This window comes from Hypanus sabinus, unplaced genomic scaffold (assembly GCF_030144855.1).
Source record: "Hypanus sabinus isolate sHypSab1 unplaced genomic scaffold, sHypSab1.hap1 scaffold_893, whole genome shotgun sequence".
Lineage (NCBI taxonomy): Eukaryota > Metazoa > Chordata > Chondrichthyes > Myliobatiformes > Dasyatidae > Hypanus > Hypanus sabinus.
Window position 1 is genome coordinate 48962 of NW_026781746.1, and position 72089 is coordinate 121050.

The window sequence follows — 72089 nt, forward strand, 5'->3', positions numbered from 1 at the left end:
AATCTGTTGGAATTCTTTGAAGAAAGAAAAAAATAAGATAGACAAATATGTTGATGTTGTGTCGATGTAGATACGTTGATGTTGTGGACATAGATTTTCAGAAGGCTTTTCACAAGCTGCCACACATAAGGCTGTTTAACAAACTATAAACCCATGGTATTATTGAAAAGATACCAGCACGGATTCAAGAAGTGCTGCTTAGCAGGAGGAAAAGAGCGGGGAGAATGGGATCCTTTTCTGATTCATTACCTTGACTATTGGTGTTCCTCATGGCTTTGTGTTGTGACCATTTTTTTTTTATTATATGAGAATGATTTGAATGATGGGATTGATGGACCTGATGGAATTGATGGCCTTGTTGCAAAGTTTGCAGACGATACAAAGAGAAGTGAATCGGCAGGTAGATTTGAAAGAATAGGGAAGATACAGAAGAATTCGACACATTAAGGGAATGGTCAAATAAGTGGCAGATGAATCCAATGTTGAGAGGTTTATGGGTGTAAACTTTGTTAGAAGAAATGAAAGTTTTACTGCTTTCTAAATGGAAATAAAACATAAAAATCTGAAGTGCAAAAGCATTTGGGATTCCTGTGCAGCATTTGAAAACTTAATTTGTTGGTTGATTCTGTGGTCAGGAAGGTAAATGCCGTGTAAAATTTTATTTCAAGAGAATCAGAATATAAAACCGAGGATTGAATGTCTTGTAATATGAAGAGCATTTAGAACATAGAACATGGAAAACTTCCTGCACAATGCAGGTCCTTTGGCCCACAATTGTTTACCGAACATTTTTTTGAATTTCGAATTTACCCCGGATTACACAGAGCCCTCTATTTTTTCTAAACTCCATGTTCCATCCCAGGAGTCTCTTCAAATACCCTATTGTATCCTCCTGCACCATTCCACAAACTCATCACTCACTGCTTAAAATACTTACCCCTGACATCTCCTCTGTATCTACTTCCAAACACCTTCAAAATGTGCCCTCACACATTAGCCTTTTCAGCCCTGGGATAAGACCTCTGACTATCTGCACAAACAAAGCCCCTGATCATCTTATACACCTCTATTATGTCACCACTCATCCTTCGATGCTCTGAGAAGAAAAGGACAAGATCATTCAATCTATTCTCAATGGGCATGCTCCTCACTACCGGGACCATCCTCGTAAATCTCCTCTGCACCCTCTCTGTAGTCTCCACATTCTTCCTTTTGTGCAGCGACCAGAACTGGACACAGTATTCCAAGTGGGGTCTGACAGGGGTACTATATAGCTGCAATATTAACCTCTCGGCTCTTGATCTCAATCCCACAGTTGGTGAAGGCCAATGCACCGTATGTCTCATCAACCACAGTCAACCTGAACAGCAGCTTTGAGTGTCTTATGGACTTGGACCCCAAGATCCCTCTGTTCCTCCACACTGCCAAGAATTTTACTATTAATACTATATTCTGACATCATAATTCACCTATCAAAATGAACCACCTCACATTATCTTTGTTGAACTCCATCTGCCAACTCTCAGCCCAGTTTTGCACCATATCAATGTTCGGCTGTGAAATCTGACAGCTTTCCACACTATCCACAACACGCCCAACCTCTGTGACATCAGCAAATTTACTAAATCCTCTTCCACTTCCTCATCTAGACCATTTATAAAAATCAGAATGAGAAGGGCGTCCAGAACAGGTCCCTGAGGCACACCACTGGTCGCCGAACTCTATGCAGAATATGACTCGTTTAAAATCACACTTTTCCATCTGTGGGCAAGCTAGTTCTGGATGCTCAAAGCAATTTCCCTTGGATCCCATGCCTGCTTAGTTTCTCCATAAGCTTTCCATGGGATATCATATGAATTGCATTACTAAAGTCCATATACACTACGTTTTCCGCTCTACCTTCATCAATATATTTAGTTACATCCTCAAAAAATTCAATCAGACTCGTAAGGCACAACCTTCTTTGACAAAGCCATGCTTTTAATTTATAATCATATTATACCTCTCCATGTGTTTATAAATTCGACCTCACGGGATCTCTACACCAAAGTACTAACCATCAACTGAAGTAAGACTCACTGGTCTTCAATTTCCTGGGCTAACTCTACTTCCTTTGTTGAATAATGGAACAAGATCTGCAACACTCCAATCCTCCGGAACTACTTCTGTCCCCATTCATGAAGCAAATATCATTGCCATGGGCTCCACCACTCGCCTTCCACAGTCGCCTGTGTTCCATTCACACGTATCCCCCGGCACTCTTTATTGGTCCTATTCTCTCACGTCTTATCCCCTTGCTATTCCTGTCATTGTAGAATGCCTTGGGGTTTTCCTTTATCCTGCTCATCAATCCTTCACCTGGCCGCTTCTGGCCTCAATCTTCTAGATCTCAATCATTATCTAGTCTTTCCCACCTTTCATGAGCTTTTGCTCTCCTCTTGATTAGATTTACAACAGCATTTGTACCCCATGGTTCCTGTCCCGTACGATCCTCTCCCTGTCTCATTAGAACACATCTCTTCAGGAATCCACACAAACATCCACTGAACATTTACCACATTTCTGCCATACATTTCCTGATAACATCTGCTCCCAATTCAAGCTTCCACGTTCCTACCGGATAGCATGATATTTCCCCCTACTCTTATTAAACGTTTTCCTAACTTATCTGTTCCTATCCCTCTCCAATGTCATGGTAAAGGAGATAGAATTGTGATCTCTATCTCCAAAATGCTCTACCACTGAGAGACCTGACACCTGACTAGGTTCATTTCCCAATACTCGATCAAGTACAGCCTCTCCTCATGTAGGCTTATCGTCATATTTTGGCAAGAAACTTTCCTGAACCCACCTAACAATGCCACTCCATCTAAACCCATTGCTCGATGGAGATGCTAATTAATATTTGGGAAATTAAAATCGCCCACTAAGTCAACCCTGTTATTATTGCATCTTTGATGTCCCGGTCATCTGAGTCACAGGGGCAGACTCTGTGTCAGAAGTGCCACCATAGTTGCTTCCCCCATAGACTGTCTCCCCCCAACAGTACTCTGCATTGTTTTCAAAGCATTTTCATAGCACCAGACATGTTAGACTGCCACCAACATAATAGTACCCTAACCCCATAACCAACATTTCTACTTCATATCCAAGATCCACAAACCCGCCTGTTTCAATGAATTTCTCCCAAAGCCATGGACAGTGAGATCTCTTCCTAAAGGTAAATGCCTTTTCAAAATACACTTGGCCTCTGTTTGTTAACCCTGAGTTTTCCAGAGCCCAATTTATACTCAAAAGTATCAGAGGCAAAGTGGATCTACCTCAGTCTGCACAGGTGAATTTGACTTTCCTCCACTTCTGTAATTTGTGCATTGTTAACCTGCACTGATAAATACACCAGCTCAACAGGTTCAGTAACTCAAGTTCAAGTACAGACAACCAAATAAAGAAATGTTCCTCCAAACCATGGTGCACTCAGAAAACATATACCCACAAAGCACAGCACATAAAACACACCATTATCACAAATAAATGGCTAAAATAAAATTCACAATACATGCAGTGGGCAGCACGGGTGAATTGTAAAGAGTAAACAGTAAACAATAAACAGCTCACATTGCTCGTGATGAGACCTTGGTGGTGCGAGGATATTTATTAGGTTCTCAGCCTGAGGGAAGAAGCTGTTACCCAGTCGGCAGTCTGATGCTCCAGCATTTAATTCCTAAAGATTGTGGGTGTCAAAGAGATTGGCGGATGTGTGGTACGAGACCTGAACAAATTCAACTTTGTTATTTCACTAATGCTGCCCTCAAACGTTGTTAACATTCATTCTGTCTTTGTTCCTTGAGCGTGTCCTGTCAACCAGCCAGTCCAGAATTTTTGTTGTCATGGAGAATGGCTGAGAACAGAAGCAGTTCTTGCAGTCTCCATTTCTCTAAGTTCATCTTTCTCCCTCTATGATACGTCAGTCTTCCATCAGCTGAATAACAGAACTGAGCAGCAACAGGATAAGCAAGGCCACATGGTCGACAGGCACCAGTAGAACACACAAAGGGTGAAATATACATTGATCAATTTGTACTTTTTATGACTGCACATAAAATATATTGGAATACGATGCACTGTTTCGATGTAAGTGAACAATTGGTGAGGTGTAGAAGAGGATATTTTAGGTCCGAATGTAAATGTCTGGGTCAATACGAGTGGCATTCAGATCTGTCACTGAAAGGGTAGCGATGAGCGTACTGGAAATATAGGTGCAGCAGATAAACACCAGTAACATTTTTAAACCTGATGTGGATGTAAGGCAAAGAACACCATGAATCTATCAAGTTCAGACAGTGACCAGCCTCTGATCTCTGCTGGATAGTGGAACAGGTTTAGTAGTCCCACAGGAAACACTGAGATTCTAAAGTGTTTGAGATTATCACTCATCATTCTCTCAAAATCTACATTATGCAAGCTGTCCTCTTACTACAATTGTTCTCTGGAGAACCTGCTCAGAATGGCCTAGGACAATTCATCTGGGTATGTTTCCATCTTGGCCCACAGACACTTCATAACGCCAGTCCATGGGGTTAATTCAGTATTAAGCCCGAAAGCTGAGTGCTGCTTACTATATATAAAGTCACACTCGATAACGGAGTCAGCTTACAGGGGAGCTGGAAGCACTAGTGACAGTAGATCAGTTTGACAATTTATCCTCTGCACTGGTTTGCCAGTTGACTGCACATCAGCTGGACTCAAAGAGCACTGGGCCAGTTCCAGAGCAAACAGCTGCTCTGCTGACATCGGCAATCAGTGAGGAGCTTTTTCCACAAACTCAGTGTTAAAGATTCATCGGCTGAAAACACATGTCCACTATTACAAAAAGAAAATAATTTTGAACTACTTAATAAAATAGATTTGGAGAAAAATACTGCACAGAAAACAGGCACTACGGCCAAACACATCCACGCTGAGCAAGTTACCTGAATGAGCTTCTTATTTGCCCTCAATGACCCTCTAAACCTTTCTAATCAATGCACATGTCCAAATGTCTTCTAAATGGTAAAAACATGTCTATTAACTTAGTTTGTACTTAGTAAATCTGAGATGAATTGAGCCAGGGGATTTCCCAGCTTGTGAACTGGGAAGATCTGTGAAATGTCACTCTCTCTTTTTGGACTCTATGGAAAGTCTATGGTGGAGCACAGGGGCCGTCGGCTGAGTCCAATGCAGGATTTACAGTTGTCCAGTTATGGGGATTTCCCTCCACGGATACGTATTAGTCGCAATTAGAGATCAGACTTGACATCTATTGCACAAAGACCAGCTCGTTCAATTCATACAAAGTCTGCAGGGTAACATAGTATTCCTCAGCTGACGAGAAATAAATCTCAATAATTTATTCACGATGCCTGATGACCTACCTTTTTCCCTTCAGGAGCTGGGGTTTGGATTCAAAGATATTAAGTGGTGTAAAGTGCTGACCACTGATTTGCTACGTGGAAGTGGGTGAGATGCTTCTGCATTGACAGAAAAGCTGATGTCATCCTGTTACGTATTCCGGCAACAATGAATATATGAGTTCGGCAAGGGGTTCTGTATAACAAATAACACGTTTATTAAACACAGAAAACAAACCCCCCCAAAAGTAACCAAACACTAACGTAACCGGAAACAGCTGCTGTGCGGCAGCTCAAACAGTCCTTAAAGCGATATTGCAAAAACAGTTCTTGAAAGTAGTATTGCCAAAAGTTCGATATGCTCACAGTTCAGCTAAAAGGAGAGACTTTATAAGACTATTTAAATTTTCTTTCACGTCGCTTCACTTCGATACCCGATGTCGAACTTCTCCCACGACGAATTTACAAAATGGAACGGCTTAAAGGCACTGACCTTTCCTTTATCACACTGTCCTCAATCTCCGGCTTTCCCGCAGAGATTAACACGTGAACAGTCCACGAAATCCTTTCGATTAAGGATTAAATAAGGTCGAACCCGTTTCACCGTCGAAATAGATCCTCCTCGATCTTCGATCTTCACTCTCCACTGATTTCGGAACTAGCAGTATTTCAAGAACCTGCTGGCAATGATCTTTTAAACCTTTGGCATTTGATAAAACTTCAACCTTCAGCTAAACTGCGTCATCCCATTAAATCACGCAGTGGCATGAAATCAACTTGACAAATCCAGCCACGAGCTGCCCCTCCTCACAGGGTGGGGTCTTCCTTTTATAACCAGTAAAAAAAAACTGTCACATGATCTCTACTGGCGGGAAAATGACGTCATTTCACCATCACAAGACCATTACCTCAAGTCCAGTACAGCTTCAACCCCTGTCAAGTGACAAGGGTACCACTGTCATGTCACGAGTACGTAACCATCCATACGTGGAATATACTGTTTTTAACTTTCCATTTGTTTTACAGTACCCAGTGAAAAACATCCACTTCATGTGACAGAAGCCATAACAGATCATAAGTCTGTTGGTTATTCAAACTTTATCTGGAGACCTAATAGAGAAATCCCATCCTTACCCATTCTGGTTTTTCATCACTCTCATCCCTACATCTAGACTCCTGACTCTTATCTGCCTCCTGACAAGCCTTTTGATAGTATCAAGTCTCCAGGAGCTTGTCAGGACGGGGACAGGATTGGACCCGAATGCAGAACGCAGGCACTGAAGTACTAGGGGTAGGACAGGATGGGGATGCCGTGGCATGCAGGGGCTTATGCAGGCGGGGCTGGATCCCCGATTTCGTGATAGGGCAGGAGGATCCCAGAGCTCGTGGCGGGCCGCATGGATCCCGGGCAGGGCCACCTCCCAGGCTAAAAACACGGAGGCATCTGCAAGGAGCGGACACCTGGGCAGGTGCGGGGCACAACCCTTAGTGAGCAATGGGTGGAAAGGGCAGAATCCCCACCGGGCAGCGGCAGTCCAGCCGGGCCTGCCTGAGGGAGGCAAGGAATCAGAAGAAAGCTGCGTCCAGCGTGAGCAGTAGGGCTACCGTGATACACCGGTTTATTGGGAAGGGCAACCAACAGCGTGACAGCGCAGGCAAGGCGACTAAGGCGGAACAGCGGGACCAGCGCACACGAGAGAAGCAGTGGAACAAGTCCAACCGGACAGAACATATGCAGAAGAGGCCGGCAACAGGGCAAAACAGGATTCCGAGCAGGCCGGCAACCAGGGAAAGAGCAGAATTCAGAGCCGGCAGCCCAGGTACAGATCGGGTTAAACCGGCTTCGGAGTAGGACAACCCACACCCAGGCTCAGTCCCCGAGTCCCTTATAAACACCTGCCCCCTATTAGGCTACAGCTGTCCCTCCTTAAGTCAAGACGATCCAATGGCTGCGGGTGACAGGAGGGCTGGCTGGAGGAAGAGAAGAATGCTTAGATTCATGGTACTTTGCTTCCACTATTGCGGAAGGATGGAGATGATTTGATTGGACAGGTTCCAGCTGAAACATGCTAGGTCTGAAGTCCTGACAAATCACTAGGGCTGTGGACAGTATTTCACTAAATAGCTGGGAAGTGGGTTCAACAGATTGGAATTTGAATGTTTTTATTATTGCCATAGGTACCGCAATAGTGAATGTTTTTGCATGTGTACCCTTGAGACAAATCAAATCATATCGTTACACAGTGTAATGAGGTAGGATAAGGTAAAACATTAATAATGCAGAAGGTGTAGAATAATGTGCAGAATAATTACAATAGAATTAAGGAAAAGTATGGATGAAATAATAGCATCCATGACATCACTGACGAGCGCTGCCTCAAAAAGGCAGCATCCATCATGAAGGACCACCACCACCCAGGACATGCCTTCTTCCCATTTCTACCATCATGGAGGAGGTACAGGAGCCTGAAGGCACACACTCAATAGTTCAGCGACAGCCTCTTCCCATCTGTCATCGGATTTCTTACTTATTTAACTTTTTTATACTATTTTTATAGAAATCTAACTGTGATTTACTGGTTTTATTATAATGTATTACGATGTACTTCTCGAGCATAACACATTTCAAGACATATAGCAGTGATATTAAACCTAATTCTTTTTGTGAATATTAAAGAGGATACAAAGAGTACTTTTACAGATGTATAAACAGTAAAAGAGAGTGTAGAATGGATATTGGACCTCTGGGAAATGACACTGGAGAAGTTGTCAGATACACTGAAACGGCAGAGAACTGTACACGTACTTTGTGTCAGTCTCCAATGTTTTCCGACATGAAGAGATGCCAGAAATTGAAGCCTGGGCGGCATTGAGTATCATCACTTTTAATAAGGAGATATTGCTTGGAGAGTTGTAAATCCTGACGGTGGATGGACAAGACATCACGGATTCGCAAAAAGAGGCTGAAGCGATTGTGAAGGCATTCACAGTGCAAGAATAATTAGTCAGGAATTGCTCCCCGTGACCGGGAAATCACAAATGTCACTCTACTCCTGAGGAACACAGGAAGGAAAAAGATAGGAAATTATTGGTTGCTGACCAAGATTGCAGTGGACGGTGCAATTTGAGAGTCCATGCTACGGATGAGGTATAAGTGCATCTTGGTTCTTACTTCTCCTAACAGTAAGAGTGTTCACTTTGATTGTGTAAATATGTGGATTTCATCTCCAGGCACAGTGAGTATATAAGATCCCCATTTGAATACACTAAGATATGAACTGTTTGTTCATAGTCACAGTGCATTGATTACTCTTCACAAACATGTTTATCCAAATATTTGCGCCATTGCAAAATACTCCATTTGAGGTTGTTCCCCTCCCTGAATCACAATATATAGGGGACAACCACCGAAATCTGATACAGCAGCTCAAAGAAAGCAACTTCGATTTCTTCGTTACAGGTAAATCTGATTTGTCTGAGTCTTTCTGAAATAATTATTGACAAGCATTAAATGGAGATGGCTTCATTGGTAAATTGGCAGATGATGAAACAATTGATGGAGCTGTGGATAGTGTGGAGAACTGGCAATAAATACAGCAAAATGTAGATCAATTGCAGATATAGGCTGGGAAATGGCAAATGGAATTTGACCCAGATAAATGTGACGAATTGCACCTCAGTAAGGCAAACGCAAGACAGAACACTGTTATGGGCAAGGTCCTTTGGTGTTGCTGAGCAGAGAGATCATGGCATCCTAGTTCATTGCTAGTTGTAAGTAGCTACACAAGTTGGTATGTTGTTTAGAAATAGGCGTACAACATGCTTGCATTTATTATTCAAATAATTTAGCTCAATTCTCATGTTCCTACTTTGTAAGACTCTCGTTGGGCCACATCTGGATGAGTGCATACAGTACTGGTCGCCCCACACTTGGAAGGATGTGGAGGCGTTGGAGAGGGTGAAGAATATGTTTACCAGGATGCTGCTTCATTTAGAGGGTGTGTGCTATCACAGGAGGCGTAATAAAATGTTGTTTCCACTGGAGCTCCAAAGGCTGAGGGGTAATCTGATAGAGGATTGCAGGAAGATGGAGGGTATGGACATGGTATAGGCAGGAAGGATTAGTGTTTGGGTGTTTTTGATTTGCTTTATAGCTAGTTCATCACAACATTGTGGCCCAAATGGCCTGGTGCTGTGCTGTACACGTCATTGTTCTATGTTCTCAAAGCATTTTCATAGCAAACTGACATGTTTGACTGTTACTTTGTAGCTGTTGGTTAAATCCTTTGCAATTTACAACTTGCTATTTCTAAACTCAAGGTAAAGATTCCAATTAGAATTTTAAATCTCTCACAATATCATTAGACATGTTGGCTCCTAAACTACACAAGCAGCAATGACGTTAAATTAGTTTCGACATTCCATGTTCATGAGATGTTCTTCTGCACACCATTGATTTAACATGTGGTAATTTGAGTTAATAGCACCTTTCTGTCACATTAAACAGTCTGACATATCACAGAAACAAATATTTTCACCCATAGAACTGCCAAAGATCAGATGACTTATCTTTAAACGCTGGAATCTCTTGTACATGAAAATCGCTGAAGGTTCTGAGATTCTCAAACCACCCTGCCTGGCACATGTGATCAATCCATGGTCAAGGTCACTAAGATCTCATTTCTCTTCTATGCTGATGTTTGGTCTCAACAGCAAATGAATCTCTTGACCATTCCTGCATGCTTTTATGCATTAAGTTACATCGAAAATTTTGGATGATGAGATATCGGCACTAACAAGTGTAGTGGGATGTACGGGTGTCCATAATAAAGTGGCCACTGAATGTATTATGCTCTGATTGGGCTGTCCTGAACCATTTCTCTGTCACTGAGGTATTTTAGAAGTAGAGTTTCTGATAAATTGAAAAAACAGCATCCAATCTCACTCATGCAGCAACGTTACGACAATGTGATTGATAATGACACTGATAGAAAGGACAAGGACTGAACACCAGGGAGAACTTGCCCATCTTTTCCAAGGTACATGGAAATCACTCAAGAGGCTTTAACATCTCTGTCTGGATTGCTTCAGAGCTGCATTGAAATAGCATCCTAGAATTTGAACTGTTCACAAGATTGGACCTTGAACCCATTCTATAGACTCAAGGGAAGAATCACACCACCTGGTCACACTTGACACTGATACGAACTCAGCATAAAAACAACTTTAGGGAAATGGAAAACAATCAGCTCAGCAAAGGCAGCAGTACAGGAACTTGCAGCTCATACGGAATGGAATCTAAATTCAAACTCTCTGTGATTAAAGAAGAGAATAGTAATTTTAATGTTATTCTATCTACAATTGAAGGGTGTTCTAAAGTAGTCTTCAAGGCTACTAGAGTCTGTACTTCTGCAGATAATCTATTACCTTGTGACAGGTATCTGATTGTACAAGACAATATGTGGGAACTGAATTCAGCACAGATATACTATAGCCTATTGTTGAACACACACAACTTAAAACTACAAAAATACAGTATTGCCTTTAAAACTGATCTGATTTACTGTCCCAGCTATCCAACGATAAGTCATTCTTGTCATATAGAAGGATGTCTGTATTCACTTTACCTGTATTCTCAGTTTTCTGAAATATTCTACCTCTCAATTTGTAGTTTCCAAAAGTCATAGGAGCAGAATTAGGCCATTTAAACCCAAAGGGTTTGCCCCACCATTCCATTTTGGCTGATTTATTATCCCTCTCAACCTCATTTGCTTCCCCTGGTCAGGAACCTTTCACAAACATACTAATGAATAATCTATCAATCTCCACTTTACACATCCCCAATCACTTAGCTTCACAGCTGTCTGTGGCAAGCAATTCCAAAGATTCACCACCTTCTGGCTCGAGAAATCCCTCCTCATCCCTGTTGTAAAGGGACATACTTCTAATCCAAGGCTGTACCGACTGGTCCCAAACTCCACCACCACAAAATACATCCTCTCTACTTCAACTCTATCTAGGTCTTTCAATATCCATAAGCTTTCAATGTCCTTCTTTTCTCTTTACCAGAGCTATCAAAAGTGAGATACCTTCCTCCAGATAATGGCCTTCCAAAAAACACTTGTCGTCCTGGTGTTTCTCCTGCTGCTTGTTAACACTGAGTTTTCCAAAGCCCAAATGTCCAGTCGTCATGAAACCAGATTAAACAGTAATGCAGAGGGAATTTCTTCACAGGTAGGATTGTCTTACCTCCACTTCTTTAACAGTGTTCATTGTTGAATTTTCTTTACAGATATACAACCAAACGAAACAACATTCCTCTACAACGTGCTCCAACCACAGAACATTGATCGCACAAAGCACATAAAACTAAATATTGTCAAAAATAAGTGAATAAAATATAATTCACAATGCATGCAGTGTGCAGCACATTAAAAAAAACAACTAACAGTAAAGAGCTCACTGTCTTGTGTTGAGAGGTCGGGAGTGGCAGGGCATTCATTGGTTTTGTAACCTAATGAAAGAAGCTATTACCCAGTCTAGCAGTCATAGTTCTCAAGCTCCAGTGCCTCCTTCCCGATGATTATAGGTCAAAGAGATTGGGAGATATGTGCCAGGGATCCTCAATGATGCTTTGGGCTTTGACTAAATCAAATGTGTCAGATCATTAATATTCCAAACAACATTTTATTTAAAGTCAAACATCTATTTTTTGATATAATGAACATACTGAAATGCAATAAAAAAACATTAATTTTTCCAAGTCAAATTGAGTTTATTCTTATTATCATAAGTTCAGTGAGGTACGGATTCAGTACCAAGGAAAATTTGCATGCAGCAACATCACAAAGATGAAGGGACAGACAGCACACAGAATATAGATTATGCATTAGCTCTTCCTAAAGTCATGCCATATGCAATAAAGTCGATTTGCCATCATGAGTATATATTTTCAGAAGTTAATTGGCTGGAATAGTAATGAATGGGAGATTGGTTTGACTAGACAAAATAGATGAATGTTACTTGGGGCAGGCATCCCCAACAGTGCTGAAAACATTGTCAATTACAATTTCCCACTAGAAGTTACTCACGGACAGTTATAGAAAATCGGGTTGGTCTTGCAATGGAAATGTTCCCATGATACTTCAGGGTTTATTCATCGAGAAGATACTTTGATTGATGCACAAGTGGGGTGGGAGGTGGACGGGGTAATATTTTGGAAATATTTTCTGAGGAGCTGTCTGGTCAAATTAAATAGTGAGAACTGGTGCCGAATACTTTCCTGTGTTCAATGGTGGGTGAGGTTCACCAATGACGGACTGGGCCATATTTAGTACATATTACAGGCTTTTCCGTACAATGGCATTGATGCTTCCATATCAGGCCAAGATGAAACCAGTCAATAAACTCTCTTACAGACATCTGTAGAAATTTGTCAATGTTTCAGATAACAATTCAAATTTTGTCAAGCTTCCAAGAAAGCATAGCATTTTTGGTGACATTCCAAATCTCCTCAAATTCCTATTGAAATAAAGCCGCCGTCACACCTTCTTTACAGCTGTATCAATATGTTGGGTCCAGGTTAGCTCCTCGGACATACTGGCCCCCAGGAACTTTAAATGGCTCCCTCACTGCATTTCTGATCCCTCCATGAGGATTGGTGTGTGTCATTCACTCAACTATAATGTGTCATCTGTCCTCATACCCGAACTCTATATTCTCAAACCCGACCTCCGGAAAACACGGTGAGGAATTCTTCCATGGGCAAGAAAGTCAATGGTCTGAGATAACTGAGCTGCAAGTTGAATTCACAATTCTTTGTTTCTTGTCAATTCACAGGAAAATATGAGCGAAAGTCTGAGAAGCAGATTCCGACCAGGCAACAGGTGACTTTGTGGTTTGTTAGAAGTAAAGGTCTGTTAAGATCTATTAAGAACTGTGCATTCCAGTGATCCACTACTCTCTGAATAAATAAAACCCTACGCCTCACATGCCCTTTGAACACACGCCTTCTCACTTTAAATGCCTGCCCTTTGATATTTGACATTTCAACCCCGGGAATCAGATACTCCCTGTCTACTCTATCTATGCCTCTTTTAAACTTATAAACCTTCATCGGAATTCCCCTCAGGCTATGGTGCTCCAGAGGAAACAACTCACCGTCCTTTCCAATTGTATCCAGTCTCAATTGTAAGCCAGACTGACGCTGTGGAAATACAGCTCCAGAAATATGATTTTTATTTCTGCAAGGAGCATGTGTGTGTGTGGCAAATATCCATCGACATTTCCTGGTACATGCTTCAGAGCATCGACTGATGATAAGAGGATGTTCACCATGACACTGGAGTAAACTCTAGATGTCTCATTCTCCTGTGTAGTAAAGGACTTCAATTTGCTGCATCCTACTACAAGTTCTGAGTTATCATAATTCAAAAATGAGCAATGCTAAAAGTTCACGTGCAACGGTTGTATTTATATTTTCTGCCCATTACACTACTGGTGTTTTTGGCAGCAATAAAGGTCTTCCTTCTCTGGCTGTGTTCAGTGCTTCCTTCATCATGTCAGTGTTACGCCTGTGACAATAGACAATAGGTGCAGTAGACCATTCAGCCCTACAAGCCTGCACCGCCATTTTGAAATCATGGCTGATCAATTACTATCAATACCCTGTTCCTGCTTTGTCCCCATATCTCTTGATTCCCTTATCCATGATACCTATCTAGCTCCTTCTTGAAAGCATCCAGAGAATTGGCCTCCACTATCTTCCAAGGCAGTGCATTCCAGACCCCCACAACTCTCTGGGAGAAGAAGCTTTTCCTTAACTCTGTCCTAAATGACCTACCCCTTATTATCAAACCATGCCCTCTGGTACTGGACTCTCCCAGCATCTGGAACATATTTCCTGCCTCTATCTAGTCCAATCTCTTAATAATCTTACATGCTTCAATCAGATCCCCTCTCAATCTCCTTAATTCCAGCGTGTACAAGCCCAGTCTCTCGAACCTCTCTGCGTAAGACTGGACACCCCAGGAATTAACCTCGTGAATCTACGCTGCACTTCCTCTACAGCCAGGATGTCCTTCCTTAACCCTGAAGACCAAAACTGTACACAATACTCCAGGTGAGATCTCATCAGGGCTCTGTACAAATGCAGGATGATTTCCTTGCTCTTGTACTCAATTCCCTTTGCAATAAAGGCCAACATTCCATTAGCCTTCTTCACTGCCTGCTGTACTTGCTCATTCACCTTCAGTGACTGATGAACAAGGACTCCGAGATCTCTTTGTATTGCTCCCTTACCCAACTCTAAACCGTTCAGATAATAATCTACCTTCCTGTTCTTACTCCCAAAGTGGATAACCTCACACTTATTCACATTAAACGCCATCTGCCTAGTATCTGCCCACTCACCCAGCCTATCCAAGTCACCCTCAATTCTCCCAGCATCCTCATCACATGTCGTACTGCCATCCAGCTTAGTATCATCAGCAAATTTGCTGATGTTATTTTTTATGCCTTCATCCAAATCATTAACGTAAGTGGTAAACAGCTGTGGTACCAATACCGAGCCCTGTGGCACCCCACTAGTCACCACCTGCCATTCCGAGAAACACACATTCACACCTACCCTTTGCTTTCTATCTGCCAACCAGTGTTCTATCCATGTCAATGCCTTCCCCCCGATGCCATGAGCTTTGATTTTACCCACCAATCTTCTATGTGGGACCTTATCAAATGCCTTCTGAAAATCAAGGTACACTACATCCACTGCATCTCCCCCGTCTAACTTCCTGGTTACATCCTCGAAAAACTCCAACAGATTAGTCAAGCATGATTCAACCTTGGTAAATCCATGCTGGCTTGGCCCAATCCTATCACTGCTATCTAGATATGCCACAATTTCATCCTTAATAATGGACTCCAGCATCTTTCCCACCACTGATGTCAGGCTGACAGGCCGATAGTTCTCTGTTTTCTCCCTCTTCCTTTTTGAGAATTGCAAGATCGCTATTAAGTCAGGGTAGTAGACCCAGGAAATGAGAGAGAGAAGTTTGGAATGTCCTGGCCCCCAGCGATACAAAGCCACGGAAAAGGTCATTGTTTCTTGGAGGCGGAATTGTGTATTGAATACTATGCTTCGTGGATGCCCTCAGGCAACTTGGGCAGGTTAGGGGATGGCATCATTCCACCCTGAGTGACATCTGAGACCCTATGAGTGGGGATAAAAGAGGATCTGGGGAACAGCTCCTTGAGACGCACCAGAAGAAAGGCTAGAACTCCTGTAACAGCGTAATAGTAAAAGCCGGCGGAAAAGCCCACGTAGAAATATAGAAATATAAAACCATAAATAATTAAATAATAATAAATTATGCCGTGGAAATAATCAGTGATTCATAGTCATTTTATTCGTGACAACATTAATTCGTTATCAGCTAAGCACTGTTTCTGAGTTTAGTCTATTCATTTACTATATTAATAATTCACATGTCAAGACAAGACAAGGTAAAGGAGCAGAAGTAGGCCATTCGGCCCCTTGAGTCTGCTCCGCCACTTCACCATGAGCTTAAGTATTCTCCCATCTCCAATTTCCGACTTTTTCCCCATATTCCTTGATACCCTGACTAATTAGATTCCCATCAATTTCCTCCTTAAACACCCTCAATTATTGGGCCTCCACATTGCATGTGGCAACGAATTCCATAATTCCACGACCATGATGCCTCAAACAGAATTACAGGACAATGAGTTCCAATCAATTTGCAATCAATGCCCACATTACACAATAATCTGTTTTGCTTTGGTATCATACTACAAACTTTCTCAATGTTTCTGTTGACATGTCACTCATTAAGTGAATACCAAATCGTCAGTCCTGTTGAAGTGATTTGAAGTGCTTTGTAATTTAATTAAAATTGTCATTTGATAACGTATATTGATAACTTTCAACAGAAGTAATCAGTCTATAATATTAGCTAAGCAGAGTCTGCTGTGTCACATATCGGGGAATGTTTCTGTTCTCTTGATAAAACTAGATCTATGTAAAGGCAACAAAGGAGCACATTATGAACTTTAATTAATATTGTATAATACAATAGTTGTATCTAGTCTCAATTGTAAGCCAAGCTGACACTGAGGAAATACAGCTCCAGAAATAAGATTTTTAGTTCTGCAAGGAGTATGTGTGTGTGGCAAATATCAAGCAGCATTTCCTGGTGCATGATTCAGAGCACACGACTGACGATAAGAGGATGTTCACCACGACATTGGACTAAACTCCAGATGTCTCTTTCTTCTGTGCAGTAAAGGAATTAAATTTTCTGCATCCTACTACAAGTTCTGAGTTATCATAATTCGAAAATGAACAAAGCTGAAAGTCAAATGCAACTGTTCTATTTATATTTTCTGCCCATTACACTACCGGTGTTTTTGGCAGCAATAAAGGTCTTCCTCTCTGGTTGTGTCCAGGGCTTCCTTCATCATGTCAGTACTTCCACTTAGTTTTCTCTACTGTCTAGTATGCATTTCATGTGGAGACTCAGGAATACAGTTACACTCAGATGTAGAATTATTCTTTATTGCTTTTCCAGACCAGTTTTGATTTACCAGTCTGAATTTTTATTGCTGAACTGAAACCCTGAACGGGCAGGACCCATGGACATCTCTTCGCCTGGCCTCTACTTATTGACCTGTTAGGTATGGCTGATACTACCAAGAGCTAAAGCAGAAGGCCCTGACTCCAGACAACATAGAACTCAGGGTCATTGAGGCACATGGTCCTTCAAACCTGATGACATGTCTGTGGTCTTCTTGCAGCCCTTTATTTATTGCCATCCCTTATTTCAAGCATTGGCACAATTTAACATTCATCATAATCCACTTCCTCTTGTTCCAAACCTTTATGTGTCAGGTTTTTTTTATCCTATTCAATATTAATCATTTGTTGTATTCCAGGTTTTAAGGTACTATGCTTTCAGTAACAAATGAATATTTCTGAACTTGTGTTGTAGATGGCGAGCTGCCCAAAAGGAACGAGCACTCCCAGCAATGATCCATCGGAAGGAATTCAGTCTGCCAGAAACTTCAGTCAGACAGACAGACTGAACGACATACTTTATTGATCCCGAAGGAAATTGGGTCTCGTTACATTCATACTAAGCAGGAATTGTGTAGAAATATAGCAATATTTAACCAGAAATAATTAAATAATTATAAATTATGCCAAGTAGAAATAATCAGTGATTCATAGTCACTTTATTTGTGACAACATTAATTCGTCATGAGCTAAGTACTGTCTCTGTTATAGTCTATTCGTTTACTCTATTAATAATTCATATTACATTTCAAGCAAGGTAAAGGTGCAGAAGGAGGCCATTCGACCCATTGAGTCTGCTCTGCCACTCCACCATGAGCTGAACTATTCTCCCATCTAGATCCAATTTCCGACTTTTTCCCCATATCCCTTGATACACTGACTAATTAGATACCTATCAATCTCCTCCTTAGGCACCTTCAATGATTGGGCCTCCACACTGTATGTGGCAACGAATTCCATAATTCCACCACCATCTGGCTAAAAATATGTACCTTTTGCAATAATTTGATGAGAATGCCAGTAGGATAGATAAAGGGGATGCAGTGTATTTTGTATATCTGGGCGTTAAGAAGTCCTTTGACACAAGTGCCACACAGAAGGCTGCGCATTTAATTAAGAGCCCATGGTATTACAAGAATGTTACTAACATGGGTTGTACATTGGTTGATTGGTAGGAGGCAGCGAGTGGGAATAAATGGATCCTGTTCTGGTTGGCTGCCAGTGGCTAGTGGTGATCCGCAGGGTTCCTATGGGGCCACTTATTTTTATGCTGTATATAATGACTTAGATGAAGGAATAGATGGCTTTCCTGCCAGGTTTGCAGATATTAGGAATATTGGTGGAGGGACATGAAATGTTGAGGAAACAGATATGATAGAAACATAGAAACACGGAACTACTGCACAATACAGGCCCTCCAGCCTACAAAGCTGTGCCGAACATGTCCTTACCTTAGAAATTTTGCATTATGCCGATGAGCTTTTGCTTTATATTCCTAATGTTGAGACTTTATTAGCTATCGTACATTCTTTTGTCTCCTGTTTTAGTCAGTATTCAGGATAAGAGTGAACTTATTCTATTGAATCATTTAGTATCAATTAATACTAACCTTCCTTTTAAAATTGTAAGAAATAAACTTACTTATTTGGATGGAACAATTACTAAGAACCATAAATAGTTATTTAAAGAAAATTTGGGCCTGGGACCCCAAGATCCCTCTGATCCTCCTCACTGCCAAGAGTCTAGGCATTAACTCTACATTCTGCCATCATATTTGACCTACCAAAATGAACCAGGCCACACTTATCTGGGTTGAACTTCATCTACCATTTCTCAGCCCAGTTTTGCATCTTATTAATGCCTCATCTCATTAAATTACCTCATCTCAGTCATTTATAAAAATCACGAAGAGTTGGAGTCCCAGAATAGATCCCTGAGGCACAATACTGGACTCTGGCCTCCATGCAGAATATGACCCGTCTCCAAGCACATTTTGCCTTCTGGGGGTAAGTCAGTTCAGGATCCACAAAGCAGTGTCTCCTTGGATCCCATGTATCCTTACTTTCTCATGGGGTTGAGGAGGAGATAATACAAAGGATCATCAGTGTTTGAATGGCAGAGCTGATTCAATGGGCCAGATTATCTCATTCTGCTCTTATGTCATATGGTCTTAAATAAGTACGTCTAAAATTAATTATTTATAATAATTTTGTGTTTAATGGGGACAATCTCAAGAGCACAGATATTAGGTATGGTGAATAAATGTTGCCAATATCAGTAGTAACCACTTCCAGTCTTACAATAAATGCTAATGAAGAACACATTGTTTGTATGCTTCATTGATTGTTAATTATTATTACAAGTGTTGCACTATTTCACATTTCTTTAACACACATTATACAGTGTTGAACTTCTATTGGCTGGAACTTTTGGTAGTGACACTAAGTTTCTGACCTTGTGCTGTTGATCAGATTTAACCCAGATGCTCACTGTAACTTGCAGAGAAGATATTCCTAATGTCACTTTCAGGGTCTATGGTGCAGCTGTCTGAAAAAAATGAACAGCACAAATGTCATTATTGTAATCGACATACGGCAACATACATCATCTCCAATAACTATATGATTTTCACTCCAATGGAAGAACTGCAGGAACGAGACTGCAGGATTTTCTGGGATTTGAAATTAGATGGTGTCATTCTCGTAAATGCTTATGTAGTGTTCTCGCACAGCTGTAAAATAACTCTGTACTAAACACCAAGCATAAACCAATCAATGAGGCGCTCCCAGTAAGATGAACCATTTACTGTTCACTCTTCCACATTAAGGTATGGTGAAAACTGTTGATAAAACAATACAAAAAATATACTGTATTTGTTTCCTTCTTGACGTCACATTTACATCATAAACACTTGCAAAAGTAAAACAACAACAACAATCTTACATTAAAGTGCAACATACAGTCAGAATCTACCCACGCCATCGACTGGCTTTAAATACACTTCAACACAAATTATCCGCAACTCTTTAAATAACAAAAAACATAAACTTTATCAATCATCATTACTTTTAACAGAATCAGCGTTAACATTTTTAATTCAACATATCGATTATCTCATGAACTTAGGGCATTGATTCACTAATGTTTCTCGTGCGTAGAAAGAAAACTTTTCTCGCGCTGATACTGTACACATAAGCCCCCTCCTTCCTGTTTCTCCAAACCAGTATTCTCCCACAACACACGGCGAAACCGGGAGTGACGTCATCGCATGCCGCTATATGTCACAGAAAACGAATTTACTTTAAACAACCTTAACTTTAACTAGAAAATGATAACAAACAAATTACTAAAGCAAAAGTATAATAAACTAAACAAATGCCTTAAAGGCAACACAGCTTAAGATCTCAAATGACTGCTCCGAAGATAAAATAATTGGTTATTTGGGGAAAGAAATAAGTATATATAATAAAGTTATTACGAACTCCGTGGAGCATGTGGGGATCTTCAGATATACAGGCACTCTCGCTTTCTTTCTTTTTTTTCATTTTCTTTTTTTCTGTAGGGTTGTTAGAGGGGAGGGGCTAAGGGTATATTTGTTTTTCTTTCTGTAATTATTTGAAAACGCGATAAAAAACGTTTTAAAAAGAGGATCATTAAAAAAGGTCATTTAGTACAGAGTTAAGGAAAAACTTCTTCTGCAAGAGGGTTGTGGGGGTCTGGAATGCACTGCCTCGGAAGGTAGTGGAGGCCAATTCTCTGGATGCTTTCAAGGAGCTAAAGAGGTATCTTATGGATAGGGGAATCAAGGGATTAGGGGACAAGGCAGGAACAGTGTATTGATTGTAATTGATCAGGCATGATCTCATAATGGCGGTGCAGGCTCGAAGGGCTGAATGGTCTACTTCTGCACCTATTGTCTATTGTCACAGGCGTAACACTGACATGATGAAGGAAGCCCTGAACACAGCCAAAGAAGGAAGACCTTTATTCCTGCCAAAACACCAGTAGTGTAATGGGCAGAAAATATAAATAGAACAGTTGCACCTGAACTTTTAGCATTGCTCATTTTCGAATTATGATAACTCATAACCTGTAGTAGGATGCAGCAAATTGAAGTCCTTTACTACACAGGAGAAGGAGACATCCGGAGTTTACTCCAGTGTCATGGTGAGCATCCTCTTATCATCAGTCGATGCTCTGAAGCATGTACCAGGAAATGTCGACGGATATTTGCCACACACACACATGCTCCTTGCAGAAATAAAAATCATATTTCTGGAGCTGTATTTCCACAGCGTCAGACTGGCTTACAATTGAGACTGGGTACAATTGGAAAGGACGGTGATTTGTTTCCTCTGGAGCACCATAGCCTGAGGGGAATTCCGATGAAGGTTTATAAGTTTAAAAGAGGCATAGATAGAGTAGACAGGGAGTATCTGATTCCCGGGGTTGAAATGTCAAATACCAAAGGGCAGGCATTTAAAGTGAGAAGGTGTGTGTTCAAATGCCTGCCCTTTGGAATGCACTGTTCTTGATAGATCTTAACAGACCTTTACTTCTAACAAACCACAAAGTCACCTATTGTGTCGTGGGAATCTGATTCTCAGACTTTCGCTCATATTTGAATTGACAATTAACAAAGTATTGTGAAGTCAACTTGCTGGTCAGTTATCTCAGACCATTGACTTTGTTGTCCATGGAAGAATTCCTCAACGTGTTTTCCGGAGTTCGGGAATGAGGACAGATGACACATAATAGTTGAGTGAATGACACACACTAATCCTCATGGAGGGATCAGAAATGCAGTGAGGGAGCTATTTTAAGATCCTGGGGGCCAGTATGTCCGAGGAGCTAACCTGGACCCAAAATATTGATAGAGCTGTAAAGAAGGTGTGACAGCGGCTATATTTCAATAGGAATTTGAGGAGATTTGGAATGTCACCAAAAACGCTATGCTTTCTTGGAAGCTTGACAAAATTTGAATTATTATCTGAAACATTGACAAATTTCTACAGATGTCTGTTAGAGAGTTTATTGACTGGTTTCATCTTGGCCTGATATGGAAGCATCAATGCAATTGTACGGAAAAGCCAGTAATAAGTACTAAATATGGCCCAGTCCGTCATTGGTGAACCTCACCCACCATTGAATACAGGAAAGTATTCGGCACCAGTTCGCACTATTTAGTTTGACCAGTCAGCTCCTCAGAAAATATTACCAAAATATTACCCCGTCCACCTCCCACCGAACTGGTACATCAATCAAAGTATCTTCTCGATGAATAAACCCTGAAGTATCATGGGAACATTTCCATTACAAGACCTACACGATTTTGTATAACTGTCCGTGAGTAACGTCTCGTGGGAAATTGTAATTGACAATGTTTTCAGTACTCTTGGGGATGCCTGCCTCAAGTAACATTCATCTATTTTGTCTAGTCAAACCAATCTCCCATTCTTTACTATTCCAGCCAATTAACTTCTGAAAATATATACTCATGATGGCAAATCGACTTTATTGCATATGGCATGACTTAAGGTAGACCTAATGCATAATCTATATTCTGTGTGCTGTCTGTCCCTTCATCTTTGTGATGTTGCTGCATGCAAATTTTCCTTGGTACTGAATCCGTATCTCACTGAACTTATGATAATAAGAATAAACTCAATTTGACTTGGAAAAATTAATGTTTTTTATTGCATTTCAGTATGTTCATTATATCAAAAAATAGATGTTTGACTTTAAATAAAATGTTGTTTGGAATATTAATGATTTGACACATTTGATTTAGTCAAAGCCCAAAGCATCATTGAGGATCCCTGGCACATATCTCCCAATCTCTTTGACCTATAATCATCGGGAAGGAGGCACTGGAGCTTGAGAACTATGACTGCTAGACTGGGTAATAGCTTCTTCCATTAGGTTACAAAACCAATGAATGCCCTGCCACTCCCGACCACTCATCACAAGACAGTGAGCTCTTTACTGTTAGTTGTTTTTTTTTTATTAGCTGCACACTGCATGCATTGTGAATTATATTTTATTCACTTATTTTTGACAATATTTAGTTTTATGTGCTTTGTGCGATCGATGTTCTGTGGTTGGAGCACGTTGTAGAGGAATGTTGTTTCGTTTGGTTGTATATCTGTAAAGAAAATTGAATTTGATCTCGAGTTCCTGAACCTGTTCATTTTTTGGGATTGCAGGCAATTTCAACAATGAACAATGTTAAAGAGGTGGAGGTAAGACAATCCCACCTGTTCAGAAAGTCTCTCTGCATTACTGTTTAATCCGATATCAAGACGTCCGGCCATTCGGGCTTTGGAAAACTCAGAACATAGAACAATGAAGAGTACAGCACAACAGCAGGCCATTAGGGCCACAATGTTGTGATGAACTAGCTGTAAAGCAAATCAAAAACACCCAAACACTAATCCTTCCTGCCTATACCATGTCCATACCCTCCATCTTCCTGCAATCCTCTATCAGATCACCCCTCAGCCTTTGGAGCTCCAGTGGAAACAACAATTTATTACGCCTCCTGTGATAGCACACACCCTCTAAATGAAGCAGCATCCTGGTAAACATATTCTTCACCCTCTCCAAAGCCTCCACATCCTTCCAAGTGTGGGGCGACCAGTACTGTATGCAGTCATCCAGATGTGGCCCAACGAGAGTCTTACAAAGTAGAAACATGACTATTGATCTAAATGCTTCGAATAATAAATGCAAGCATGTTGTAAGCCTAATTCTAAACAACATACCAACTTGTGTAGCTACTTACAACTAGCAATGAACTAGGATACCATGATCTCTCTGCTCAGCAACACCAAAGGACCTTGCCCATAACAGTGTTCTGTCTTGCATTTGCCTTACTGAGGTGCAATTCGTCACATTTATCTGGGTCAAATTCCATTTGCCATTTCCCAGCTTATATCTGCAATTGATCTACATTTTGCTGTATTTATTGCCAGTCCTCCACACTATCCACAGCTCCATCAATTGTTTCTTCATCTTTCAATTTACCAATGAAGCCATCTACATTTAATGCTTGACAATAATTATTTCAGAAAGACTCAGAAAAATCAGATGTACCTGTAACAAAGAAATGGAAGTTGCTTTCATTGAGCTGCTGTATCAGATTTAGGTGGTTGTCCCCTATATATTGTGATTCAGGGAGGGGAGGAACCTCAAGTGGAGTTTTTTGCAATGGTGCAAATAGTTTCTATTTGGATAGACATGTTTGTGAAGAGTAATCAATGCACTGTGACTATGAACAATCAGTTCATATCTGAGTGTATTCAAATGGGGATTTTATATCCTCACTGTGCCTGGAGATGAAATCCACATATTTACAAATCAAAGTGAACACTCTTACTGTCAGGAGAAGTAAGAAGTAAGAAGTAATGTTTTCTTTTCTTCTTGACCAGCCTTTGTACACCAGAGTTTCTGCACACTACCATCACTTCCGTGTCTCATGGGAACGTAACTATTGCAGAACTTCACTCGTATTCCCTGAACATTTGCCACACTACCGTACTTTTCCTTGAGAGCATTTGTTTCCAAATTCCTGCCTGATAGCCTCATAATTCCCCTTATTCAAATTAAATTTTTTTCTAACTTGTCTGCTCCGAATATCTCTCCAATGATATTGTAAAGGAGATAGGATTATATTCACTATCTCCAAAATGCTCTCCCACTGAGAGATCTGACACCTGACCAAGTTCATTTCCCAATACCAAATCAAGTGCAGCCTCTCCTTTTGTAGGCTTAACTACGTATTGTGTCAAGAAGCCTTCCAGAACACACCTAACAAACTCCACCTTATAAAAACCCTTGCTCTAGAGAGATGCTAATCTATATTTGGCAAATTAAAATTTCCCATCATGACAACTCTGTTATTCTTACACCTTTCCGGAATCTGTTTCCCTATCTGCTCCTCGATATTGCTGGTAATATAGGCTCTCCCCTTCTCTGTTCACTGTTTTGGGTGATTTTCACTGATTTTGAAGGGCCGTGCCTCACACAGCCAGACTGTTGCAATACAATACTCTCCTCTGAGGTATGAGCAGAATGGTGGGTAAATATTCGATGGAGCAGAAACAAGTGGGGTCAGCAAAAAGGAGGCTCTAGATGTGATGGAGGCTCGAGTTGATGGGGAGTAGAAAGAGGGAACCAGAGCAGGAGGATGAGGCTACAAATGAAAGTTCAGCAACATCTGGAAACTGATTGACTGAAAAAAAAGAGGTTTATGTTTGCAAAATGCTGGCGGGTCTCAGTAGCCCCAGCAGCATCTATGCAGAGGAATAAACCGTGAATATTATGGGCCCAAACACTTCATCCTACCTAGACTGTTTATTTCTCTGCTGAGATGCTGCCTGACTTGCTGAGCTCCTGCAGTACTTTGTGTGTTACTTTGCAGTTTATTCTCAGCATCTGCCGAACCTCGAGTTTCATATCTGCAGTGGGACTTTGACAGTTGTCATACAGAATGCCTGTTGACATTGAGTAATAAAGAGGAGAAAATCTGCAGTTATTGAAATCCAAGAACACACAAAATGCTAGAGAAACTCTGCAGGCCAGGCAGCATCTGTGGATAAAGTACAGTTTACATTTTGGGCCAAGATTCTTCAGTAGGACTGGGAACAAACAATGAGGAGTAAATTTAAAGGTGGGGGAGGGGGGAGAGAAACACAAAGTGATAACTGGAACTGGGAGAGGGAGAGATGAAGTAACGAGCTGGGAAGTTGATTGGTGAAAGAGCTACAGGGCTGGAGAAGGGCAAGTCTGATAGGAGAGAACAGAAGGCCGTGGAAGAAAGAAAAGTGGGGGTGGGAGAAACACCCGAGGGAGGTGATGGGCAGGCGACAAGAGGGAAAAGTGGATGGGGATTGATGAGGGAGGGGAGGCATGACCGGAAGATCAAGAAATCGATGTTCATGCCATCAGATTGGAGGCTGACCAGCAAGAATACAAGGTGTTGTTCCTCCTACCTGAGTGTGGCCTCATCGCGACAATATAGGAGGCGATGGATTGACATTTCCACTGACTATTTTGTTTCTGGAAGCTTGCTGTGTTGAAGTAGATGCTGAGATTTCTGCATAAAAACATTGACTGCTTTTGGGACATGTGCTGTTGAACCAGCACTTGTCCCCTCAAACTAATCCAGTATATTAACAACAACATGTCCCCTCCCTTTTCCAAAAAATAATTCAACCACTCTAATACCATATATCCCATATGTTTACACAAATGGGAAATCAGGAATATTGGTCTATAACTAGGAGGATCCAACAGGGGTTTACCAGGATCCGGAATAGACACTACAATTGCAATTTTCCATGAGGAGGGAAGATGGCCTGAATGCCAAATAGGATTCAAAAATGTAATATTATCTCCAAAGAGCTCTGGCCATACGTTTAAACATGCAATAACTTATATCATCCTTTCCTGGAGCCGTCAGCCCTGTATTAATAATCGTTTTCCTACATTCACACAAATAAAACTCTACATCACTGTCATTGCTACAGCAGGTTTCCAACACGTCTGGGTATTCACTTAACAGCTTATCCCTACATTGTTTAGTCTCTTCATTATTTTGATTATGAGTTACAGCAAATGACCAAGCCAGTAACTAAACCCTCTCTGTTTCAGTCACAATTGTATCACCTTCTTTAATCAATACTGGGAACCCTATGAATCCCTCACCCTCACTTTCTTAATCATTCCCCTAACACCTCCAAGTTTAATAGTCCTTCGAATTCTAGCACAATATGACCTCTAGTAAATATTTTTCACAACCTTCATTACTTTCCTCACCACGGCCTGTGACCTGTTACACTTAATAAGATCACGCGGATAGTGATACTTCTTAACTTTCCAAAATGCCACATTTTTCTCAATAATTGCCTCTGCACACTCCTCCGTCCACCATGGTACAGCTTTTCTCCTATTAATGCACTTTTTAATATGAGTCTCTTCCAGCAAATTTGAGGAATAACGTGACAACCTTTCTTTGCAGAAATGCTCACCATTCCATCCACACAAATGTTCCATTCATCACATAAAGCATTAAAACTTCTCCAATTTGCTTTTCCGAAATTCCACCTCCTCAAAGTGGCATCTTGGTCTAAACCCAGGCTTATAAATAGAGGAAAATGATCACTCCCCAATGTTTCATCTCCCATGACATACCACTCACTCACTGCAGCATGAATGTTTGAAACCAAAGTTAAATTTACAGCAATTTCAGAACTATTATGAACATTAAATCTCATAACTCTCCCACCAGTTAGACACAGTGACATATCTAAAACTCTTCTGCAATCAAACCAGCACCATCATTCTGAGAACAAGCCCACAGTGAAGTCTATGCATTAAAATCCCCAACCATACAACCCTTAGTGAGCTGGAGCTACATATACTCTCCAACACATCAATCGAATGCTTTCCACCATGGTTATAATAATATACCTCTTTAATGTCGCTCCCTGTTGAATCAAATACTTCTACAAGTATCTCATACATTTCATTCACATCCACAACTGTATGCCTTCTCCCTTTCTGTATAAAATTTGCAATAGCACCTTCTCTACCAAATAATCTATCACGCCTAATTACAATATGATCCTGGAAGGTAAAATTTAAATGCGGGAAACCAGGTTTCCTGAATACATACAACGTCAGATAGATTTGATAAATCAGAAATAAACTTGGAGTCTTGACCGTGAAAAATTCTGGCTTCCGGAAATATGCGTGTTCTCCCTTCATATACAGTCTGAAGAAATGTAGCGGGACGTTTATGATTGGTGAAACAGATTTAAACTAAGTGTAGTTAATATTGCCACGGTGTCTGGAGATTTAGTTCACCGATTTCTTTCAATTGATAAATGTTCGCGGACGGTCATTGTGTAAACTCAAGTCAGTTTACCAACGGATGGCCCTTCAGAAAGTGGGGCTTTAACAAATACAGTCTGAACAAACCGTGAGTGTTCAGCTCTCGTGTTGGAATGGGGTTAAGAGAAGTAACCAAAATGGGACAAAACTCAAAGAACGGTATTCTCCACGGTAATTAAACCAGAAGCAACAATTAGTGTCTTCTTCAGAGAAACCTGATGACCGAGAGGAAATGACAGGGAAGGGGTGCGTCACGATTCCGTGCCTGTGCAGTACGCAGGAATGTAACAGAGAAATCTGGATTCTGCTGAATAGTGGACAGCAATTTCTGAGTAACGGAGATAAGATTCTCAATGAGCGCGTCAAAAAGCAATTTTCAAACTTACCTCAAGTCCATGGCTCAATATTTTGTAACTCTTTTACTGAAAGCGTGAGTGGCTCTTAAATGATCCTTTGAATTTCCCGTTTGTTTTGTCTGTAAACTTCTCTTCAGTTGGAGCTGGTGTACTTGGTCACCGCCATTGTCCCTTCGGACACGGCGTGCTTGGCCAGGTCCCCGGGCAGCAGCAGGCGCACGGTGGTCTGGATCTCCCGGGAGCTGATGGTGGACCGCTTGTTGTAGTCTGCCAGGCGGTAAGCCTCACCCGCGATGCGCTCGAAGATATCGTTCACGAATGAATTCATGATGCTCATGGCCTTGGAGGAGATGCCGGTGTCGGGGTGAACCTGCTTCATCACTTTGTAACTCTCCTTCCTCGACCTCTTGCGCTTCTTGCCAGACTTGCTCGCCGGTTTGGACAGAGCTTTCTTGGCGCCCTTCTTGGCAGCGGGTTTCGGTGGATCAGGCACTTCCCCGTCGGTTTCAAACACAATAATAATCAGAAACTGTTCGGAGCCCGGACTAAATGGGCAGCGCACAAAATGCTATGTTAATTAGAATGGTGACGCTGAGCATTCCGATTGGCTGCTTGGAGAAAGGACTCACCAAGCGGAACGCTGGGGGATGGGAAGCGGCACCAATGTGTGACGGTTCGCGCTGCGTTTAATACAGGAGGAAGGACAGAGGGCAGAGACAGGCGGGGGTGCGGGTTGCAATTGAAAAGGGAAACGCAAATTTCAAAAGCAGTACGAAAATAAAATTAGATAAAATATTGTAAAATTAAACACGAAGACGTTCAGTTCATGACACAGGGCAGCAGGAGAGCGAAGGAGAGATTTGGACATTTCAAAGTAAAGTTCAAATCGAGTATATTTATGTACACAGGTGAAAGGAACAACGGATTTGTAGCAGCATCACAGACACATTTCATCAGACACAACATTGACAAGAAACACTGGAATTAAATATGAATTATACCAACATATTCAAATAGTCAGAGGACTATCAGAACAAAATCAAAATAACAAAGAGATTATGCGGGCAGTCGGAGAATCACCCCTCTTGTGCTTCTTCATCTCGTCACTCTCGATTCAGTGTCACGCAACGCTGCCACATTGATCCGGCCCATGCTTTCATCCACCAGGTCCAACACTTGCCTTTGTTGGATCTTACTCCTCCGTACACTCGGCTTCGGGTTTGTGGGTGTGTGGCCAGGGTTAGAAGCGGTGGGTGCCCCTTCTTAGGATTGGGTTTGAGGGTAGGGCTGGAGGATGTATATGTCAGGCTGGAAGAGATAAAGCTGTGGAGTTTAGTATGGTGAGATATGTGGGACTATGGTGGATAGGGTAGTGTAGTGGAGCCACTTTCATCTAGCCGATGCCTTTCATTAACGTGGCCTGACTCCCACTTGGCTTAAAGAACCGGGTGTGCAAAGGGACACATCATCAGTACTGCAACCTGGGGTCATTGGGGGTTTCGGGTCGTTAATCATGAGACTTTCTTGCCCAGGTGACCGAGCCAGGGTTGATCAGACCCAGCTTGTGTTTATCCCATGGACCAAGATAATGAGAGGCACTGTAATTCTGCAAGTTGTGGGTATTTTCGAACTTGTTACTTGGCTGTATTTTGACCATTTGTAGAGTACAATATTCTGAGGCCTTGTAATCAGGCTTTACCTCCTCGTAAGGTTCCACTTTCCTGCTTTAAATTTACATCTGTCTTTATTTTGCATCTGTGTGCCTGGGATTGCATGGGTTAATGATCGAGGTTTGCAGATTTGTCCATTATTCCAAAATACAAAAATCTCTGAAATCCAGAACCTTTTCTGCTGACATGACGTCACAAATGGTGAATTTTACCAGGATTAAATGGCTTGTCATATGAAAAGCGTTTCATAGCTCTGGGCCTCTCTTCCCCGTGACATTGAAGAAAGAAGAGTTACCGAATTGAAACCTATCAAATAGTGGAAGGGCTTGATTGAGTGCATGTGGAGAGGATTTTTCCTGTGGTGGGAGTGTCTAAAGCCAGACCACCCAGCTTCAAAATAGAATATCCTTTCAGAATGGAGAGGATGAGGAATTCCTTCAGCCAGGGAGTGGTGAATCGGTGGAATTTTTTGCAACAGGCAGCAGGAGAGGCCAAATCACTGGGTATAGGCAGAGATTCATAGATTCTTTAGTGGTCAGGGCATAAAGGGATACAAGGGCAGATAAGAGGTAAGAGGAAAAATTGATCAGTGATGATGAAATGGCAGAGCGGGCTCGATGGCCTAAATGGCTGAATTCTGCTCCTATATCTTATGGTCTTATGGACTTTGTGACGAAAACTCTCCCAGAGACTGGTGATCTCAGCTTTGACACAACCCAGCACCTGAGGCTCCAGATTACTTATACAGCGAATACAGAATTTCTTCATTTTCTGATTAAAGAGATATAATTCTATTTCCATCCTGAATGCATGTCAACTCATTCTGATGTAAAAGAGTAATGATGCTTTGGGCTGAGAACCTTCACACTGAGATCTGATGGAAGGGTCTTGGCCCGAAGTGTTAACTGTTTACTCTTTGTCATACAGGCTGCCTGTACTGATGAGTTCCACAAGCATCTTGTGTTGCTTTGGATTTCCAGCATCAGCAGATTCTCTCGTGTTTGCGATTTACACTTCATTCTGAGGGTATTTTCCTCAGTTTTGGAACTCTCATTCAGGGGAAAGATCCTCCTTGCCTACTGTCTGTCACATCCTGAAAGAATCTAACAGATTTCCTCGTTTTCTCATTAACTGCAAGGAATACAGACCCAGCCCACTCACTGTCCTCTCACATAACCAACCCTCCATCCTTGGAACCAGCCCAGTCAGTGTGGGGAACAGTCACTGCACTCCCTCTATTGCAGGGATATCCTTCCTGAGGAAGTGTGACCAAACACGGACACTACATTCAAGGTGTGCTCTCACCAGGACCCTACAGAACCCACCGAGATATCTGTACCCCTCTTCTCCACTCCTCCTGCATCACAGGACAAAGTACTGTTTGCCCCTCTCATTACTTGTTGTAACTGCATGTTAACTCAAGTGATTTGTTTACAATGACACCCAGGTCCCTTTGAACATCCCCGTGTGGAAATGACTCTTACAGTTTGGTCCTGGGAATAGGTGATCTCACTTTTCCCCACATTCTATTCCATCCGCCCCATCCTCAACCATTCACTCTCCTCTCTACATCCCCCAAACCTTCTCACTACTGACACTGTCCGTCCCGCTCTGCCAGAGCAACAGACGTTGTCACTGAGTTGTGCAGCACAGAATTAGGGCCTTCAGCCCAACACATCCATGCTGACAAAGTGGACAAACAAAACCATTCTCAGTTACCTACATTTGGCCCATGTCCCTGTGAAACTTCCCTCTCCACAGTGCAAGAGATATTGCAATGGTGCCCACCTATATCATCACTGTAGGTAGTTTGTTCCATGTAAATAGCGCATTCTGTGTACAAAACCTGCTCCTCATGGTCCCATTTAAATCTTCCCTCTCTCACTTTATACCTGGAATCTCTAGCTTCCAACTCCATGACCCTGGAGATAACAGATTCACTACTGACCATATCAATGTCTGCCATTATTTTATCAACCTGTCTAATGTCATATACACTCTGTTGAGGAATTTCCAGCCTATCCAGCCTAATGTTAAATCCCTTTTGCACCCTCTCCAGTTTAATGTCACCCTCTGCTCAGAGGGCAACTAGAAATGTACGTCATGCTCCAAGAGTCGTTTCCCCAAGGCTGGGAGAGCTGTAATGTGACGTCACGGCCTAGTGTCCAATACTCTCCCGATGAATGCTGGTGTGGCAAACAGCTTCTTCACCGTCCTGCCTACCTGTGTTTACACTTTGAAGGAATACGATATCTGCACCCCGATATCTCTGTTTTACAGCACTCCCAGGGACCGACCGTTCCCCACGGCAGTTCTGCCCTGGTTCGTGAATGACAATGGAACATCTCTTGTTCTTGTTTGCAGGCTCGAAGGGCAGAATGGACTACTCCTGCACCTATTTTCCATGTTTCTATCTCACATTCCTCAAATCACTGAGCTCATTGATCACCGTCCTGTTGTATTGCTAGTTACATTTTTTCACTCTTTAAAGGGATCTGCATATTTGCTGAGCCGGGCATTGACATTGTCAGCCGAGTCTTTAATGATTGAACTGCAGCAGCAGACCTGACTCAGCTCCCAGGCTTTTCCTTGCAGCGATACACGCACAGTGCTGGGGGAACTCAGCAGGCCAGGCAGCATCTGTGAGAAACAGTAAACAGCCGACGTTTCAGGCCGAGACCCTCCAGAATCTGAACAATGTTTGGTTTTCCTTCGATCCTTTCCCAAGTTACTGGATAACATAACCCATCCTCCAATCCTCTGCCACTACTCCTGCCCAAGAAACACACAGAGAGACAGAGCGGGGAGTGAGGGGACAGAGTCAGAGTGACGGACAGAGCCGAGAGCGGCCTCTTATCGTCCAGCTCCGCCTTCACTTTACTAGGCCCGGCAATTTCCAATGGTTTATCCGAAACACAGAGCTCCCGAGAGGGGAAAGAAAACTGCCTTACACACCACGTGCATACTGAAAGATTCCTAGGAATTTACTGGCTGTCGGTTTTCATGCAATCAGAATACAGTGTGATTGGCGCAGTGTTAATTTCAAATCACCCGCCAATTTCACAGCACCCAGCAACGGTGCTTGATTACTTTTTCATGTTATTTACCATTAATTGTATCATGGATTAATCTGCTTCAAAAGTAACTCAGCCAAATATATCGATAAAAATAATTAAAAGGTTGTGGACACGGCTCCCTCTGTGAGGTGTTGGTGGCTCTTAGAAGAGTCTTTGTGTTGTTCTCCGCCTTCACTTTACTTGGCCCGGCAATTTCCTATCCGCAGCACAGCGCTCGAGCGGAAAAAAAACCTCCCTCACACAACACGGACACACTGAAGGTTTTCTGGAATTTTGCTGATTCTCATGCTTTAAATTTTAGGAAGTGCTTTTCCATTCCGCAAATACCCGAGAAACTCGGTCAGTCGCTCCCCGGCCCCGTGACCAGTGCGAGCGCCCTCACACACAGCAGTTGGTGGGCGAGGGTGCCGTCACTTCCAGTGATAAGAGCGTTAATTCATCAGAACAATTGTTCCTCTAGGTCGCGAGGGAAATGAAAGTCCGGTCACATGAAGGAACAGGATAAGACTGATATTAGGATATATAGACAACGCTTCTGGCGCCTTCTAAACCCCAGGTAAAGTGGTGGCTGAGGAGCTGGTGTGAGGTGGTTGATAACTCACTCTGAGACGAAAGGCGAGATATCGGCATTAGTTGACTGAAGAAGGAACCAGCAGCGAGTGACCATCATACTACATCCTGGAGAATGAGGCAGAGGATCAGACCTCGATCGCCTTTATACAGGGGCCTGTGGGAGGAACGTGTCCAGACAGGCTCATAGTTCACCACATTCACCCTCCCCCCCCCCCCCCACTTTGTTTAAACGTGTACCCATGTGGCGAAGTTTCTTACAGGTCAAGTCTATCATGTGGTCGAATCTGTCGCTGCGATCTACGTACCCCTACTGTGCTGATAGAGAGGGATGAGTGATCACTGTGCTGATAGAGAGGGATGAGGGATCACTGTGCTGATAGAGAGGGATGAGGGATCACTGTGCTGATAGAGAGGGATGAGGGATCACTGTGCTGATAGAGAGGGATGAGGTATCACTGTGCTGATAGAGAGGGATGAGGGATCACTATCCTATTAGAGAGGTGTGAGGGATCACTGTGATAATAGAGAGGGATGAGGGATCACTGTGCTGATAGAGAGGGATGAGGGATCACTGTGCTGATAGAGAGGGACGAGGGATCACTGTCCTGATAGAGAGGGGTGAGGGATCACTGTCCTGATAGAGAGGGATGAGGGATCACTGTGCTGATAGGGAGGGATGAGGGATCACTGTGCTGATAGAGAGGGATGAGGGAACACTGTCCTGATAGAGAGGGACGAGGGATCACTGTGCTGATAGAGGGATGAGGGATCACTGTGCTGATAGAGAGGGATGAGGGATCACTGTGCTGATAGAGGGATGAGGGATCACTGTGCTGATAGAGAGGGATGAGGGATCACTGTGCTGATAGAGAGGGATGAGGGATCACTGCTGATAGAGAGGGATGAGGGATCAATGTGCTGATAGAGGGATGAGGGATCACTGCTGATAGAGAGGGATGAGGGATCACTGTGCTGATAGAGAGGGATGAGGGATCACTGTGCTGATAGAGAGGGGTGAGGGATCACTGTCCTGATAGAGAGGGATGAGGGATCACTGTGCTGATAGAGGGATGAGGGATCACTGTGCTGATAGAGAGGGGTGAGGGAATTCTGTGCTGATAGAGGGGTGAGGGATCACTGTGCTGATAGAGAGGGGTGAGGGATCACTGTGCTGATAGAGAGGGATGAGGTATCACTGTGCTGATAGAGAGGTACCCCTACGTACCCCAGTCGGGTTCAGGTTGGCGAACCGCGGCGGGGGTGGGACCTTGAGAGTTGAGAGACTGCAAGTGGTGTCGGTAGCGCAGCTGTCATGCTGGATGGGATGTGTGTGCCGCTGTGTGTGTGTGGTCAGCAGTGATGAAGTTCCACAGAACTGAGGATTCCGGACAGTGAGTGGTGGGAGGGGCCCGTCATATACCACAGTCACACTTTCGAGATGGCTCTGGAAGTCCAGCCCCAATAGCACAGGTGCGCACAGATTAGGCATGACCAGTCGCGCAAAGTGCCGATATGCTGTGCCTTGCACCACCAATGTCGCTACACAACCCGCTCGGATGTCTGTGGAATGCGACCCAGAAGCCAAATGGATCTTCTGACTTACTGGCCGTGTTGCGAGTCCGCAGCGTTGCACTGTGTCCGGGTGAATAAAACTCTTAGTGCTGCCCGTGTCAAACAGGCATCTAGTCCTGTGCCCCTCCACCCGGATGTCCATCATTGACCTTGCAAGCTGGTGTGGGGCGCTTTGGTCGAGGGTCACAGTGGCCAGAGACGAGCCGTCGGGGTACCCGGTAAGCATCGGTGGGTCGGGTGCGGGGCATGCTGACGCCGACAAAGATGGCCGCCCACATCTGGGGTACCCGGTAAGCATCGGAAGGTCGGGGGCGGGGCGTGCTGACGCCGACAAAGATGGCCGCCAACATCCGGGCATGCAAGATGGCGGCCCCCACGTCTCACTAGCAGTGCTGCACTCCGCTCGCAGTTTAGACTTACAGACCTCGGCGAAATGGCCCCGCTTTCCGCAGCTGGAGCAGGTCGCTTCTCGCGCTGGACAGCGTTTTCGGGGGTGTATTTTGAGGCCGCAGAAATAACAAAGCACATGCTTCTGACGGGCCACCGCCATGGTCGGGTTCGGGGAGCTCGTGGCATCGCGACTGGCAGCGGCGATTTCGCTCGCGGGAGCCGGTGGTGGCGGGGTCGGTGGCGTCCACGGAACTGGCGGGGAATCGAGCGACTGGACAGCGTCGGCGTAGTGCAGCGCAGCTTCCAAAGCATTGGCCGTCTCGATCGCCGAGCGTAAGGTAAGATCGGAGTGTTCCAGCAGTCGCTGGCGCACGTACACTGACCTCAGTCCCGTCACAAAGGCGTCTCGCACTAGCAGCTCCGCATGTTGTTCTGCCGCGAGCGTCTTGCAGTCACAAGCTCGGACGAGTGTCTGTAGTGCTCGGAGAAACTCCGCGCTCGATTCTCCAGGCCGCTGTCGCCCGGTAGCTAAACGATGTCTTGCGTAGACGGTGTTCACATGCCGCACGTACTGTCTGATGAGGGCGTCCAGTGCCCCTTCGTAGGTCGGCAGGTCCCGGATAATGGAATAAACTTTTGGAGTGACCCTCGAGAGGAGAATTCTGTACATAACGGCAGGGTCAGTCGCACGAAGCTCCGCCAAGTCTGATTGGAAGCATGCAAGCCAGTGTTCAAAAGCGAGAGCTGCGTCAGGGTCTTTAGGGTCCAAATCCAACCTTTCCGGACGGAAAACGGTTTCCATGTTTTAAAACTTTCAGTCAATAAAATTGATGCAACCATCAATAACTCACACCGTGACGCAAGGCGATATATCGGCTTTTGTTGACTGAAGAAGGAACCAGCAGTGAGTGACCATCATATTACATCCTGGAGAATGAGGCAGAGGATTAGACCTGAATCACCTTTATACAGGGGCCTGTGGGAGGTGCCACAGGAGCAGTCAGAAGGGGGCGTGTCCAGACAGGCTAATAGTTCACCACAGAGTCCCAGCAGGCTCAACCTTTTGATACTTGACTTTGTCGGAGGCCTTAACAACATCTGTCTCAACAACCACTCAGCTATCTGCAAAGGCGTTTTTGTTTATATGTCCCTGCAACTCTATTTTATTTCACCACTCTGCCTTTTTAATGGCAAACCTTACCGATGGTAAATTAGTTCCAATAAAGTTCGGTGTAAAGTGAGAGGGTTGCTCATCGGAGAGTAAATGAAGGCGCTGCGCAAGATGGAGCCGGCGAGGCGCTGTATCCAAGCAGGAGTCTGAGATGCCCCCCAGTGTTTGCTCGGCAGAAGACAATCTCTTTGTGAACAATTGTAGATTACCGTGTATTCAAAGTGCCCAGGGACTTCAAGCTGCATGAATGTGTGTGTGTGTGTGTGTGTGTGTGTGTGCGCGCGTGTACATAATGTGTTTTCTTGATATCCTACATATGCTTGCTATCTTTCCATTCTATACATATTGTGTGTGCTTTGTGCCATGTGGGACTGTTGGCATTGCAATTAACAGCAGATCCTGGCTGTATTCATGGGCAGTTCTCTGTGTTGAAATTACAATGAAACTTCAATTGAAATTAACTGAAATGAAATGAAACCGTTCCGTCTGTGGAGTTCGCACCTTCAGTGGAAGAGAATCTAGTGATACACATATCTGAAGTTCTCATTCCAACCCTAGTGTTAAACTGAAAGTTATTTTTAATTTTAGCCACACCTGCACATACATAAGTTTGCAGAAACGGCTCACTCTTCGTTCCTATATACTGGTGACTATAACATAGGCAACATAGAAATATAGAAGAATCTGCAGCACAATTCAGACCCTTAGGCCCGGAAATCGGTGCCGAACATGTCCCTAACTTAGAAAGACCTAGGGTTTACCCATAGACCTCTATTTTTACAAGCTCCATGCAGCCAGCCTGGAGTCTCTCAAAAGCCCCTATCGTATCCGCCCCCACCACCGCCGCCGGCAGCCCATTCCACGCACACACCACACAACGTAAAAAAAAAACTGCCCTGACAACTCCTGTGTACATATTTCCAAGCACCATAACTCAATGCGCTTTTGTGCTAGTCATTTTAGCCTTGGCGAAAGGGGTCTGACTGTCCACACGATAAATTCCTCTCATTATCTTGTACACATCTGTCTGTTCACCGCTCATTCTCCGTCGCTCCAAGGAGAAAAGATCGAGTTCATTCAACCTCATAAGGAATGCTCCTCCATTCCAGCGACAATCTTGTATTTTGGGGACCGCATACCATCGAGGAATGTGTTTCTCATCCACAGTACCACTTTTCCGTTCCCCCAACAAAGACAACCCTATCGACACAGCTCGTCAGATTTCACCCGCCTCCCTGCTGAGTCACAGAATCATAGGCAGTGCCAGAGACCCGACCGGTGAGACATTCCCCTGCTTGGTCATTTGCACCTCTCTCCTCCCATCCAGAACTATCCAACGTGGGTTATCGGTTATTGAGCAGGTTGGCCACAAGGGTTCTCTGCAATGGTTATAGCTGTTTAACCCCTTTCACCTTCCTGTCTGTCACCCAGATTCCTGTATCCTCCACCTTGAGTGTAAGTACCTCTCTATATACCCGCCCTATCACCCGCTCAGCTTCCTGAATGATCCCGAGTTCGTCCAGTTCCAGTTCCAACGTTGTTACGGACAGTGATAGAAGGTGCAGCTGGATGACTTTCCTACAGGTGAAGTTGTCAGGGACTCTGGCGGTCTCCATGCCCTCCCACAACCCGTAAGGAAAGCAGTCCACTCTCCTGCAGGAATGCTCACTGCTCTTTCTAACTGCAATTATAAACGAAACAATTAATAAATTGAAAACAAATCTAGCAACATTTTTATGCCTCTCTCATCGGTCCAGCATCAAATTGATCAGCCTTCTACCTTTCACTCGGACACTGATTACTTGAACAATTTCCGCTGCGATTGCCCACCGCTTTACTCCGAGGTATGTCCGCTCTGCTCCTGTTAATTACACGGATATAGAAATTCAAACAATGAATGAAATTCACCCCACACCGTCCCAACACCCCGACGCGGGATCAGGCACAGATTGAAGCTCCCTCCCCCCGGTCTCTTCACACACTCCGAGGGTCAGAAGCTGCTTTCCTCTCCCCACCCCCAGCACTCCGCCGTTCCAGTCCTCCTTCATTGTGTGTCTGTCTCGGAGACTGTGCGTGTGTTCGTGTTCAGATGGTGAGCAGGGAAGAGCAGAGAAGTGGGAGAGGTTGACGGGGAGGGGGTAGGGAGGGTGTTGGCAGAAAGTGGTCACTGGCAGAAAGTGGTGTGGTACCGCAAGACCGGCCTGTCTACACAGAACCGTGAACAGGATCAGAACCGAGAGATCGACATCCGGAAGAGGGGGTTGGGTATTGTAAGACCAGACGTCACCTCTCCCCCTTCCTCCCCAGATTTCCAGATGAACGGGGGGAGGGCTGTAGAGGAGTGAGAGGGTTGATGGAACCGTGGAGAGTGTAGGGGATTGAACGGGTCAGGTGGACGGGAAGAGGAGATGGTGAAGGAGGAGATAACGGAGACGGCTAAGAGTGCGGGAGACGGAGGGCTGATGGAGTCGGGGTGTGTAAAAATGATTGCGGTGATGGAAATGAAGGTAGGGGAAATCGACATCGGGTGTAGGGTGTAGGGGTGTGCTGATGTAACACCAGACGTCACATCTCCCTCTTCCCCACAATTCCACATTAACACAGAAAGGGAGCGGGGCAGAGGATGCAGCGAGATGACGGAAACCTGGAAGGCTGTAGGGGACGCAGCGTTTCAGAGAGACGGCGAGAGGAGTTGGGGAAGGGGGGATAACAGAGACGGCGTAAGGTGTAGGGGATAAAACAGTAATGGAGACGAGGTGTGTGGAAGGGAAGGTATGAATACAACGGGGGAGGGTGGTGACGTTGAGGATGTCCTGTCTGACTGTGGCGAGGTTGGTCGACGGGGAACGGGGTTGGCGACGAGGGGAGTCGTAGGGGAGAAAGGGGCTGATGGAGACAGGGTAGGGTGCTTGCACTGCTGGTGGTGACAGAGACTGATGGTGTGCAGAAGAGCGAGGGGCTCATGGAGATGGGCAAGGGTTATTGGAAGGGACAGAGTGACTGGAACCGAGAGTGGGGAAGAGGGAGGGACTGACAGAGACGGGGGCGGGGTTGAGGAGGAGAAGTAGGAACAACTGAGGTGTGTAGCGGTGCACAGGAGGGAGGAGTCATGGAGTCGGGGAGGATTTTATTGGAGGGGACCGGTTCTGATGTCGGGCGGGGAGGAGATGACGGAGACGAAGGGGGTTGCAGTTCAGTAACTACACGAGTTGGAAAGTCACGTTGCATTTGAAAAAGACGTTATAGAGGGGCACCATGTTCGGCTCTGCTCGCCCACTTCGCTTCTGTAACCTCTATTTTCTCGGCCGATGTAAGATTCATCCTTCAGGTGGGTGAACCCTCGCAAGGCATCGGGTTCCGAATGTGTTTCTAGTAGGGCATTGAAAACCTTTGACACCAACAGGCTGGAGTGGACAAGGTGTCGGCAGAGAGGAAGGCTAACAAAAGGTTCGCATTCATTTCCCGGGCAAGGAATTAATTTTCAGGCTCTTCTGAGGCCTCGTTTGGAGTGTGTTTCCCTGACACTTCCACTTTAAGACTCGGAATGCAAATTTCTGCCTATCACAATCCTTCCTGGAATGTCTGTAATTAAATGGATTGTACTGAGCACTCAGTGCTCAACCGTCGAAGATCTATTTCTAGCACTGTGGGTTGTGATTGACACTTCGGATGCAGTTACTGCCGTCGTTTATTTTGAGCCTAACTCTGAGTTAATTCCAGACCTGACTCCGCAATTGGGTTGACACCATCCATAACTCCCTGGACACAGAAGTTATTGTGACGTCAGGAGTATGTGACGATTTGGTCTCTCATTGAACGCGCGTAAATTTCTATGGATGTCCGCTGGGGGGCGCTCTGACCAGTCGCATCACCGCCTGGTGTGGAGTCGACGACGCCCAGGGTGGCCAGGGACTTCAGAGGGATGTAGACTCAGCCGGTCCCTTCAAAGGCAACGCCGCTCCCTCCGTCTCGTAGTTGAAACGGTGTTTATCACGATTGCAAGACGAACTCTTCATGGTCGATTTGCACTCTGCATTCGAACTTTCCAGAGTGCCTCTTGTAGACAACATTAGAGGCCACTTTCCTATTAAGAAGTGTTAGACAATCTCAACCGAAGCAAAATAGATCCAGTTGGCAACCCCAAGAGTTTTTTTGGACATATTCCCACTACTCCACTCTCTCCACAGCCCGTGTCGGTCTCTAAACTAATCTCAATATACTGCGATCTCCACGCAGCCCCACGTCAGTCTCCAAACTATTCTCACTACACCGATCACGACCCCGCGTCATTATCCAGACTAATCTCAGGGGATACATCGGGGCACCGAGACGGGCTGTGGTGGTGGGAAGACAGGAGATAACGGAGACGGTAATGGGTGCAGAGAGGAAATGTGTCAGGAAGAAGGTACAGTATTGCCATGTCATGAGTTTGATACAATTTGGTCTCTCATTGTACACCAGCAAATTTCCATGGATGTCCGCTCGGGGGCGCTCTGTCCAGTCGCATCACCGCCTGATGTGGAGTCGTCAACGCCTTGGGTGGCCAGACTCTGCAGAGAGATGTAGACTCAGACAGCCCCCTCAAGGACACTAGCGCTTCACCGTCTCGCAGATGAAATTGTGTTTATCACGACAACAAGAGGAACTCTTCCTGGACGATTTGCATTCACTGCATTCGGACTTTCCAGAGATCATCTTGTACAGGACATTTCCTATCAAAAGTGTTGAACAATCTGAACAGAAGCAAAATAGATTCAGCAGACAACCCCGGGATTTCTTCGAACATTTCCCAGTGCTTCGCTCTCTCTCTCTCTCTTCACGGCCCCGTGTCATTCTCCAGACCAATCTCACTACACATTTCGGGGATCCAGCGGGGCACGAGACGGGTTGTGTCGGTGGGAAGACAGGAGTTGACCGAGACGGTGATGTGTGCAGAGAAGGAGTGTGTCACGAAGACGGGACAGCTTGAAAGGGAGGGAATGTGATGGGAACGGGAGTACTGTAAAGGATGCAGTCTGTGACGGAGACAGGAGTAGTGCTGGAGAGCGAGGGGATTATGCATAGGGGGGGATTGTGCCCTGCTACCGTGAAGGGCGTGACGGTGTGTCGGTAACGTTGGGCGTTGAGTTCGTGTCCCGTTGAGTGCTGTGTCGGTGTCGCGGTGAGAGGGGTGGGTGTCTGTGTTGTAGTGAGGGCTGTGTGACTCTTTCACTGACTATGTCGAGAGGTCGTTCCCTGAGTTTCTGAATGCAGCGTCATATTCCTTCATCTACACCTCCCCCTGCGTTTCCCATCTCATGAGTTCAAAACCCTCCTTGTTCCTCCTGTAGGGCGGTGATCGTAAATCACCGAACAGATGAGACCCTTCGGCCCGCAATGTTGTGATATACCAATTAACCTAAATCCCATCGGCCGTCACACGTCCAACTATATAAATCCCCTGTATATCCACGTGTCTGTCAAAGAGCCAGTGAAACGCCTCTATCGATCTGCCTCACCACTGTCTCTGGTAACACAGTCCAAGCATCCATTAGTCTTCGTGTGAATAAAAAACTTGCCGACCTCATCTCCTTTGAAGTTGCCACCCACACCTCAGTAATAGAGGAAACCAACAATTCCGTCCACTGCTTATGGATTGTGCTCTCTATTCCGGGCAGCATCCGAATAAATCCCTTCTGTATCCTCTCCAAAGACCCCGCACACTTCCTTCAACCGAGCGTCCAGAAATTATTCAGGAATCTCCAAAACGTCAAACCCAATGCCAACTCCTATCTGCCCCTTGGTTTCCCGGCTCTCTCCCCCATCTACAAGGTGTGAACCCCAATCCTCTACATTGAACTCCCTCTCTCCTTCAACACCTCCCATTATTAAAGTGCAGACTCTTCCCTTCCACACAGGTTAAACAGCTCTTCGGCTCCAACTTAGCACGTACATCTTTGCCAGAATAAAAAGCCTGGCCGAATCCACATTTGCCAGATCATTCCGGACTCCAATAAAGTTGGCAAGTCAATTTAGAAACTAATCATGAGGTCAAAAATAACCTTTACAAAAATTACCTTCTATCTAATGGCTTTATCCTCACTTTTTCCCAGGGCTGAAATGTTTGCCACAAGAGGACACGGGTTTAAGGTGCTGGGGAGTAGGTACAGAGGAGATGTCAGGGGTAAGTCTTTTACGCAGAGAGTGGTGAATGTGCCGGAAACGGTGGTGGTGGCGGAAACGATAGGGTCATTTAATAGCCTTTTGGATAGGTACATGGAGCTTAGAAAAATAGAGGGCTATAGGTAAGCCTAGTAATTTCTAAGGTGCGGACGTGTTCGGCACAACATTGTGGGCCGAAGGGCCTGCATTGTGTTGTAGGTTTTCTATATTCCTATGTTTCTATCTTCCTTTTCTCTTGCTGATGAATCCGCCTTGCTGATTGGTTGTTGTTCAAACAAACGCGAGGCACTGGTTTATAATGCACACATTTCCCGCTCCCGAACTCTGATTGGAGGCTGCCCCAAGGGGAAAATATACATGAGTCTCTGACACAGTCAGTCAGACCCTGAGCGAGACTCCTCCATACAATCCCATCATGCACAACTGGAGTCAGACGCTGAGTGAAGCTCCCTCACCAACATTACATCACACAAGTTCGGAGTCTGAAAACGACTGAAGCTCCCTCCGCGCTGTCCTAAAGTTTCGGAAAAGGAGGGCAGCTCCCACTCACCGTCGTATAACGCAATTTTGGAATCAGAGAGCGAATGAATCTCCCTCCACTCTGTCCCGTCACACACTGCTCGGGTCAAACACAGAGTGCGTCTCCCTCCACGCCGTCCCATCACACACTCCCGGGATCAGGTGCAGTGTGAAGATCCCTCCACACCGTTCCATCACACACTCCCGGGATCAGGTGCAGTATGAAGATCCCTCCACACCGTTCCATCACACACTCCCGGGATCAGGTGCAGTGTGAAGATCCATCCACACCGTTCCATCACACACTCCCGGGATCAGGTGCAGTGTGAGGATCCCTCCACACCGTCCCATCACACACTCCCGGGATCAGGTGCAGTGTGAGGATCCCTCCACACCGTCCCATCACACACTCCCGGGATCAGGTGCAGTGTGAGGATCCCTCCACACCGTTCCATCACACACTCCCGGGATCAGGTGCAGTGTGAAGATCCCTCCACACCGTCCCATCACACACTCCCGGGATCCGGTGCAGTGTGAGGATCCCTCCACACCGTTCCATCACACACTCCCGGGATCAGGTGCAGTGTGAAGATCCCTCCACACCGTTCCATCACACACTCCCGGGATCAGGTGCAGTGTGAAGATCCATCCACACCGTCCCATCACACACTTTCCGGAGAAGACACAGAGTGCTTTTCCCTCTCCACCGTCCCAAGGCAGACCCCCGAGATCAAACATGTGATGCTCCCTCGACACTGCCCCATCACATTCTTTCGGGTACAGACACAGAGTGAGTTCCCTGTTCCCCATTCCTTCACACATTCACCGTTCAGATATTGTTTAGTTCAACTGCAACTCCCCGGCCCAACACCCGCACAATCGCATCACACACTACCCAAGTCAATAGGAGAGCTAAACCCCCTCCGTCCTCCACTCTCCCCTCTCAGCAATCCCCAGCGCTCCCCCATCCCAGTCGTCTGGAATTCTGTCCCGGATACTGTGAGTGCGCGTGACAGGATGTGGATTATTCAGCGCGCACGTGCTCCCAGTTTTAATCACCGACTCCAAATCCCGGTCGGGGGTCCGACCCTCTGCAACGGGATGATAGACTCCCTCATCCAGAAACCACAGTCGGTAGCAGCGTTACCGAGCGACAATTTGTGCTGTGGAAGTGGGCGGGGGGGGGGCTGCAGAAGGGCTCGGACACATTAGGAGAATGGGAATAGACGTAGCAGATAGAATGCAGTGCCGGGAATCGTATGGGCATTCAATTTGAAAATAAATAAATAAAATCGTAGAATAGTTTCTTACGGGATGTTTTTTTGTAACCCAGGCAACCTGTTCATATTCTATATCTTCACAGAATGGTCTGGGTCAATTTTGAACCGGCCCAAGAATCTCATGATAACAAGTGTCTATACAAAAGTTTGAACCGCGGGTCTATTTCGTATGTATAAATAACCTATCTGACGTTAATAAATGGGTGATGAATATTTAATTAATTTTAAAGAGATCCAAAATCCATTTCAATAGCTACGGGTCAAATTCGACCCGGAGCAGCCGCAACGTACAAACATCTGCAGCATCTGTACAAAACTATAAAGCTTCAGGGTGTTTTTACTGTTGTCAAATGTCCGAACGGGTCAAACATGACCGGCACAGTGTGTAAGGGTTAAAAACAATCTGCGGTACAGAGGGATTTGGGAGACCTCGTTCAGCTTCCCTAAAGGATTAACCTGCAGCTTGAGCCGGTAACAGCGTTAATGTCAAGAGTACTGGGACGTAAAAGCATTGACGTCATTCTCAGGTTTAATACGTCACTGGTGAGGTCACATTTGTAGAGCGTTCAGGTGAATGATTACGGGATTGGGAGTCGTATTGTAGGAGGAGTATTTGACAGCTCCGGGATATTGCACACCCACACACAGCGATTCAGTAACAGCTTCTTCCCCTACGCCAATGCATCAGCAAAAACTCGACATTTCTGCGTTGTTTATTAATATTTGCAATTTACATTAATTATACATCTTTGCACCGTACTTATGCTTCAAAAGAACAAATTCCAGGGGTTGTTATTTCCAGATAATAATTGAAATAGCGATTCCTGTGGACAACATCCGATAGGGTGGACAGGACACTTGGCCCGCTGGTCTTCACCAGTCACACTGAGTACAGGAGTCGGGAGGTCACGTTGCCGTGGTACAAGACATCGGTGAGGCCGCCCTGCTTTAGGAAAAATGCCGGTGAACTGGATAAACTGTACAGGGAATTCTACGGGGATACTGCCAGAACTCGGAGGACTGAGTTAAAGAGAGCGGGAAGGAAGGTGGGAACATTATTCCCTGGAGCGTAGTTATAACATTTACAGAGTTCCATAAACCCGAGAGGGGCACCGACAGATGGAATGCGCACAGACTTTCACTCAGGGTCGGGTTGTAGAGAACCAGATGGCACAGGATTGAGGTGAGAGTGAGTGGAAAGGAGAAATTGAGAGAGAGATCAGGGAGACGGAGGGATTAGAGAGAACAGGGAGGGGAGGTATAGAGTTCCTGAGGAGGGAAGGTGAGAGAGGTGAAAGAGGAGTGCAGAGGGAGCAGAGAAAGTGCGGGCGGAGAACTTTCGTGGGAATAAGGGGAACTGAGGGGCAGACAGGAAGGTAGAGGGAACTAGGAAGATCGTGACGTGGGTAATGGCGAGAACGAAGGGAATAGACGACGAGAAGGGTTTGTCGTAGTCTGTTAGAGAGAATATGATGGCGACAAGATTAGGAGATGTAGGAGGGAGGTGCAGGGAGGGTGCGGAGAGAATTTGACATGATTTAGGAATGAGAGTGAAGGGGAGAGCAGGAGGAGAATATAGGGGTAGTCACTTGATTTATGTCGACTCCACTGGCTGTTGGCAGAGAACTGGGTCTTTTGAAGAACATCCGGGAACAAAGTTGCTGACCTCTCGCAGATGAAACGCCGATCATGAACACAAAGTATAGTCATTACGCACTGACTGCAGACGCGTATTCCCGAGGACGCCTTGTACAGGAGACTCTGTCCCACATTCCCATCCAGGAGGGGTAAACAATTTCAACAGAGACAAAACAGCTTCAGTAGAGAACCCGATCAGAGTCCGTCCCCAAGCTAATCCCATGAATTCGATCTCTCCTAATTGCCTGTGTGAGTCCCCAAACTCATCCTATTCAACCACTCTCTCCCCACAGCCCCGTGCCGGTACCCAGAAAAATCCCATGGCCCCAATGTCTCCCCACAATCCTGTGTCAGTTCCCATATTAATCGTACTGACCCAATGTCTCCCCACAGCCCCGTAAACTCCCAAACTAATCCCACCCAACCGCTTCCCCGCTACAGTCCCCTTTCAGTCCCCATACCAATCGAACATGCCGACACTCCCCCCTCTGATCTGTTTCAGTCCCCGAACAAACCCCACCGTCCCACCGTCTCCCCACAGTTATGGCTGTCCCGAAATGAATCCCAATGTTCCACATTCTTCCCTCAGCCCTGTGTGGTTCCAGGTTCATCTCGTTGCCCTTTCCTCTACCCAGAGTTTCGTGTCTGTCTCCTGACATATCCCACTAAACCGCGCTCTCCTCATAGCCTCTGGTCCGCCTCCCGACTTATACCACTGGCACCCTCTATCCCACATCCTTGACTCAGTTCACAATCTAATTCCGTTAACCCACTGTGTGTCCGCCGCCCTGTATCGGTCTCCAAACTAATCCATTTGTTCAACTCTCGCCACAGAGATCCGTGTCATTCACCAAACGAATCCCGCCGTTGCTCCCTCTCCTCACAGTCCGGCGAATATCTCCAAAATAGTCCCACTGAACCGCGCTGTCCTCACCCAGATACGTCAGTACTAAAATAAACTCTGTCACTGATCTCTCCCCACTGCCCTCTGGCAGTTTTCGAAATATTCCCACTGCCCTGTCCTCCCCGACAGACACGTTTCGGCCCCAAAATGTTCCCATTCAAACACCCTACCCCCTTCCCAGGTGCAGTCTACAAACAAATCACAATGCCCCTCTATTTTACGACAAAACTACTTCAGTCCGTAAAGTAATCCCATTTTCTCCCGTTAGGACTATATCAATAACGAATCTTCACTCCACAGATTAGTTATAATCTTACCCGTTTTCGCATTTTTCGATCCAGTAAGCAAAGTTGCTGTCAGGAAGATTGTGGAATACAAAGAGCTGAGAAGTTAAATTTAATTCATTATTGCCAAGAATTGAAAACTATCTACGTACCTTCCCTCTATTGATTATAACACGATACTGTGATGGGACGGTGTGGAGGGAGATTCACTATGTATCTGACCCCGGGAGTGTGTGAGGGGAAGGTGTGGAGGGAGATTCTCTTTGTGTCTGACTCGGGGACTGTGCGATGTGACGGTTGGCAGGGGGGTTCACTCTGTGTCTGACCCCGGGAGTGTGTGATGATTCCTGGGTTATTGTGGGATCTTCCCGTGCTGTGACACATACCGCTTCATCCCTTGAATTTATTTCCAGCAGCCTTGAATAACGGATTGAACATTCTTGCTTCGCTTCTTGGAAAGATGTTTCAAACCTGGATACGTAATAACTCCGGTCTTTATTTGTGACCCAGTCCTTGGAACATGTTTGCTCTGAAAATCAGGGACAAGGAACAGTGACACAAAGAATGAATCTCCCTTCACACTTCCCCATCACACACACACGGGTTGACACACAGAGTGAAATTCCCTCCACGCGGTCCCATCACGCACCCCCGAGGTCAGACACAGTGTGAATCTCCCTCCACAAACTCCCGTCGGAAAGTAACAAGGATCAGACACAGTGAAGTTCCCTCCACACCATTCGTCACACACTGCTGTGGGGGTCAGGACACAGAGTGAATAGAACATAGAATAATACAGCACAGTACAGGCCCAGTGGCCCACAATGTTGTGCCGACACTTAAACCCTGCCTCCCATATATCCCCCCTCACCATAATTTCCTCCATGTACCTGTCTAGTAGTTTCTTAAATTTCACTAGTGTATCTGCCTCCACCACGGACTCAGGCAGTGCATTCCACGCACCAACCTCTCTCTAATATCCCCCTTGAATTTCCCACCCCTTACACGAACGCCATGTCCTCTTGGGTTAAGCAGTGTTGCCCTGGGGAAGAGGCGCTGGCTATCTATTCTACTTTATATCTTGTATACCTCTGTCATGTCCCCTCTCCAGACATGCGTCACCGTTCCCGGGGTCAGACGTGTAGTGAAGCTCCGTGCACACTGCCTTTTATTAACGCTCGGGGTCAGACGTGGAGTGAAGCTCCATGAACACTGCCTTTAATAAACGCCCGGGGTCAGACGTGGAGTGAAGCTCCGTGCACACTGTCTTTAATAAACGCCCGGGGTCAGACGTGGAGTGAAGCTCCGTGCACACTGCCTTTTATAAACGCCCGGGGTCAGACGTGGAGTGAACCTCCGTGCACACTGCCTTTTATAACCCCCCGGGTTCAGACGTGGAGTGAAGCTCCCTGCACACTGCCTTTTATAAACCCCCGGGGTCAGACGTGGAGTGAAGCTCCCTGCGCACGGCCTTTTATAAACCCCCGGGGTCAGACGTGGAGTGAAGCTCCCTCCACACTGCCTTTTATAAACGCCCGGGGTCAGAAGTGGAGTGAAGCTCCATACACACTGCCTTTTATAAACGCCCGGGGTCAGACGTGGAGTGAAGCTCCCTGCGCATTGCCTTTTTATAAACGCCCGGGGTCAGACGTGGAGTGAAGCTCCCTGCACACTGCCTATTATAAACCCCCGGGGTCAGACGTGGAGTGAAGCTCCGTGCACACTGCCTATTATAAACGCCCGGGGTCAGACGTGAGTGAAACTCCGTGCACACTGTCTTTTATAAACGCCCGGGGTCAGACGTGGAGTGAAGCTCCATGCACACTGTCTTTTATAAACCACCGGGGTCAGACGTGGAGTGAAGCTCCGTGCACACTGTCTTTTATAAACGCCCGGGGTCAGACGTGAAGTGAAGCTCCGTGCACACTGCCTTTTATAAAAGTCCGGGGTCAGACGTGAGTGAAGCTCCGTGCACACTGCCTTTTATAAACGCCCGGAGTCAGACGTGGAGTGAAGCTCCGTGCACACTGTCTTTTATAAATACCCGAGGTCAGACGTGGAGTGAAGCTCCGTGCACACTGCCTTTTATAAACACCCGGGGTCAGAAGTAGAGTGAAGCTCCGTGCACACTGCCTTTTATAAACACCCGGGGTCAGAAGTGGAGTGAAGCTCCATGCACACTGCCTTTTAAAAACGCCCGGGGTCAGACGTGGAAAGAAGCTCCGTGCACACTGCCTATTATAAACACCCGGGGTCAGACGTGGGGAGAAGCTCCGTGCACACTGACTATTATAAACACTCGGGGTCAGACGTGGAGAGACGCTCCGTGCACACTGCCTTTAATAAAAGCCCGGGGTCAGACGCAGAGAGAAGCTCCGTGCACACTGCCTTTTATAAAGGCCCGGGGTCAGATACTCCCGGGGTCAGTTACAGAGGAAAGCTCCCGCAACACCGCCACTCACACGCTCCCCGGGTCAGACAACAGAATTTAGATCCTCTACAAAGTCCAATAACACACAGCCTGATCAGGCACAATGTGAATCTCTCTCTCTCCACGGCCCCATTACACACTCCAGCGTTCAGAGACAGAAAGAAACTCCCTCTGTGCACACGACGAATATCGGTGTGAATCTCCATCCTTACGTCCCGTCACGCATCTCCTGGCGGGTCACAGTGTGAGGCTCTCTCTGGACCGTTCCATCACACCCACCTGTGTTTTCACACAATGCGAAGCTCCGCCCACACCCTCCAATGGCACACTCACGGGGTCAGACTCCCTCCACAATATCCAAACACACAATCCGGTGTCACATAGAATAAACCCTCCATCTGCACCGTCCCATCACACACTCCTGGAATCAAACACAAACGCTCTCTCTCTACGATCCCATAACACACTCCCGTATTCAGACACAAAATGAATCCTCCTCTGCAACTTCCCATCATTCACTCCCGGATTCCGACACAGAGTGAATCCCCCGCTACACCGTCCCATCACACACTCCCACATTCAGAGTAAAACGTTCTCTCCACGGTGCCATAACACACTTCAGGGGTCCGACATGGGGTGAATCTCTCTGTGCAGTGTCCCATCGCAGAACCCCACAGTCTGACACAGAGTGAAGTTGGATCCATACTGGATTCAGTGATAGAGTGAAGTTTCCTCCACGCATCTCCATCACACACTCACCGGGTCAAGCACAGATTGAATCACCCTCCATACCTTCTCTTCACACACTCCCGATATTAAGCACTGAGTGACGCTTCCTCTCTCCATGCCTGCCCTGTGATGAGGAGCGGGTGAAAGAGGGGGATGATGCCTCACCTCTGCTTCTGGTCAACAATTCGCAGATCTGGTGATGGAGATCGGACAGATTAGATTTGAGCGCTGAAAGCTTGGATTGAAGGGATGAGTTTAACTGATGGTAGTTTCGGTGGCAGGTTTCCTTAGACTGACGAATCTGTGACACTGAGAGAGATGGTGAAGGATGTTTAGCCTTTGCAGTGACACGTGAGTCAGCGCCACGCTACCAAACTGGTCACGGAGATTATACCCATGTAGCAATATCACAATTACAGCACGGAATCAGGCTATCTCGGCCCTTCTAGTCCGTTCCCAACGCTTACTCTCACCTATTTTCAACGCACTGCACTCAGCCCATAACCCCCCATTCCTTTACTGTCCATGTACCTATCCAATCTTACTTTATATGACAATACCGAACCTGCCTCTACCACTTCTGCTGGAAGCTCGTTCCACACAGCCACCAGTCTCTGAGTAAAAAAAATATTTCTCGTGTTACCCCTAAACTTTTGCCCCGTAAGTCTCAACTCATGTCCTCTTGCTTGAATCTCCCGTACTCTCAATGGGAAACGCCTATACACGTCAACTCTATCTATCCCCCTCATAATTTCAAATACCTCTATCAAGTTCACCCTCAACCTTCTACGCTCCAAAGAATAAAGACCTAACTTGTTCAGCCTTTCCCTGTAACTCAGGTGCTGAAAACCAGGAAACATTCTAGTAAATCTTTTCTATACTCTCTCTATCTTGTTGACATCTTTCCTATCATTCGGTGACCAGAACTGTACACAATACTCAAAATTTGGCCTTACCAATGTCTTGTACAATTTTAACATTACATCCCAACTCCTATACTCAATGCTCTTATTTATAAAGGCCAGCATACCAAAAGTTTTCTTTACCACCCTATGCAGATGAGATTCCACCTTCAGGGAGCTATGCACCATTATAATTTTGTTGTGTCAGTGTCACGGTGAAGGGTGTCACAGTGAAGGACGTGCTGATGGCACAGTGCGAGGCGTCGGCGCCACATTGTGGGGCGCGTCTGTGTCACGCTATGATGTACATCAATGTCCCGATGAAGATTTTGTTGATGTTACAATGGGGGTCTGCGTCAGTATCATGCTGGACATGTCCGATTTCCTGTGAGGGACGTGTGAGGAAACTGTGAGGAGTTTCTGTGCCCCGGCGAGTGGCGTGCCGGATCACAATGAAGTGTAGCTCGATGTCAAGTCGAGGAAAATGCCAGTGTGGTTGCCCTTGTGGTGTCACCGTGGGTGGAGTATCTGTGTCATGTGTGGGGTGTGCTGGTCTCACAGAGCGGGGTATGTCAGTGTCACGGTGAGAGACATGTCATGGCCACGCTGTGTGTGAGACGGTCACGCTGAGGTGGGTCTCGGTGTCACAGAGAGTACTATGTTGGTGTCATTGTGAATTTAGGTGTCAGTATCACGTTAAGGGGTTTGCCTGTGTCAGGGTGAGGTGTGGGGCATTGCCTGAGCGAGCGGTGCATCGGTTTTTGTGTAGAGGAGCGATACTGTCTCGGTAAAGGATGTTAATGCGATTTCTGTGTCACGGTGTGGTGCGGACTGGATCACGTTGTGGAGCGTGGAGATGTCACGGTATGCGGTACCTCAGTGTCACGGTGAAGACCGTGTCGGTGTCACTGTGAGGTGTGTTTCGGTGTCGCTTAAGGAATTTATCAGTGACACGTTCAGGGGCATGTCGATATTACAGTGAGGAGTAAGTTGCGGTCAGTGTGCCTGTCACGGCGATGGGGTATATCAATGTCCTGGTGAAGGTTTTGTTGATGTTACAATTGGGGACTGGGTCATGTTTGTGTCACGGCGATGTAGTGTCAGCGTCGCGGTCAGGAGTATATCTGTGTCTCGTTGAAGGTCGTGACCGTGCTACGGCAACAGCATTGTTGATGTTATGGTGAATGGCGCGTCGGTGTCAGGACGAGTCTTGATTGTGTTACGGTAAAGGCCGTGTTTTTATCACGGTCAGGGGTGTGTCCGTGTTGTGGTGATGGGGTTTTAATCGGTGTTACGGCCATAACAATTTATTCCACTCTCTTTACGTATGGTGTGACTCCACTGGGAGAACGTTCCACTCACCATGGATCGAGAGACCGGCCACAGTCACGATAATGGCTGACGTAACTAGGCAGATTAGGCAGATCAGACGGTGCGGTCTATTTCCGATCTTTCCTTTCGGATGCTGTTCATGCGCAGCTGTGGAGAGACCACAAGACCATGCGATGATAAGAAATGGCAGCAGAAGGAGGCCATTCGGTTATTCAAGTCTGCCCCGCCATTCAGTCATGGGCTGAACCAATTCTTCCGTCATCCCCACTCCCCTGCATACTGCAAATACCCTTCGATATCCCGGCTAATCAAGAAACTATAGATCTCTGCCTGAAATGCACCAAATGATTTGGCCTCCACAGCCGCTTGTGGCAACAAATTCCACAGCTTTACCAGTCTCTGACTAACTCGTAACTTAGCTGTATCTCCGTTCTAAATGGACTTTCTTCAATCCTGAAGTCGTGACCTCTTGTCCTAGACTCCCCTATCACGCGGAATAACATATTGTATCTAATCTGTTCAGGCCTTTAGACAATCGGAAAGTTTCTGTGAGATCTCCCCCCCCCCTCAGTCTCCTGAACTCCAGGGAATACAGTCCAAAAGCTCCAGGTGTTCCTCATACAATAACCCTCCCATTCCTGGAACCATTCTGGTGAATCTTCCCTGAAACCTCTCCAATGTCAGCACATCCATAAGGAGCCCCAGACGGCAGAGAATACTCCAAGTGTGGTCTCCGAGTGCCTCAACATCATATCCCTGTTCTTATATTCCGTACCTCTAGAAATCAATGGCAACATTGCACTCGCCTTCTCCACCCCCGACTCAAACTGGAGACTGACCTTCAGGGTATCCAAGTCCCTTTGCATTTTGAATGTTCTGTCCATCTAAATAGTCTTCCGCCCGTTCATTTCACCCACTAATGTGTGTACGCATACATTTTCCCAACGTTGTACCTCATTTAGGGTAAGATACGCTCGAGTATTTTATAGAAACATGGATAGATACCCCACACAGAAATAGGGTGTTTTAAGAGACTTCTGGACAGGTACAGGGAACTTTGAAAAATAAAGGGCGAACAGGAAGTCTCGTCATTTCTATTGTAAGGACATGTTCGGCACAACTTTGTGGGCCGAAGGGACTGTGTTGTGCTGTAGGTTTTACATGTTGGCTGACGGTGTCCTGTGGTGTTCCACAGGGTCTCGTTGTGTCCGCTTATTCTTCTATTATGTCAAAGACTTGGATGCTTGAATTAATACTCCGGTTTGAGTTTGCATACGACGTGAAGATTGCTGGAGGACAGGGAGCTTGGAGGAATGAAGGAGTCTGTAGGAGGACGGGAGATACAGGTCGACAGGCTGCTGAAGAAGGTGTTCGACACGTTTGCCTTCATCAGTCAGGACACTGAGTCCGGGAGTCGGGAGGTCACATCCCAGTTGTACAAGCATCGGCCAGGAGGCACTCGGATTTCGGTTCAGTCTTGGTTCCCCCTGCTGTGGGAAAGATGTAACTGAGCTGGAAAGAGTGCAGAGGGAGATTTCCCATGATGTTGCCCGAGCTCGAGGGACTGAGTTATGAAGTGATGTCGGGCAGTTCAGGACATGATTCCTTGGAGCCTGGGAGTGACCTCACAGAGGGGCTTTGTTCGTTGGAGTGTACGGGTGACCTCACAGAGGGGCTTTGTTCGTTGGAGTGTACGGGTGACCTTACAGGGGGGCTTTGTTCCTTGGAGTGTACGGGTGACCTCACAGAGGGGCTTTGTTCGTTGGAGTGTACGGGTGACCTTACAGAGGGGCTTTGTTCGTTGGAGTGTACGGGTGACCTCACAGAGGGGCTTTGTTCCCTGGGGTGTACGGGTGACCTTACAGGGGGGCTTTGTTCGTTGGAGTGTACGGGTGACCTTACAGAGGGGCTTTGTTCCTTGGAGTGTACGGGTGACCTCACAGAGGGGCTTTGTTCGTTGGAGTGTACGGGTGACCTTACAGAGGGGCTTTGTTCGTTGGAGTGTACGGGTGACCTCACAGAGGGGCTTTGTTCCCTGGGGTGTACGGGTGACCTTACAGGGGGGCTTTGTTCCTTGGAGTGTACGGGTGACCTCACAGAGGGGCTTTGTTCCTTGGAGTGTACGGGTGACCATACAGAGGGGCTTTGTTCCCTGGAGTGTACGGGTGACCTCACAGAGGGGCTTTGTTCCTTGGAGTGTACGGGTGACCTCACAGAGGGGCTTTGTTCCTTGGAGTGTACGGGTGACCTCACAGAGGGGCTTTGTTCGTTGGAGTGTACGGGTGACCTTACAGAGGGGCTTTGTTCGTTGGAGTGTACAGGTGACCTCACAGAGGGGCTTTGTTCGTTGGAGTGTACGGGTGACCTTACAGAGGGGCTTTGTTCGTTGGAGTGTACGGGTGACCTCACAGAGGGGCTTTGTTCCTTGGAGTGTACGGGTGACCTCACAGAGGGGCTTTGTTCCTTGGAGTGTACGGGTGACCTCACAGAGGGGCTTTGTTCCTTGGAGTGTACGGGTGACCTCACAGAGGGGCTTTGTTCCTGTGAGTGTACGGGTGACCTCACAGAGGGGCTTTGTTCCTTGGAGTGTACGGGTGACCTTACAGAGGTGTACAAATCCATGTGGGTCACATCAGCTACAGTCACGGACGAGAGCTTAGACGGTGAAGGTGAGAGAGGACAGAAATTTAATTGGGCACCCAACAGACTAATTTTTGTACCCAAATGCTTGTCGGTATGTGGGACGTGAAGCTAAAAATGTGGCTGAAGGAGGAAAAATTGCATTATTTAGAAAAACACACACAGTTCTGCATATAACACGTGACGTGTCCACAGTGACGTCATAATTGTGAACTCTGACCTGATTGTGCATTGGTTGGCAGCTTGCGGAGTCCTGCGGCAATGGGAGGAGCCTGATCCTCATCGATGACGGGCTCGTCGTTCGGTAAATTCACCTCTGCGTAGGTGCTCAGATCGCCTGGGACGCAGAGCGAGGTAAGATAAGAGAGAAGGTGATAGAAAGAGGAGTGAGGGCAGAGAGAGGGAGCAGAAAAAGGCGAAAGGTGAGTAGGGAAAGTGTGGGTTAAGTAAAGGGGGGAAAGGATGTGAGGGAACGGGGAACACGGGGGGAGAGGTGATGATAGATGGATAGAGAGGAGGAGACAGTGGTGAGCGATAGAGGCAATGAGCGGGAATATAGGAGAGAGAGAATTGGAATGAGAATGGTTAGGGGAGACGGAGAGAGTGGCAGAGGAAGAGAGAGCGCTGGAAGAGGGTAAGAGTGAGGGGAGGGACTGGGACGAGAGAGAGCAAAGAGAGCGGAGGGAGATAGGAGAGTAAGGTTAGTAGAAAAGTGGGATACCGAGAGGGTAAGAAACAGAGGAAGAGAAAGAGAGATTGCGAGAGAGGGGAAAAGAGGAAGGGACAGATAGAGAGAAGAGGTGGCGGAGCGGGAGATACACGGAAAATGGGGAGAAGGGAAGAGAACAGTTTGAGAGGGGAGCGGAGATAGCCGGAGGTGAGTGAATGAGCGTTGAATGAGGGAAAGAGTAAGAAGGAGAGTGCGAGGGTGCGGAAGGGAGAAAGGGGGAGTGTGATAGACGGGCGAGTATGGAGAGTTGGGCAAGTGAGGGAAGGGGAGGGAGGTTGACATTTGGGAGAAGGGGAATTGGTTGGAAGACGAGAGGGGAAAGGGCATGGGGAGAGAGACGGATGGGGAGAGATATAAGGAATTTCGATAGATGTGCGAAATTAGAGTGAGTAGACAGAGAGAGGGGCAAGGGTGGTAAAATATGGAGAGGTTGAGAGGGGAATGAAAGATGTGTGAGAGGAAAGGTGGTGGAAGGCAAAGCTGAGGAAAAAGGGAGTGGAAGAATGGAGGGAAAGCGCGGAATGGAGGAGAGAGAGACGGAGACAGTGATCAGAGCAGAGAGAAAGGTGGTTCGAAAGTTGAGAGAATCGTTCAAATTTTCTACAGGGCTGCCTCCTTTCCGCTTCTTCCACGACTCCCTCATCACCACCCCTCCAATGTTGTTTCCTTTTTATCGACCCTCCCACAGAAGTCCCTCCTCTCCGAGCACTCCCACGGTGTTCCCTCTGCTCCGTGCTCCCTCCTCAATGTCCTTTTCCCCTCAGCGACCACTCGCACAGCAAACCCTCTTCACCGAATTCCACGCCACACCCACCACTCCACGCCTCCCAGAGAATCTCCTGCTTAGCGCCCCCTCCCACAACACTTCCTCCTCACCCGATCCCACAGGGCTCTGTCCAGACATCCAGTCACGAAGGCACCATCCACACCAAACACCGCCTCCCGCTTCCAAAGTGCTGAACGCTCACTGTCCGTCCCAGAGCGCACCGTCCACACCGACCCTCCCACAGAGCTCCCTCATCATGGTCTACATCACGAGTTCCCCCTGACGTATTCTGCAGCAGTGAATCATCGGGGTCAACGGTACTTTGCCCTGAGATCTCCCGAAAGGAATGGACACGTCACCTAAGCACAGTCAATCCAACAAAGATGAAACTGACCTTCATCTCTCCGGACCCGGGGCGCCAAGGTGGACGTGACATTCATTTGCACGTACGATACATCCGGTACAGCTGGGGATAGAACATCTGAGGGTGAGAATCTGGAAGAGGCTTCCTCCTCAAAGTCGCACCACGCATTCCAGGGGTCAGACGCAGAGTGAATCTCCCTCCACACCGTCACAACACACATTCCCGGGGTCAGACACAGAGTGAATCTCCCTCCACACCATCACACAACACACTCACGGTTGAGACACAGAGAGAAAATCTCTCCACACAGTTCTATCACACATTTCTTGGACAGAAACACAGTGCAGCTCTCGCCACACTGTCCATTCACAGATATAGAAACCATACCGCCGTCTAGCATTTTGGCGGTGAATTGCAGAGCGACGCAGACATACCAACGCACAGATATAAATGCTCACAACAGCGCAGGCCACTTACAAAGGCTACGCCTTAGGCTACTGCGCAGAGTATAAATCAGCCTTAAAACTCCCTTCACAGCGACTCCTCATGAGCTCCCGGGGTCAGACACCGAGTAAAACGCCCTCAGCACCGACCGACCACTCCACATCCCCGGGGTCAGCCATGGAGAGTAGCTCCGTCCATGCTATCGTATATCATACTCCCAGGGTCAGAGACAGCCGTAACCTCTCTCCCTCTCTGCGCACCACTCACCTCCCGAAAGAGCTTATGGGTCCGTTCCTGTGAACCGCATTTTCTCATAGGTCCCGCTCTCGTCCATCCTGTCGAGTCTCTGAGCTCCTGAAAGGGACGGGACCTTCGGGACAGGAAACCCGGAGTGGGACACCGTGGTCCACTAACAGCCGATGAACAGCCGATAAAGAGAGGGACCGAGATGAGAGAGGAAGTGCGGGGAGGAGAGAGATTGTGTCTGCGGGAGAGGTTGGTTGAGGGAGATGAGATTGGCGGGGGCGGGGTGATGAGAAATAGAGAGAGGAGAGAGATCTGGAGAGTGACTGACCAAACGACACACCCCAGCGCACACTCGACTTCCTTGTCATCTATCTTATCGCCCGGCATTCTCTCTCTCTCTCTCTCTCTTACTCCATCTCACTCTCACTCTCATTCTCCCTCTCCGACCTTTCTCGTCTTATCACTCTCTCCTTTCCTTCTTCTCTTCCTTTCTCTCTCCCATTCCCCTTTTCTCTCCTAATCGCACTTGCTCTCCTTCTACATGTCCCAGTACACTTTCCGCCTCCGACCTCGCGGGTGTGGAAGAGTTTTGCGTTGCTTAGCTCGGCACACGCAGCCGTCTCTCAGCTCTCCTATTCCCCCAATATCGGCCCTCCTCCCAAGTTCGCGCCTTCTGCCTTCTTCATTTCTCGTTCCCTTCCCTCCACAACCTCTTTCGCTTCCCCTTTTCCACCCCACACCTTTCCTCTTTCTCCCTCCCCTACTCGTCCCTCCCCCCCTCACCACCCACTCTCTGTATCCCTCACACCTCACCCGCTCCTTCTCTCCCCTTCACCATTCCTCCCTTCCCCACCACCTCCATACCTCTGGCCGTTCCAGAAGTCCTGACCGGTGAGTCTGCCTCAGAGACTGCGCGTCTGTGTGTGCCTGTGAGACTGAGAACCGTTGTGGTGTGGAGGGAAGAAGAAGGAAGGGGAGGCGAGGAGAGGGCGGGGACGGAGTGTTGACATTGCACATACGACAGGAATCACATGACAGGCCTATCCACACAGAACTGTTGAGAGGCTCGGAACCGCGGGACTGATATCCGGTTGATAAATTGAGTTAAACCAGGCGTCAAAACTTCCCATTCTCCTGAAAAATCCCGTGAAGAGAGAAAGGGAGATTTGTATAGGAGGGGTCGGGTTGCCACCAGAGATATGGAGGGCTGTTGGTGATGGAACGGTACTCGCAAACAGAGACGCGTCGGGAAGGGTGGGAATGAGGGAGAAGGGTGCAGTGGAGCAAAGAGGTGACTGAGTTGGGTGTAGAGGGGTAGGTGGTTGGGACGGAGACGGCAGAGGAGTCAGGAACTCATGGAAATGGTCAGTGATGAACAGGAGGGCTGGGATGAGTAGACACCTCGTCTTCTGTCGACTCTGTTTCGGGCACAACGTCAGAACATCCTTCAGGTGGATGAACCCTCTCAGGGTGTCAGTCCACTATGATGTCCTCAATAGGGATCTACAGACCTGTGTCAACCATCAGACTGGATTTAAATGGAGAGAAAACTGAAATAACTGGGAGACCTCGGGCAGGGTTCCTTTCAGGTTAACTTTTCGGTTGAATTGGTGACGAGGAAGGCAAATGTGATGATAGCATGCATATGAGGTGAGCCAGATTATATAAATAAGGGTGAAACGTTGAGACTGAGTCAGACACTGGCGAGGCCTCATTCGAGGGACGGATGAGCTTCCATTGTGATGGTTCAAAGCCGGTTCACAGGAATGATGCCGGGTTTGAATGGGTTGACATATGGCGACAATTTCATGATTCTGGTCCTGTACTCACTGTAATTTACAGGAATAAGATGTAAATGAAGGCCGTCCCACTATTCTGAGGCTGTATCCCCAAGTCTTTGAGTCTCCCAGCACACGGCAAGTCCTCTCCACATCCACTCTCGCAAGACCTTTCACCATTCGAGAGGTTTCAATGAGGTCACCCCTCATCCTTCTGAATTTTATTGCTCACCCGCCCAGAGCCAATCATACACTCTTAAAATGACAAGAACTTTAATCCCGGAATAATATTCCTGAACCCACTTTAGATCCTCTGCAGTTTCCACACACCTTTGTAAGATAATGTTAAGGATCCAGCCTTGACACTGGGTCGAAGGGGCTCTGCTGATAGACGACAGCCCTTAATTTCTGCCTCCTTTCACCTGGCCATGAGTGTGTTGACCCAGCCCACTTACTTATTGGACTTCCGCCAATTACCCGCTTGTTTCCTCACTGGCACCCACCTGTTCCTGTTTTCACTCATTACCCGGTCCATTTAAACCCTGCCATGACTCGCATTCTCTGCCAGTTCGTCCCGGCTCTTACCTGAGTCGTTCGAGCCTGCCATCGAGACTGCTGCCAACTGATTTTGCCGGACTCTGTGTTTCTGATTTTTGCCTGTGCGGTCTGGGTCATCCGCCGTCGCCGGACTGCCTTTCCCGGGTAAGACCTCCGCCTGCCATTCCGGATTCGTGCCTGGCTCCTGTTTTTGAAAGACTGTTGCCCCTGTGCTCCCTAATAGATCCTGGTATAAGAGCATTTATTTGTCTGCACTTGGGTCCTACCGTAACCCGACCCAAACTGACAGATAAGCGGCCGAAGGCTGGAGACAATACTCCGCACGAAGCCCCACCGGTGCTTTATGATTTCAGAACGTGATCTCTTTGCTTTAGAATTCCCTGGAAATAAATGCTCACGTGACGTTGGACTTCCTGATCACGGATTCAACATGCAAATTAAACTTCAGGGAATCCTGCACAAGTTCTCCCAAATCCCTGTCAGTGTCAGCCTCCGTTTGTGTTTTCCATTTTCTCACCAGTTACAGAATTCCCTACGCTTTCATTTCTTCTGCCAACATGCATGGCCTTTTAATTCCCAAAACTGTATTCATCTGCCATGTCTTTGAGCATTCTCCTAATTTGTCCAAGTCCTTCTGTAATTCTCTACTTTCTCAAATCCTCTTGTCCCTCCACCCATCCTCATCTAGTTTGCGCACATTGCAGCAAAGCCATCAATTCTATTATCTAAATGATTGACACAGAATGTGAACAGTATCGGTCCCAATACAGACGCCAGTGGAACAGGATGAGTCAATGGAAGTCAATCAAAAAACGTCTCCATTTATACCCGCTCTCTGCCTCTTGTCAATAAACCACTACTTTATCCATGCTGGAATGTTTCCAGTAATCCCATGCGCTCGTAGCTTGCTAATCAGCCTCATGTGCAGCACCTTGTCAAAGGTCTTCCGACAATTAAAATAACAGGACATCAACCGACTCTCCTTTGTCGATCTGCATGTTATTTCATCAAAAATTACAGCAGATTTGTCAGGCAGCATTTTCCCTGAAATAAACTCCGGCCTATTTTATCATGGGTCTCCAAGTACCCTGCGACCTCATCCTTAAAAATGGTCTCTAATACCTTCCCATCCGCTGAGCTCAGACTAACTCGCCTAGAGTTCCCTTAACAATGGTCTCTAATACCTTCCCAACCGCACAGCTCAGACTAACTGGCCTAGAATTTCCTTGCTTCTGTATTTCCCCGTTCATGAAGAAAGGAGAGTCATTTACAATTTTCATTCTTCCAGAACCATTCCGGAATCTAATGATTATTGAATTATCATTACGAATGCCTCCTCGATCTCTTCTGCCTCCTCTATCAGAGCTCAGGCGTGTAGACCATCAAGTCCAGCTGGCTCATCTACCTTCAGACCTTTCAGTATCGCAAGAGCCTTCTGTCCAGTGATGGTAACCTCACACTTCCGACACCCTGACACCTGTAACTTCCATCCGACTAGTCGTGTCTGCTGCAGTGAACACCAGTGTAAATCCTGATCCAGTTCATCCACCATTTCATTGTCAACAAATACTAACTCTGCGGCATGATTTCCAGCTGTCCTATGTGCAGTTTCGCCTCTCTTTTCCACTTCTTCTATCTGTAGAAACTTTCGGCATCCTCTTTAATATTACTGCCGAGCTTACTTTCATATTCCATCTTTATCTCCTGAGTTACTTTTTAAATTGCCTTCTTTTACTTTTCAATTCTTCTCAATCGTCCAAATTCACACTAATCTTTGCTCTATGATAAACCCTCAATGTCGCGTTTTGTTGTCTTTGACTTCGCCTGTTAAACACGATTGTGTCAGCCTTCCTTTAGAACAGATCTTCCTGTTTGGGATGTACATGTCCTGCTCTTTCCGAATTGCTTACAGAAATTCCAGCCATTGCTGTTCTGCCGTCATCCCACCCTCTCCACTCAACTCTGGCCAACATTCCCTCATGCCTCTGGAATTTCCTCTATTTCCCCACTGATACAGCTGATTTGAGCTTCTTCCTCTCAGACTGAAGGATGAAACTTTTCATATTATGATCACTTAACCCTGAGGGTTCTGCTGCCCCCAGCTCTCTGATCAGATATGGTTGACAGACCAACATCCAATCCAGAATACCAGGTGGGTTCAACCACGAGCTGCTCTAAAAAGCCAAATCGCATGCAGTATAGAAATACCCCTCCTGGAATCCATCACCAACCTGGTTTTCCCAATCTACCTGCATATTCTAGTTCCCCCGTGACGATAGCAACATTGCACTTTTGGCGTGTATTGTCCGTGTTCTGTTGTACTTTGCAGGCCAGATCTTCACCACTATTTGTGTGTCCATATACAATTCTGATCAGATGTATTTACCTGAGCATTTCCGTATCCTTAACCCCAATGATTCAACGCCTAGCGACCCTAGGCCACTGCTGAAATGACTCGGCCCGAAACGGCGTCTGTATTAATTTCCGTAGATGCTGCCCGGCCTGCTGAACCCATGACTGTCAACTGTACAGTTTTCCTGGTTCTGGGCTCACCAGCACGCGGCACGAGCAGCAATCCTGAGATCAATACCCCGGACATAAAGGGCAGGATGTATCTTAGCACCTAACTCCCTGTACGTACTCCTCATACGTCCTACCAATGGCACAGATACCCATAAGGAACACGATTTCACTTGCTCTGTACTGGGCCTTGGACCATCTGGACAATAAGAATGCTGACCTCACGCTGCGGTGTATTGGCAACAGCTCAGCGTTCAGCACAGTCATTTCCTCAGTTCTCATCAACAAGCTCCAAATTCTGAGCCGTTGCAGCTCCCTCTGCAAAATAATATTTGACTTCCTCATCGTGAAACCACAGTCCGTGCAGATCGGTCATAACATTGCCCATCTACAGGTAGTGTTGAATTAACAGAGAGGCTGCAGGTCTTACACAGATTAGCAAAAAATGGACAAAGTACTGGCAGATGAAATAAAGTGCCTGGAGAAGAAATGAATGTGTGGACTATGTTCTTAAAATAAACACAACAAAATACGTCTCAAAGGGATTTGGGATTCCTTGTGCAGGATTCCCTCGAGGTTAATTTGCAGGTGGAGTCGGAGATGATGAAGAGAAATACAATATTCGCATTCATTTCCAGATGAACAGAGTATAAGAGTAAAAGTTCATTTTTCTGGTCTTTACAAGGCACTGGAGAGGTCACAAATTTGCTGTATTATGAGCAATGTTGGTCCCCATAGAGAATAATGGATTTGATGACATTGGAAGTGTTACGACCAGAAGTCTTTGCGAAGCATAAGGCTGTTCAGCCCATCAGATTTGATTTTCTTTTCCATTCATGGCTCATCCCGGATCCCTTGTCGCAGTATTTTTGATGCCCTAACCAATCAGAAATCTGTCATATTCCGCCTAACTCTACTCACGGGCTTGGCCTCCAGCGTGGTTTGTGGCAGAGCGTTCCGCATAGTCGCTTCTGGAGATGTAGTGGACAGTGAGGAACGTTGTCAAAGCCTAGAGAGGGATTTGGATCAGCTGGAAAAGAGCGCTGAAAAATGGCTGTTGGGGTTTAATGCCGACACGTGTGAGGTATGGCTCTTCGGAAGGTCAGACCAAGGTAGAACTTACAGGGTAAATGGTCGGACACTGAGGAGTGCAGCTGAACCGAGGGATCTGGGAAAACAGATAAATAATTCCCTAAAAGTGGCATCACAGATAGATAGGTTCGTAAATGACATATACGACCCTATTACATATGACATTAGTGAGGCAGGATTTGTAGAGCTGTGTGCAGTTTCGGTCTCCTAATTACAGCAAGGATATTAATAATGTTGGAATTGTGTAGAGAAGGTTTACAAGGATATCGCTGGGACTTCGGAAACTGAGTTGCAGAGGAAGTTTGAATTGGATAAGAATTTATTCCCTGGAGCGTAGAAGAATGAGGGGAGATGGGAAGACGTATATAACATTATGATGGGTAGAGATAGAGTGAATGCAAGTAGGCGTTTTAAACCGAGGCTAGAGGAGAAAAAAAAGAGGGAGGGGGAAAAGTTTAAGGGGAACATGGGGTTGGTTTCTTCACACAGTGGATGCTGCGAGTGTGCAATGAACTTTCAGATGAAGTTGTATGTTTAGGCACACTTAAAACATTTAAGAAAATCTTGGACCGGTATATGGATGAGAGGACTATTGAGAGATATGGTTCAGGTGCTGGTCAGTCGGACTGGGCAGAAAACAATGTTTCGGCACAGACAAGTAGGGCCGGATTGCCTGTTTCTCTGCTGTAATGGTCCTTGGTTCTATCGTTCAATCAACACGTTTTCTTCTCATTTGCAATGCGTACAGGCCCAAAGTTGCCGAACGCTCCACACATATTAACCCCATTCATTTCCAGAATTATCCTCGTTCACCTAGTCTGGACTCTCTCCAATGACAACACATCCTTTATGCGATATGGAGCCCAGATCTGCTGCCAATGCTCCAAGTGCGGCCTTCCTGTTTCGTTAAAAAGCCTCAGCATTAAATCCTTTTTTTTGTTTTCAATTCCCCTTGAAACATATGCCCCCATTGCATTTGCCTTCTTACCCCAGACTCAACCTGTAAATTAATCTTCTGGGATACTTGCACAACGAATCCACTCCGATGCCGATGTAAATCGCATTATTCCATTGCGATACTGATACATGTGACTTATGCTTCTCCCTCACAAACTGCAGAATGAATTTAATCATACCTCCTCAGTAAACAGACTTCTGGCTTTTGACCCTTGTATTTACGAATGCTGAGGATTCGGTTTGAGATATTAGTTCGTATGTCCGACTGTATCTGAAGTGTTATACCTGCTACTGAAGAGGATGACCACTGGGGTGCTATGCACTGACTCATTAACCGCTTTCCCCTGCCTTGCGGTCACCCAGTCTCCTGTGTCCTCCGCCTTGGGTGTAACTGCCTCTCTATAAGTCTTATCTGTCACCCGGTAAGCCTCAAGAATTATTTCAATATCCCGGATGTTAGCATCTCACAGGATCTATAGAGGGCCCAGAACGTGGACCAGCTGCACTTTGTCTCTCTCCACGATAGATCCACAAAGGGTGCAATCTCATTTGCTCTCCACTGGGCCTTGGACCATTGCACAACAGCAATAGTTACGTCAGGCTGCAGTTTGTTGGCCACAGCTCACCGTTCAGCACAATCATTTCCTCAGTTCTTATAAACAACCTCCAAATCCTGGGCCAGGTTAGATAACATAGAACATAGAATATTACAGTCCAGTGCAGTCCCTTCGATCCACAATGTTCAGTCGACCCTTAAGCCATGCCTCCCTTATTACTACTGACCCCTTAAATTTCTCCATATACCTGACCAGTAGTTTCTTAAATTTCACCAGTGTATCTGCCTCCACCACTGACTCCGGCAGTGCATTCCCCGCACTAACCATACTCTGAGGAAAAAGAACATTCCTCTAATATCCCCCTTGAACTTCCCTCCACTTACCTTAAAGTCATGTCCTCTTGTAATGAGCAGTGGTGTCCTGAGGAAGAGGCGCTGGCTGTCCACTCTGTCTATTCCTCTTCATAACTTGTATCAATCTATCATGTATCATCTCATCCTCTTTCTATCCAAAGAGTAAAGTCCTAGCCCCCTTGATCTCTGATCATAATATATACTCTCTAAACCAGGTACCATCCTGGAGAATCTCCTCTCTACCCATTCCAATGCTTCCAAATCCTTCCTATAAGGCTTAATAAGATGGCTTAATCAGTGTTTTATAAGGCTGCATCATTACCTCGCTAACCTTAAACTATACCCTTCGTCTTATGAAAGCTAACAGCCTGTAAACTTTCTTAACTACCCTATCAACCTATGAGGCAACTTTCAGGGATCATGGACACGTACCCCAGATCTTTCCGCTCCGCCCCACTCCCATGTATCCTGCCATTTACTTTGTCTTGGAGTTTGTCTTTCTAAAGTATACCACCTCACACTTCTCCGAGTTTAACGCAATCTGCCACTTCTCAGCCCACGTCCGCATCCAATCAAGGTTTCTCTGCAATCGTAGACAATTCTCTACACTATCCACAACACCACCAACCTTTGTGTCATCTGCAACCTTGTCAATCCACCCTTCTACCCCCACGTTAATAAAAATCACGAGAAGTAGGGGTCCCAGAACCAGCAGGCTGCGGAACATCAACCTCCGACAGCGTGTGGTGTAAAGTTTGAGGCCAAAGATGGAAGATTGTTTTGTGTGATGTGCTGGGCTGTGTTCACGATCTTTTGCAGCTTTTTCCGGTCTTGGACAGGACAACATCCATACCAGGTTGGGATGCACCCTAGAAGAATTCTTTCTCCAGTGCACCTATAAAAAGTTAGTGATAGTTTTAGGGGGCTGGTCAAATTTCTTCAGCTTTCTCAGGAAGTAAAGGCGCTGGTGGGCCTTTTTGGCAGTCGATTCTGCTTGGTTAGAACAAGTCAGTCCATTTGTGATATTCATCCCGAAGAACTTAAAGCTTTTGACCGGTTCCACCCGCGCACTACCGATTTAGATGGCGTTGTGTGGTCCGCTACTCCTTCTGAAATCAACAACCAATTCGTTCGTCTTGCTGACATTGAGGGAGAGGTTATTTTGAACCTAGCTTCCTGTATTCCCTCGTTATACTTCCAACCCATGACAATGGTACCCACGAGGAACAGGGCATCACTTGCTCTGCCCTGGGCCTTGGACCTTCAGGACAATAGAAATGCTTACGTCACGCTGCGGTGTATTGGCAACAGCTCAGCGTTCAGCACAGTCATTTCCTCAGTTCTCATCAACAAGCTCCAAAACCTGGGCCTTTGCATCTCCCTCTGCAAAATAATGTTTGACTTCCGCATAGTGAAACCACAGTCCGTGCAGATCGGTCATAACATTTCCGATCTACAGGTAGTGTTGAAGTAGCAGAGAGGCTGCAGGCCTTATATAGATAGGGAAAATGCGAAATGTACTGGCAGATGGAATACAGTGCCTCGAAGTGTACGGTCATGCAATTTTCCAGAAGAAATAAAAGTGTGAACTATTTTCTTAAAAAAAAAACCAAAACTACCACGCAAAAGAATTTGTGAGTCCTGGTGGAGGATTCCCTCGAAGTTAACTTTCTTGGAGTCGGTGGTGAGGAAGACAAATGAAGTGTTTGCATTTATTTCCAGATGACCAGAATATAAGAGAAAGGGTTTATTTTCTATGCTTTACAAGGCACTGGAGAGGTCACATTTGCTGTATTATGAGCAATGTTGGTCCCCTTAGAAAATAATGGATTTGCTGACGTTGGAGATGATACAACCAGATGACATTGCAAATCATAAGGCTATTCAGCCCATCAAATCTGATTTGTCATTCATGGCTAATCACGGATCACACTGAACCGACCTTGTCGCCGTATTTTTGATGCCCTAACCAATCAGAAAACCGTCATATTCCGCCTAACTCAATTCACGGGCTTGGACTCCAGCATGGTTTGTGGCAGAGCGTTCCGCATATTCGCTTTCCTCTGTCAACAGGTTCTCCTCTTTGCTTCCATTCTGAAAGGACGCCCCCTAATTTTGAGTAGGTTGCCTCATGTTCTGGGTATCCCCACCACAGGAAACATCCCTTCCACATCCACCGTCCCCAGCCCTTTCAACATTCGGTAGGTTCAACAATATCACAAGATTGTTCAAACAATCTATTAGAGTTTTTCGCGGAGGTTGCCAGGAAAGTAGATGAAGAGAAGGCAGTGGATTCTGTCTACATGGACCTCAGTTAGGCCTTTGACAAGGTCCTGCATGGGGGTTTAGTTAGGAAGATACAAGGGCTAGGTATACATGGTAAGGTAGAAAATTAGATTAGGAATTGGCTTGTTGGAAGAAGCCACAGTGTGGTAGTGGAGGATTGCTTCCCTGAGTGAAGGCCTGTGACAAGTGGTGGGCCACAGGGATCAGTGCTGTGCCAGTATTATTTGTCATCTATATCAATGATATGGAGATAATGCGGTAAACTGGATCAGCAGATTTGCTGATGATACAAATTTTAGAGATGAAGTGGACAGTGAGGAAGGTTTTCTAAGCTTAGAGATGGATGTGGATCAGATGGAAAAAGGGGCTGAAAATGCAAGATGGATATTAATACAGACATGTGTGAGGTATTGCACTTTGGATGGAAAATCGAAGCTAGAACATACAAGGTAAATGGTAGGGTACTGAGGAGTGCAGTAGAACAGAGGGATATGGTAATACAGATACTGAATTTCCAAAAACTGGCGTCAAAGATAGATAGGGTAGTAAAGAGAGCTATTGGTACATTGGCCTTTATAAATCAAAGTATTGAGTATAAGAGTTGGAATGTTATAGGAAGGATATATTAGACAATGGTGAAGGCGAATTTGGAGTTTTGGACACCCAATTAAAGGAAGGATAGTAAAAAGAGTGTAGAGAAGGTTTACAAGGATGTTGCCGGGACTTGGGAAACTGAGTTACAGAGAAAGCTTGAATGGGTTAAGAATTTATTCCCTGGAGCGTAAAAGAATGAGGCGAGAATTGAAGAGCGATATAAAATTATGATGGGTATAGATAGAGTGAATACAAGCAGCCTTTTTTTCACTGAGACGAGGGGATAGAAAAAGCACAAAGGACATAGGTTAAGGATGAAGGAGGAACAGTTTAAAGGAAATTTGGGAAGAGGTGTGGTTTCTTCACACAGTGAATGGTGGGAGTGTGGAATGAGCTGTGGGATGACGTAAATTCAGGCTCACTTATAAAAGTTAAGAAAAACTTGGACAGATACATGGATGAGAGATGTATGGAAAGATAAGATTCAGGTGCAGGTCAGCGGGACTAGGCAGAAAAATGGTTCAGCACAGCCAAGAAGGGCCGGAGGTCCTGTTTAGTGCTGTAATGTTCAGTGGTTCTATCGTTCTATCACCACGCATTCTTCTAACTTCCAATGCGTACAGGCCCAAAGTTACCGAACGCTTCTCATAGGTTAACCACCTCATTTCCAGTATTATCCTTGTGAACCTCGCCTGCACTCTCTCCAACGACAACATATCCTTTATGCGATATGGGGAACAGATCTGTTGCCAATACTCCAAGTGCGGCCTTTGTTGTTTCCTTATAAAGCATTAGCATTATATACTTGTTTTTTCATTATTACTATTATTATTATTATTATTATTATTATTATTATTATTATTATTATTATTATTATTATTATTATTATTATTATTATTATTATTATTATTATTATTATTATTATTATTATTATTATTATTATTATTATTATTATTATTATTATTATTTTCCCCTTAAAATAAATGCCACCATCGCATTTGCCTTCTTAACCCAGACTCAGCCTGCAAATTAAACTTCTGGGATTCTTGCTCCAGGGATCTACTCATCATCCTCTAACTTTTGGGAGACTTGAACAAGTGGTCCAATCTTATGCCTCTACACATCCCATTATTCCATTGAGATACTGATACATGTGACTTATGCTTCTCCGTCACAAATTGCAGAATTAATTTAATTATACCTCTTCAGTATACAGACTTCAGGCTTTTGACCCTCGCACTACTAAATACGAAGGATTCGGTTTGAGGTATCCCGGACCCTGGCACGCCGAAGGCATCATGCCATCCGGGAATCTCATTCTGTCACAACAAGCTTCCAGTCTGTTAGCCTATCTAACGAATCCCCTATCACCACAGCGTATTTCTTCTTCCTCCTTCCCTTCTGAGTCAAGAGGCAGACTCACTGCAAAACAGCCGACCAATGGGACCCCTCTATTAGTTTGTTTGCACGACTGTATCTAAAGTGTTCTACATTCTACTAATGATGATGACCACAGGGCTACTCTGCACTGGTTCATTAACTGCTTTCCCCTGTCTCGCTGTCACCCAGTTTCCTGTGTCCTCTTCCTTTGGTGTAACTGCCTGTCTTTGTCACATCTGTCACCCGACAAGGCTCTCGTATTATTTGAATATCTCGGATGTTAGCGTCTCACAGGATCTACACAGGGCCCAGAACGTGGACCAGCTGTACTTTGTCACTCTCCACGATACGTCCACAGCGGGTGCAACCTCATTTGCTCTCCACTGGGCCTTGGACCATTGCACAACAGTAATGGTTACGTCAGTCTGCGGTTTATTGTCCATAGCTGAGCGTTCAGCACAATCATTTCCTCAGTTCATAAAAACAAGCTCCAAATTCTGGGCCAGGGTATATAACGTAGAACGTAGAATGCACAGTACAAGCCCGTAGGCCCACAATGTTGTGTCGACATTTAATCCCTGCATTCTATATCACCCCCCCCCCCCCAACTAAAATTCCTCCATATACCTGTCTAGTACTCTATTAAATTCCACTAGTGCAACTGCCTCCACCACTGACTCAGGTAGTGCATTCCACGCACCAACAAGTCTCTGAGTAAAAATAAACGTCCTCTCATCCCCCTTAAACTTCCCTCCCCTTAGCTTAAAGACATGTCCTCTTGTACTGTGCCCTGAGGAAGAGGTGCTGCCTGTCCACTTTATCTATTCCTCTTAATATCTTGTACACCTCTATCATATCTCCTGTCATCCTCCTTCTCTCCAGTGAGTAAGGCCCGATCTCCCTTAATCTCTGACCATAATCCATACTCTCTAAACCAGGCAGCATCCTGGTAAATCTCCTCTGTACCCTTCCCAATGCTTTCGCATCCTTCCAATAGTGAGGCGACCAGAACTGGACACGGTATTCCAAGTGTGGCTGAACCAGACTTTGATATGGCCGCATCATTACAACTTGAACCTTAAATTCTATCCTTCGTATAATGAAGCTAACACCCCGTGAACTTTCGTAACTGCCCTAACTACCTGTGAGACAAATTTCTGGGATCTGTGGACATCTACCCCCAGATATATCAGCTTCTCCATGGTACCAAGTATCCTGCCATTTACTTAGTACTCCTCCTTGGAGTTTGTCCTGTCAAAGTGCACACCTGACCCCTCTCAGGTTTGAACTCCATCTGCCACTTCTGAGCCCACTTCTGCAATCTTCGATAATCCTCAACACTACCCAAAACAACACAAACTTTGTGTCTCATACAAACTTTCCAACCCTTCTACCCACACATCCAAGCCGTTAATAAAAATCGCGAAAAGCAGGGAGCCCAGGACCAACATGCTCCAGAATATCAACCTCACTCATATTGTCCTCACTGTCATCAAGTTCCCTCTCATTGGTAAATGCCGAAGAGAAGTATTCATTAAGGATCTCACACACTTCCACAGCCTGCAGGTACACATTCCCACCTTTATCTGTAATCGGTCCTACCTTCACCCCTATCATCCTTTTGCTCTTCACATCATTGAAAGAGGCCTTGGGGTTTTCCTTTACCCTTCTCGCCAAGGCTTTCTCATGCCCCCTACTTGCTCTCCTCAGCCCCTTCTGAACCTTCTTGCTTGCTACCCTATATTCCTTAATAGCTCCATCTGATCCTTGCTTCCTAAACCCCATGTATGCTGCCCTCTACCACCTGACTAGATGTCCACCTCACTTGTCACCCCTGGTTCCATCACCCTACCAGTCTTTATCTTCCTCATTGGGTCGAATTATCCCCAACATCCTGATCCCTAAATTTCGACCACATGTCCATAGTATATTTCCTTGCGATAACATCACCCCAATTA

At 45.8% G+C, this 72089-nt stretch overlaps 1 protein-coding gene and 1 long non-coding RNA gene across 2 annotated transcripts; one reads left to right on the forward strand and one right to left on the reverse strand.

Moving 5' to 3' along the window:
• The first annotated feature begins 8817 nt into the window (after positions 1-8817).
• On the forward strand, positions 8818-13262 carry LOC132390429 (uncharacterized). The gene is made up of 3 exons (XR_009510907.1): positions 8818-8847; positions 11457-11621; positions 13227-13262. It is a non-coding gene; the product is annotated as an uncharacterized LOC132390429 (long non-coding RNA).
• A 14819-nt stretch (positions 13263-28081) lies between these two features.
• LOC132390434 (C-type lectin domain family 9 member A-like) lies at positions 28082-57157 on the reverse strand. Its single transcript, XM_059963039.1, has 7 exons — positions 57113-57157; positions 52897-53013; positions 50798-50941; positions 47859-48001; positions 47506-47570; positions 28603-28777; positions 28082-28204 (listed from the first exon to the last, which is right to left on the reverse strand). Exons 1-7 carry the CDS (start codon positions 57138-57140, stop codon positions 28082-28084), a joined length of 795 nt encoding a protein of 264 aa, XP_059819022.1. The 5' UTR covers positions 57141-57157.
• Positions 57158-72089: the final 14932 nt, after the last annotated feature.

Bases quoted from the DNA above. Each gene is read 5' to 3' on its own strand.
- LOC132390434 (XM_059963039.1), bottom strand. From the start codon at position 57,140: ATGTCTGGACAGAGCCCTGTGGGATCGG. The intron at 50,942-52,896 runs GTGAGTGGAACG...CATCTCTCTCAG, and splicing joins GGCCGGTCTCTCGATCCATG to TGTCACAGATTCGTCAGTCT. The intron at 28,205-28,602 runs GTTCACCCCGAC...TCCGTTACTCAG, and splicing joins GTTACAAAGTGATGAAGCAG to AAATTGCTGTCCACTATTCA.